Source organism: Symphodus melops (assembly GCF_947650265.1).
Source record: "Symphodus melops genome assembly, chromosome: 22".
Lineage (NCBI taxonomy): Eukaryota > Metazoa > Chordata > Actinopteri > Labriformes > Labridae > Symphodus > Symphodus melops.
Window position 1 is genome coordinate 6,168,864 of NC_136712.1, and position 65,603 is coordinate 6,234,466.

At 41.3% G+C, this 65,603-nt stretch overlaps 2 protein-coding genes across 3 annotated transcripts in view; both read right to left on the reverse strand.

The window, feature by feature from the left end:
- The window catches only part of wnt5b (wingless-type MMTV integration site family, member 5b), a 73,855-nt gene extending 60,270 nt beyond the window's left edge, over positions 1–13,585 (reverse strand). For both annotated transcript variants that reach the window (XM_079335132.1, XM_079335131.1), the window contains exon 1: positions 12,940–13,585. The gene's annotated coding sequence lies outside the window, so the exon portion shown is untranslated. The remainder of the gene's footprint in view (positions 1–12,939) is intronic.
- A 13,011-nt stretch (positions 13,586–26,596) lies between these two features.
- Positions 26,597–55,375, reverse strand: LOC306818128 (ELKS/Rab6-interacting/CAST family member 1-like; the record flags this gene model as incomplete). Its single annotated transcript, XM_079335503.1, has 5 exons — positions 26,597–27,721; positions 40,612–40,797; positions 46,619–46,726; positions 55,054–55,201; positions 55,344–55,375. The coding sequence occupies 5 exons, from the start codon at positions 55,373–55,375 to the stop codon at positions 27,584–27,586; spliced, it is 612 nt and encodes a 203-aa protein (XP_079191629.1). The 3' UTR covers positions 26,597–27,583.
- Between the last annotated feature and the right edge of the window lie 10,228 nt (positions 55,376–65,603).

Genomic DNA, 65,603 nt, shown 5'->3' on the forward strand with positions numbered 1-65,603 from the left:
GCTGGCAGTCTGCCCGGCTCTCTCTTTCTGCTTCACACTTTCTATTCTCTATCTCTCCTTCTTTCTTCTCTCAGTCTCTTTCTCTCTTCCTTTCCCTCTATCGATCTATCTATTTTCCAATCTTTTTTTGTCTCCCCCCTTGCTCTTATCCTCTCCTCTGTTGCTCTTGCATCCTCTTATCTCTTCATCCTCTCTCCACTCGATTCCTCCCTCTCTGTACACTCCGTCTGCTTTTAACCCTTTCCTTCTCAACTCCCTTTTCCTTTCCTCCTACAACTCCTCCTTGTCTTCTTCCATCCTTTATTATTTCTTTCCAGGCTTCCTGGGTGTTGGCACGGCTGCAGGGTTGTGCCTTGGGCTCATGCTGCCTCTCTGCGGGCACCATGCCCACTGAGGGGGGAAGCTGGAGGGGTCTGGGTGTGTGTGTGTGTGTGTGTGTGTGTGTGTGTGTGTGTGTGTGTGTGTGTGTGTGTGTGTGTGTGTGTGTGTGTGTGTGTGTTATGGGATAGCATCAGGAAAGGTCGGGAAAGAAAGTATGTAAGAGGAAGAAAAAGGGAGGGGAAGTATTGAAACAAATAGGAGGGGGGTTGTTGACAGAGATGAAGAGAAGGAGAGATATTTGTTGAGTCACTCTTAGCTGGCTTGTGTGCGTGTGCATGTGTGTCTTTGTGTGCGTGTTTGCATGTGTGTGTGTGTGTGTGTGACTAAGCAAGAGAGCAGAGTGTTTGCTTTTCTTCTATTACAGTAAGGTTGGTGATGACAGGCGGAGAAAAAGACCAGATGTGTTGTATTTTACATCTGTTCTTGTCCTTGTCTAAACGGGTTATCATTAAGCTAAAAGTTAAGAGTCAAAGTTGCATGCTTGCTCCCTTAATCCTTCTTTTATTCAGATCATTTTGGGGGGGGGAGAGAGAGAGATAGGACAGCAGAAGATTCAGAGGAAACGTGGGGATAGCTGGAGCATGACAAGCACCAAATAGCCAAGGACTACAATCTGTGTTCAAGGGGCATCTGCACCATCAGAGCTAAACTACCCCCCCCCCCCCCCCCCCCCCCCCCCCACCACCACCACCACCAGGGTCTTTTTCTGTCTGATCAACAATCCAAAAAGAAAATGACAAGCAAGTTGATGAAGTTGCTGTTCAATTTTCTGTCAGTTGACTATTAAAAAAAAAAAAAAAAAACTAGAAATGATCTGCAGAGAATTAACAAATTCAAAAACTATACAAGGGCATAAAGAAATAAAAATAAATGTTGTCATATTTTGTATTGCACAGGAAAGCCATGTATGCAGTAAGTACAAAGCAGTGATATTATTATCTATGCTTAAAGGAAAATATTTTGTACTGGACATTCACTTTATATAGTTTATTCTTGGCTTTCAATGCTTTGTTTTGAAGTCAAACCAGCTGGGCTGACCTGGATGGATTAATTTTGGATCTCTATAAATAATACAACAAAGCGTACTAAAACTGCTCTATGAAAAGTTTCTGATGTGGCACTGATGTGTGTGGCATCACACGCACACACAGTCAGACGGAGGCAGCATCATCAGTGCACCTGCATGCAGAGTCCTTCCCTGCTGCTCAGTCATGGTGCAGCCATGATGGAGGGGGAGCAAATGGCCCGACCCCAGATTTGTGAACTGTCAGATTTCTTGCTCTTGTATTTTTTTCTCTGCTTTTATTTGTTCCGTCCTCTTCTCACTCATTCTTTCCCTCTCTCTCAAGTCCCAGTGACTCATTGGTGAGTTTCAGTGATTTAGCGCCCTCTGTCTGTGTCCACATTTACTGCAGCAGCACAGCTCCAAATTTCAACTATTCTTAACTAATGATAACCCTCACCCTAACTAACTTATGTTATCAGAAGATAAAGACTGGAAGGTAATGCTTTAATGGCATCAATAAAAAAAATGAATCATAACATGAGCATGCACTTAAACTGGTACAAAAGTTTGGATGGTCAAAAAGGGAAAAAAAATACAAATATGAAAAAATAATAATGAATGAAAGAGACAACATAAGAAAAGATGAACTCAAACGCCTCCACCTCCCTCCTCCCCCCAGTGGGCCCAGTATTAAGAAAGAAAAAGTTGGATTTGTATAATTAGCGTTTTTCTCCACATGTACAAATATGAAAGAAATAATCAGATGAGTATAATGTCCCTTAAGAACGTTAAAGCTCGTTCCTGACCTTGGAAAACAGACATTTGGCAAAAAAAAATATGAACTTGAAAAAGCAATTCAAAAACTGCATAATTAGAGGAGAATCATTTTCATGAAGTCATGAATCACAATCAAGCTGCTGCAGAAACATACATGCATATGCATAGAGTAATGATGAAACATGCGTTTCTCTGCTGCTTGTATGCGGTGTGTCCTCGCACTAATGCCAGGCAGACACGTCTCTTTACGTTTATTGAACATAACGACTAACACCATTCTGATCTGGATTCGAGAAGCGTGCATGTTTAACAGATGATGTAGAAGCAGTGATGTGAAATATCTGCTGCTGCACGTGCTAAAATATGCGGAGAGAAATGCAGCCGATACTGAAGTGTTTTTTAACCCTTTCTGTCCAAACATCAGCAGTGTGTGAGAGCTTTCACAGCAGCTGCCCAGTGAAGCCACTTTGATAGAGGCTTCTGACGGATTTGAGAGCATTGTTGATACAGTGCTCAGATTTTGAATCCCTGCCTCAAACAGATTCTGTTTCTCTCCAAACACCCCTCATTGATTCAAACACGAGCAAACAGAGAGATCAGCAGCTTTGTGAGGAGGAGGTTGATTCGAGGCTCAGGGAGACGCTGAGCTCTGTCTGTTGCTGCATGTGTAAAAACTTTTAAAGACAAGAGTGTACTACGATACTCAGTCTCTTCTTTATCCCTCAACCACGACTGAAGTCAGGTAAATGAAAACTGTCCACAGAAACTGACCCCAGAAGAGAAAACATCTGTATTAGACCATTTTGCAAAACAAAATCTGTCCTTTAAATAAAATAACATTAAAGTAAATTACTTAGTCTAAATGAATATAGACCCTTCATGGTGTAAACGGGCCACTGCTTTGAAAGTTATTTCATATCAAATCAACCTTTGACGATTTCTTCCAGTAGACATTTGTGTGACGTACATCTTTACATCTTCCTTTTGAAAGTGACGATGTTTGACGCTTCATTTCTGATCAGTTTGCGTTCTGTCTTATTCATTTTTATCTGCTCATAGCACATTCATCATTTAATTATCAAAAGCAGTTTAGTAAAAAAAAAAAACCTTCTCAAAGAAGCACAGAGTTAGAATGAATTTACTCAACATATTTTCTCTGAAATAAAGACAGGACACTTTCCTCCTCTCAGTAATGCAGTGGCTTCACTCATACTGACTGAACTGCTGTCTTTACACTATGTTAAAGTTCATCAGGCAGAATAAATATGCTCAGCACAATAACCTCACAACAGGTCAGTCAGAGGTCCTCGTTATCCAGGGAGCTGCAGTAAGCTCATTTGGAGAAGGCTCATCTTCCTCCTTTAGTGCAACACTCATTACTCTCATTTAATTAATCACTGCGGCCAATCTGAGATGTGTCATTTTTAAAGAACAAACAAAAAAAAAAAAGAAAAGGGAAAAAAAAAAAGTATGAATCAATGTTGTCTGCCACCCAAGGCCACTGAGTAATGTTTTGTCGATTCATCTCACACACCTACACAAGAGACGAAGGACAGATAAAGGAGAGAGGATGGTCAGAAGGGAGAATAGAGGATTGAAAAATAAAGGATAGAAGAGTGTCATGATTGCAATCACAAACAAGAGATGTTGGGAATAGATTTAATTTGATGCTCTCTCTTCTGCTTTCTCTCTCTCTCTGTCTGTGTGTGTGTGTGTGTGTGTGTGTGTGTTGCTGCTTCAGAGATTGGAAACACACTGAGTAATTATCTAGAAAGAGCACCTGGGCACTGAGAATCTCATTATAAAATAACCAACCCTCTAAACCAGCCATCGCATGGGGAGAGCAGAAGAAGAAAAAAAAACAGGAGGAATGAGAGAAAAAGGAAGAGAGAAGCAAAAGGTTCATTCACATCTATAACACCAGGCACAATTGTATTAGCTGTTATCTTTGTATTTATGATTCAATGCTGAGCATGAGGTTTGACAAAAAAAATCCAAAGAGATTGTGAAGGAATCAACTCATGTTTTTTTCTTTCCTGCTTTCCTCATTTAGAGGTCTTTTGCTTAAAAATGTCTATAACATCTTGTAGAGCCAAAGGTAGCAGGACTGACCAAAAGCCATGAGGCATAAAGGCACTGCCAGAAAATACAGTATTTTTTAACTGAATTTCCTTTGATGTCTTGCAGTTGCAGACAGTGATCAGTAGGAGGCAGCGTTTCCTCTCCTCTGACTGACCCAAAAACGTTCTTGGTCACTCTTTTATTACCTTTTCTTTCTTCCTCCGTCTCCATGTTTCTCTCTCCACAAACACACACACATACATAATCTCACTATCACCTGTTTTTCCAAACTTGTTGTCTTTGCAATGACCGAGCTCACCCTGCACAAACGTTTGAGTCAGCAGGTAGACAGATTTGTGTGTGTCTGTGTGTGTGTGTGTGTGTGTGTGTGTGTGTGTGTGTGTGTGTGTGTGTGCGTATTGTGTGTGTGTGTGTATTGAGAGGACCACCCTGCTGATTTAAACAGCCTCATTCATGGCAGTGTTTTGATTGGCTGACAGTGACAGGGTAAAATGATTTACAATGGGTCAACACAGCAGGAAGGCGTAGGGCACAGAGTCAACACACCATAACCTGTCAGGTAATCTCAGATTAAGAAGTACAGGAAGTAAATAAATTGTGAAATCAAATCACCTTTCATGATACATCAAAAAAATCCTCAGCGTTCAAATGAAATTCAAACACTAATTTATAAACTGGGAATATGGGGAATAGAGTGTCATAACAGGAACAGGCACGAGAGTTGAGTAGGCAGACTCCTGATTGCAGAATTATTAGCTCAAGTTTGATAAAAAAAAAAGTGTTTTTAACGCCCTGTCCACTCATTTATTGACTTTTCTTTTGAATGTGTGTCAACTAATGGGCAGACTGGTTTATGGTGATTTCACACTTGCACAAAACTCCTGAAAACTTCCTGAAATATTCAGGGTGAGCGTCAGGTTTTGTTTGTGGAGCTTGTGAATGTGATGAAATATGCATCACTAATATGTAGGAAAAAAGTTCTCATCAGTGTGTTGGACTCGATAGCTTCCTAAGCCACTTCCTCTTCGTTCTATTTATGCCACGTCTTGCATACTGAGATACCTCCATCGGCCTATCTAACAGGAGAGTCTGGTAAGCTTTGTCGGCAGCACACGAGACTCTTATCTCAATGTCTTGAGTTTGAGCCCAATGATGAGAGTGAACAAGTGTTCCAGGCTATTCAATGAGTGAACATGACCTGTATTTCATTTTCTCTTTTGATAACTGAGCTGAACCAAGAGCAACGACTGCAACAAATGTGGATCCAAAGCAAGCTGTCGGAAAGACCGGTGGATCTAGTTGGATCATGATTGGTGATTCTCAGCAGTCTGCAGTTGAAGTTGACTTTTGATAAGAGTGTAAACATGAATCCTTACTAACCGTTCAACAGGATGGACTGTGGAGATTCTAGTTAATGTTTGTGAATCCACAAAATGGGCATCCCAGAAAGCTGCAGATACGGCTCTCCGCTCTGCCCTTCTAAAAATAAGTGCCTTGACTATTTTTGACGTAGCCACCGCTTGGCTGCACCAAGCTCCACTGAGCACTGACAGATGAACAGCAGAGAGAATCAACTTAGTTTTCTAAACTCAAACAGCATGTGCACACTCTGAAGAGTAAATGTGATCAAATCACAAGATTGGAATGAGGTAATGAAATCATGCTGACAAGATGTTCCCCTCTTTGAAATGGTCAGTGGTGTATAAGAAGATCAGATTTAAGATGCTTGACGGACACAGTTTTACACTCCTTTTGGAATCCTCAAAGATAGATCTTTTGGTGTGGGGAGTGAAAAGTTGACCAAGTAATGTGATCCTAAAGCCTTCTCAAGGCAGCGACGAAATCGGAGTCTGATCTCCACCCAAAGTAGCCCGGCTAGCTCAGTCGGTAGAGCATGAGACTCTTAATCTCAGGGTCGTGGGTTCGAGCCCCACGTTGGGCGCTGTGGTTTTGGATTGCAGGATCTGTCCACTGATTGTAATACTAATAATTCAATCAATTAAAGAATTGATAAATGGATACATGTATATTAGGAATCTGTCTCAGTCAGCCAATGGATCTTTATGTCAAATAATTCCATGAGGTTGCTGGAGGACGTTGCTCGGTTACTCAGCATGAACACGTGCAGTTTGAGAACTTAAGTAACACACGAAATACAGCATTTAATCAAAAGAGGACTCTTGGATTTTACAGAGTTACATTATGATAGTCTCTTAATGTTGCATGCGTGGTAGTCCTCCCAGAAATACAGCCCTCCAACCCTTTAACCCTTAACTCATGAGTTACTGCAGCCGAAAAAAACAGGGCTCATTTATAGTGTGTGAGCAGCCTGGCTAGCTCAGTCGGTAGAGCATGAGACTCTTAATCTCAGGGTCGTGGGTTCGAGCCCCACGTTGGGCGCTGGAGTTTTGGACAGCACAAAATGCCAGTGCATGTCATCACTTCGACTTGGTTACCATCCTGTCGATCTGTACTGTCCATTCAGTGTGAAATGCAACATATACTCAAGATATGTTGGTAACCAGCATCAGAGATTGTTAAGAGGATATCAGACTGCAGCAATACGAGGAGTGAAATAGGTGTGTGTTCTCTATACGCTGGTTTGTGGTGAAGCGAGTGCCCTCATTGGTTATAGTCTTTGATGCACTGGTCAAAGTTTTCACTACTGATCCTGTTGCTTTTAAAGTACATGTCAACTCCCATTGTCTCCCCACGTTTCCAGTTTCTCTCAATCTGTCCAATCCAGTGAAGGTAAATACAAATAATAATCATCTCTGGGGAGAGAAAAACTAGACCTGCCATCGTCCAAATGGTCTTATTCAGTTAAAGTGACTGCAGCTAATCGGATCCATTTCAATGCCAGCATCATCCTGACAAAGAGCATGAGACTCCAAATCTCAGTCTCAAGAGTAGAAGCCCTTCCAGATCTTTTGCTTACGCCTGAAAAGAAACGCCTGCCTGTTTCTATACGTAAGGCAGTGTCACTGCCCTGCTTGTGAATTGAGAATGACACAAATTCCTACAAAAGCCAGACAGACAATTTATGTGACAGAAAGGCACCAATGACTTGACATACGACAGGAACTAAACTGCAGATGTAGTTTATTTTGATGACATTTGAAGTTCTCTCCCTGGACTGCAGTATAAGCTCATAAACTGAACCCCAACTTTCTCCCTACGTTGTGTTGAAACATTTACAACTGAACCTCGCTGCAAAAATACAGAGTCTGAAATCTGTTACAGTGAGAACAGAAACATTGCCTTGACTCAAACTAACAAACCTTTCATTAAATGATCTATATTTGAAAAGTGACATGCTTGCTAGCAATGCAAAGCAACATGTAATGAACTTAAGGAGACTAAAGGGAGGGAGAATGGGATGTGAAAGGAAAAACAAGTGAAGTCAAGAGAACAAAAAAAAAAAAAGAGGACAGATGGAAGTAAGTGAAGAAGTCAGATAGCAAAAGATAATGTTAAATGTTAAAAGATGTTAAAAGAGATCCTTGTCCCCGTCAGTTTGGGTTTGTGTTAATCTGTGGCTTACAGTGTGTGTGTTTTTGTGTGTGCATAGGACTGCTTTCCAACCAGCTGCAGGTGTGCTGTTGATGGTTTTATCAGCGCTGGATCAGGGCTGCTCGGAGGAGAGAAAAGGGAAGCTCGAGAGAAAAAAACAAAAAGGGGGGGGGGAGGAAAAAACGGACGGAGAAGAGAGATGAGATTGCAACCACACTGGAATGCCATTTTTCAAAAAAATATCGTTCGAAAAAGCCAACACACTGAAGCCTGCAAACACAAAAAAATCTACGCCAAAAGGTTTGTTAAATCTAATCTTAAAAAGCAAATGATAAAACTCTGATACAGACTCAGCCTAAACCGAACAATAAAGAATTATTAGCAGGGCTGTTGTGCTGTAGTTTGGACATAATACATTAGTGTATATTAAGCAAAACAACAGTCAGTTAACACATTCAATGCAAATATGGTCAAGTAATGTAGAAAGTATTCAAACACATAAAGCTAACACTAATAAAAAAAAAAAAATCATAGACCCAACTAGTTTAAACTTGTTAACAGTTTCAGTTGGACGTTATTGACTTGGATTCCTGTGTTTTAAGTAAATTGAGTCAGTGTTCAGATGAAGTGTATTTTGTGGTTCTTTGGTTTGTGACTCTGTCCCTCTAACCAGCCTGCCGGATTTATAAAACTGCTCCAGGATCCATAAAGCGCCCAATAAACCACTTTTACTATTAGTGTAGGACACTGCTAGCATTAAGCTTGTGACCGCTACCACTGACCATGTACACATCCATACACACCACACACACACACACACACACACATGCTGACACAGAAACACACAAAGACGTGCAGGGACGGTCACACACTCCCTGATCTGGTCAGATACATTTTGATGGCTTCTGGAGTCAGGACCTCCGCCAAACTCTAACCCCATGTCACCCCACCCTGCAGCCCCGATGACATCACTACATAGCCCCGAACCAGCGGTGCAGAAGGGCCTGAAACCCACACGCACACGCATGCACACACACACACACGCACAGGCGACGAGATTGCGGAAAGCACAGCCATTATAATGAACACCACAGGGTCGCATTTTCAGAGCAGGAACACACACACACACATGCAGAGCTCTTGACCATAATGACTACTGCACAGCCGCACTGTATTATAAACACGCACACACACATACACACACACACACAACAGGGCAGCCGAAGTGCAGGCGGCTGCCCCTGAGTTAAGTTGTCAGCTTGTGTTATCGTTTGTTTTCCAGAAACATTTATGTGAATATGACAAAGAAAAGCAGGAGGCTACGGTATTTAATGTTTGTGTTAGCAGTGGAAGCATCAGCATATTGTCTACACTTTAGTTATGTCTAATCAATAAACACTTTTGGCAATCGTGGTGGCTCAAGTTTGTTTGGGAACCTTATTGTTTCAACAAAATCCAGTATTTTCTGTTCATACCTACAATGAAAATCACTGAAAATAGACGACTTAAATATTACAAGCAAGCTCACCTTTAAGGTCACACAAACTCACACTGATCTGCAAATCTCTCTTGAAATGAAAAAGGTGAAATGAAAAAGGTATAGCACTAATTTATTGTAAGAATCAAGACCCAGTGATTAGTTGGAGTTTTGGCTGAATGGTAGGTTTAAAGCAGGAATCGAGGCTTACCGCCACACCCCAAACAACACCGCCTCACTGAGGACAGACGTGTCTTTATTTACCAACATGCAATGAGAATTTAAAAGAAATATCACCAAAGAAATGCAAAACAAGTGCCTACACATTAAACTAAACACCAACTAACATGTCCAAAGGAAAAGGGAATCAGAAGAAAAAAATCCAAACTTTAAATCATGTTGGGCTTTTTTTTCCGGCCGTGCACTAAAGAGCAGACAGTTAAAAAGGCCAACAGACACACTCCAGGAGTGGATCCGTTAAAACAGTGACCATATACGCAGTCTGGAAGGAATTCTAAGGATTGAAGTTAGCCAATCAGACACTGGCATTTACAACGTTCGCTGTTCAACTTGAGAGCTGGAGAGGCCATCCTCTTCACACGGACCACCGTCTGTGAGTCCATGTTCAGTCATTAAGGCTCCCAGTGGGCTAAAAGACACACTCACATAACACATCCACGGTCAAAGACCCCCAGCCCTCCATGACTAACATGCAAATCTTCACACAATTATGACCCCTATTCTCACAGTGTTTATGCAGATGTTTCATTGAAGAGGTTTTTTTGTTTTATATTAAATGTATTTTTTTTAGGCTAAAACACTCCCTTATTTTTCAACTCCATTGTGTCTGAATATATGGAGCACACACTCAGCCTTCACAACACACTCTTGAAGGACCTCAAGGGTCCATTGATGCTCGCAGACACCCCATCTTCTCAAATATCTAGCGTGGAAAAACACACATACATACTTACCCCCCTTTTCCCTAATTACAGAGCCCCCGAGGGACCAAACACTCAGGCAGCACTTCAGTGTTTAGGTAAAGAAAAGGTCTGTCTCAAACAGACAAGGGCAACGGAAAAAAAATGAATGAAGAAATGTTCCGAATACAGATTTGATCACTGTTTTTTGCACGCTTACACTGCATCACTTTGGTTTACATTTTGGAGCTAAAGCTAGATTTTTAATTTTGGATAAAACAAGGGACAGAAGTTTAAGATAAACAAAAAAAAGGAAGAGAAAATAAAATCACGACCCAAACAGCGAGAGGGAGGACAGAAAAAGAGCAGAAGTTGACTTAGTGGACAGGCGGGGAGGAGGAAGAAAGATTATCGCTCTCTAATGGCTAACTTGTTGACAGCAACACTTTTCACCACCTCTATCTACACATCTAATGTTACTATCTGCCCTCCTCACTCACACAACCACACAAGCTCATGCTTTATCTCTTCGCGCAGAGTTTATCAGCTCGGCTGTCAGTCTGCTCCACAGCTCAGGTGGGTTTTTGACTCTACAACGCACAGAAAGTGCAAAGCAGAGACGTCACCGCCAGAGACGGCCGCAGCTTCCTGTCTGCATGACTCACATCATGTGTTGAAAAGGAATCAGACAGTCTGCTTTCACATGAAACTTATGTTTCTTTAATATGATTAACTTTCAAAACAGGAATGTTGTGATATTTAAAAAGAGGAATCAAAAGTCTGTTTGCACGTCACCTAAGAGTACATGCAAGTTCTTTGTGTCACACAGACGTCTTGCTTCATAGTTAGGGAATGTACATGCCAGTCTTTTCATGGAAAAATTGTGCTTCATTTCCTTTTTTGTTTTTATTTAGACTTTTTTGCTCTCGTCTATTTCAGCGTCACTGATCTATGAAATTCAAAAGACACATTAAAACTTACCCATTTATTTACTTTATAGAGATTAAATTGATCAATTCTTTGAAGTTATTACAATTTGAGCTTCATGTGCACGTGGAACAAACTTTTTATAACTCCAGCTAGATTGTAGCCCATTTGTATGTAGTCAATGGATGTGTCTGTGAAAAGCACTGCGCTCAAACCTCTATGTATTGGTTTAAAAATGTCCATTGATCAGTGGATGTGTGAATATCAAAGACTCGGATATGAACTGACCTACTCAACAATTGATGTGATTTATTTTCTATTAATCTCATCAATTAATTCATTTAACCACTTGATGCCTCTGATGATTAAATCCTCATGGTTTTATCTCTGTCATGTAAAATAAGGGAAGTACTTTTAATCCTATTTAATCCAAACCATTGACTGTCACTGTTTCTCAGAAGTATTTTCCTGCCCTTCATTAGCACAGTGACTACTCTACTCTGTAATAAAGTTTAAATGGAATGAGATGAGTATGCACAATCTCAATGCATTTTCATCGTGGTTTTGCAACTTTTAGGTTCATCTTGACAATAAAAAAAACATTTTAAATATCATGGAAAAAACGACAAAAGTAAAGTTTGCCAAAGAAGATAAGAGCTTCTTAAATTTTACAGCATGTTTCTACAAATGTCATTAGAAAACAACTTATCAATTACAAATTAACTACAATAAGCCCTTTTTTCGTTGAAGACTTTTCCATTATTATCGTTGTTATTGTTATATGCCTTATTCTCAGTGTCATGTAGACAATTATGATACTTTAAATTTAAAGTGAACTTATGTATAATATTTCTTTATGTCACAGTGAAGTTATAGATGCTAGACTGTGGCTCTGATGAAGGCAGAGCAGCGACTTTCTCCACACTGAGAGAAACATTTGTGCAACTTTTCGACCAAAATAGTCCTGGTCTGCACCGCAGAGCGAGAGAGGCTGCCTTCATTTAGGTCGATGGGGTTGGCAGATCACACACACACACACACACACACACACACACACACACACACACACACACACACACACACACACACACACACACACACACACACACACACACACACACACACACACACACACACACACACACACTACTGTCATATGGGAGCCGCAGCTGTGAAATAATCCCATTCCATAAATATGCTGTGACAACGGAAACATTGTGGGGATAAAAAGTGTACAAGTTGGAATCATGAAAGAAATTCAAATGATTAAATTGCCGACTTTTCCAAATCCATCCAAATTGAACAAGTCCAACAAAGCAGCATGGGCAAAGACAAACAACCACAGAACATTTTACAAATACCAACAAGCTGTTACAGGTTGTAATAAATGTGTGTAACCCAATTTATAAGTATGTGATGGGTAGTAAATCCCATCAGCCCATCAAATGTCTAAAACATGTCTATAATGCTGGTTACAGCTACACACATTACACGATTAATCGATTAATCAGTTACAAGACAATTAATCGCAAACTAAAAGGCATATGATGAAAAACAAATTGTCAAGCTTCTTTAATGCAAGTGTTAGCTGCTTTTTCAGATGTTGTGAAATGAAATGTGTTTGAATTGTGTGGTTGACACTGGGATTCGGAAAGTTTGGATTAAAAATGTAGAAAGTTGCCTTTTTCTAGATTGAAAATTTCCTGCGGAATAATTCAGCGTTGACGCTTTCCTATTTGTTATTTACAAATTGGTCTGTAGTGTATTTATGATGTATCAACCTCCATCTACTTTGTCATACTGTTTGGAAAACTTTATTGTTAAGCATTAACAAAAGAAACTGAAGCACTTCTTACCTGTTTTGAACTTGAATCTAGCTGTTGCTGAGCTCTTCAAGAAAAGTTTCTCCTCCCCACCATCTGAGGCGTTCAAGTCCGAAAAATGTGTCTCTCCTCCCGGCTGGTAAACTGCAGACCGCTTGGTGTTTGTATGGAAAAGGGGGAAAACCTCCGTGCAGACACCAGACCAGCTCGTTCCAGAGATCCAGCTGTATGTATCAGGGACAAACTTTCTCCACTTCTAAACTTTACAGATCAAAGAACACGAAAAGCCCCAATATGAGTCCAAAAAGTCGATTTATGGGAGGGTGTGGAGGTAAAACGGTGGACCGAGGAATAGTTAGTGCCCCAAAATCCCCAAACTCTTCATGTAGTAACTTAGAAAGTCAGAAATAAGCGGTACGAGCTCCTTGTTTCGCACGCCTGTGTGCACGGTGTCCTCAGCAACAGGTGTCAGTAATAAAGTGAGATTTCTTCATCCCGAGTTTCCTAAAGCTCTCCGGCTCATTACGCACGCAGCGAAATGGTGGTAGAGGGCAGGGAGAGAGAGAGGTGTGTGCCAAAGTTGGAGCGCGTCGAGCGAAAAGAAAGAGAAAACACGAGCGAAAAGTTTTAGCCACTGAGACTGACAGAGTAACAAAAGAGCTCCACAAGTTCAGTCTGTTTCTGAGCCGTGTGACGGGTCAGCTCTGCTCTGATGTGGAAAGTGCGCGCCTGCCCACAGCTGGGGAGAGAGAGAGAGAGAGAGAGAGCGAGAGCGACTGTGAGGTTTAAAGTACTGTCAGGAGTGGGATTTGAACCCACGCCTCCGCTAGGAGACCAGAAGTCCCTTTCATCTCGGTTAGGGAAGTGCTCCTTGAGTCTGGCGCCTTAGACCGCTCGGCCATCCTGACCGAAACATGATTGACAGGTTTGACGTATTTCGAACACTTACTTGAAGGGAAAGTGGTTCTTCCCAGGTTCATAATGGCTCAGAAAGACATAAAGGCAAAATAGATTTTAAGAGCAGCAATCTGTTAACTGTCAATCAACACAACTATCCACACCTGTGCAGCTGCTTCAGTGATCAACCTCAGTTTACTTATCTACAAATTTCATGATTGTGGGCTAATCTTTTGTGTTTTTTTTCCAGAAAGCATCAAACGCAAGGTTGGTCAGTAAATCTATTTCTTGAATTGACAGTTATCTATGACTTAAATGTTTTCACAGTTCTGTAAAACAAGAGGTATTGCAACATGTTCAAAGGTTAAACTCCACTAAACAGTTTAAAACTTGTGTCAGGAGTGGGATTTGAACCCACGCCTCTAAGTGGAGACCAGAAGTCCCTTTACCTGAGGAAGGAGTCTGTCCTTGAGTCTGGTGCCTTAGACCACTCGGCCATCCTGACTTACAAGGACCTAATAAAGTGCATGGAAGGAAAAGTGTGCACCTTCTTCATAATGACTCCTTAAGACTCACTAAATGTTTATTATTACATTATTTTACTGGTTTACTTCCATTTTTCAACGCCCAACTGAAACTTATATTACTTCTTAATGTCCCGCTAACTTATTCTGAAAAAATAAAAACAATGTCAGGAGTGGGATTTGTCCAAACATCTGAACACTGAAGACATTTTCCTCATCTCCTTTTCATCCCCTCGTCTGTCCACTAATGTCTTTTTATTGCCTTCACAGAATCATGCATACTTGCTGCTTTGTCTGAACAAATGACAGGGACATAAAGACCTCGAGAAATAAGTAACTTATGGGATTCCTTTCTGTAAAACAACCACTTTGAGCGTAAAATGTAAAACCCTTTTCTTTGACAAATACAGTCAGGATGGCCGAGCGGTCTAAGGCGCCAGACTCAAGGAGCGACTCCTTCCTCAGTTAAAGGGACTTCTGGTCTCCACATGGAGGCGTGGGTTCAAATCCCACTCCTGACACAAGTTTTAGCAGCAGCTTTGTAGAGAATGTAAATTAATACAACCTGATCTGTGTGTAGAGAAGGGGATGTTTTACACTCTGAGTCAGCGTGAATGTAAATGTTCAGCTCCACTAAACTTCAAATAAGCAGGTTAAAACTTGTGTCAGGAGTGGGATTTGAACCCACGCCTCCATGTGGAGACCAGAAGTCCCTTTAACTGAGGAAGGAGTACGTCCTTGAGTCTGGCGCCTTAGACCGCTCGGCCATCCTGACTGGGTGGGAGTTAGATAAGAAGTTACAATTTTGCTCAAAGTGGTTGATTTAAAGTACACAATCCTATAAGTGAATGTTTTCCAGTCTCCAATACTTCCAGGTCCCAATAAGTGAGAAGACTGATGTGATTTAGGATCACACAGAGAGACGGCTCCCTTCACTGGACAAAAAGACAAACTCTGGGATCAGAAAATAAATTACTACTTTAACTTCCCAGGTTCCTTCAGTGTCAGGATGGCCGAGCGGTCTAAGGCGCCAGACTCAAGGATGGACTCCTTCCTCAGTTAAAGGGATTTCTGGTCTCCACATGGAGGCGTGGGTTCAAATCCCACTCCTGACAAAAGTTTTAGCAGCACCTTTCATAGAGAATGTAAATTAATATAACCTGATCTGTGAGTAGAGAAGAGGATGTTTCACACTCTGAAATAAAATAACTTATTATTAAACACTAACATTACAGCTGAGACATGCATGTTTAAATAACCTCTAATAAAGATTAATCACAGGTTTGACCTGATTAAAAACCTGTTTGTGCGTGAGATGTCCAGAAAAACCTCTGAGCCTTAATAAGCCAGTTTTGGTCATGGATAATATCTGAAAGTAAGATATATGTCAGGAGTGGGATTTGAACCCACGCCTCCATGTGGAGACCAGAAGTCCCTTTTACTGAGGAAGGAGTCTGTCCTTGAGTCTGGCGCCTTAGACCACTCGGCCATCCTGACTGGGTGGTAGTTAGAAAAGCGGTTAGATTGTTGCTCAAAGTGGTTGATTTAAAGTACAACATCCTATAAGTGAATGTTTTCCAGGCTCCAATACTTCCAGGTCCCAATAAGTGAGAAAACTGATGTGATTTCTCCACATGGAGGCATGTGTTCAAATCCCACTCCTGGCACAAGTTTTAGCAGCAGCTTTGTAGAGAATGTAAATTAATATAACCTGATCTGTGTGTAGAGAAGGGGATGTTTTACACTCTGAGTCAGCGTGAATGTAAATGTTCAGCTCCACTAAACTTCAAATAAGCAGGTTAAAACTTGTGTCAGGAGTGGGATTTGAACCCACGCCTCCATGTGGAGACCAGAAGTCCCTTTAACTGAGGAAGGAGTACGTCCTTGAGTCTGGCGCCTTAGACCGCTCGGCCATCCTGACTGGGTGGGAGTTAGATAAGAAGTTACAATTTTGCTCAAAGTGGTTGATTTAAAGTACACAATCCTATAAGTGAATGTTTTCCAGTCTCCAATACTTCCAGGTCCCAATAAGTGAGAAGACTGATGTGATTTAGGATCACACAGAGAGACGGCTCCATTCACTGGACAAAAAGACAAACTCTGGGATCAGAAAATAAATTACTACTTTAACTTTCTAGGTTCCTTCAGTGTCAGGATGGCCGCGCGGTCTAAGGCGCCAGACTCAAGGACGGACTCCTTCCTCAGTTAAAGGGATTTCTGGTCTCCACATGGAGGCGTGGGTTCAAATCCCACTCCTGACAAAAGTTTTAGCAGCACCTTTCATAGAGAATGTAAATTAATATAACCTGATCTGTGAGTAGAGAAGAGGATGTTTCACACTCTGAAATAAAATAACTTATTATTAAACACTAACATTACAGCTGAGACATGCATGTTTAAATAACCTCTAATAAAGATTAATCACAGGTTTGACCTGATTAAAAACCTGTTTGTGCGTGAGATGTCCAGAAAAACCTCTGAGCCTTAATAAGCCAGTTTTAGTCATGGATAATATCTGAAAGTAAGATATATGTCAGGAGTGGGATTTGAACCCACGCCTCCATGTGGAGACCAGAAGTCCCTTTTACTGAGGAAGGAGTCTGTCCTTGAGTCTGGCGCCTTAGACCACTCGGCCATCCTGACTGGGTGGTAGTTAGAAAAGCGGTTAGATTGTTGGTCAAAGTGGTTGATTTAAAGTACAACATCCTATAAGTGAATGTTTTCCAGGCTCCAATACTTCCAGGTCCCAATAAGTGAGAAAACTGATGTGATTTCTCCACATGGAGGCGTGGGTTCAAATCCCACTCCTGGCACAAGTTTTAGCAGCAGCTTTGTAGAGAATGTAAATTAATATAACCTGATCTGTGTGTAGAGAAGGGGATGTTTTACACTCTGAGTCAGCATGAATGTAAATGTTCAGCTCCACTAAACTTCCAATAAGCAGGTTAAAACTCATGTCAGGAGTGGGATTTGAACCCACGCCTCCATGTGGAGACCAGAAGACCCTTTGACTGAGGAAGGAGTGAGACCTTGAGTCTGGCGCCTTAGACCACTCGGCCATCCTGACTTACAAGAAGTGGTGAAGTTTTTACAGAATCCGAAAAAGAAGCATAGAAGGAAAAGTGTGAGACAGCATGGCAAACTCCAGTCCTCGAGGACCGGCTTCCTCAGACTTTCAGATTTCTCCCTGCTCTAACACACCTGCTTTAAAACAATGTGTTGTCATAAAGCTATGCAGAAGCCTGATAACGAGTCACTCATTGGATTCAGCTGTGTCAGAGCAGGGAGACATCTAACAGACTGAGGAAGCCGGCCCTCGAGGACTGGAGTTTGACACCCCTGGTTCTGTTTTCAACACCCAACTCAACCATGAATTACCTCTTTATGTGCCTTTAACTTGGTCTGAAAATATCTCTTTACAAAAGTTTCACTGCCACTCAAGCTGGAAACTTGTGTCAGGAGTGGGATTTGAACCCACGCCTCCATGTGGAGACCAGAAGTCCCTTTAACTGAGGAAGGAGTCACTCCTTGAGTCTGGCGCCTTAGACCGCTCGGCCATCCTGACTTACCAGAAGCATTCAAGTTTTTACAGAATGTGAAAAAGTGCATAGAAGGAAAAGCGAGAGCATGGCTTCTTCATCATACCTCCCAAAGACTCACATAACGTTTGTTATTACATTAAATCATCCAAAATTAGAAAAACTTATCTCTGCAGAGGCATCGAAAAAGCAAAATAGTTTCAAATGTAAAACACCACAAAGACACTGAGAACCTGAAATCTTTGGACTTCCATTTTTCAACACCACACTCAACCTTTTATTATCTCTTCATGTAAAAAACTTCAATCCCTATTTCTTGACGTCCCTCTAACTTAGTGCAAAAACACCTCTCTGCAAAATTTCTGTCGACACTGAAGGTAAAACTTGTGTCAGGAGTGGGATTTGAACCCACGCCTCCATGTGGAGACCAGAAGTCCCTTTAACTGAGGAAGGAGTTTGTCCTTGAGTCTGGCGCCTTAGACCACTCGGCCATCCTGACTGGGTGGGTTGGTTTCACCAGAGTAATGGCGGACACATCCTCTTACGGCGAATATGGTGTCCGGATCAACGTCCTGTGTCCGGCCTTCGTGGACACCCCTCTGCTACACTCGGTGGAACACGAGGACAACATGGGAAAATTTGTCCGGACACCATATTCGCCGTAAGAGGATTCGTCCGCCATTGCTCTGGTTAAGCCAATGACTCCATGTTTGGTTGCAGTGCAGACGGGCTGATGAGGATAATGTAGGAAAGCTGCCATAGAAGAAACATTAATTATTGTGCCTCCTTCCTTGCAGGCCTCTTTCTCTCCTCACCGTGTGAGAGAGGGGTCTTCGAACGCTTATCTTGCCTTCGAATAAATGTTCATTGAGACCAGATCGATCTTGGGGTTCCTTTTTGAATAGATCTTCTCACTCTTTATTTTCACTCTTTGGTAATGGAAAAAATTCCACAACACATGTAAAAAACTTCAATCCCTATTTCTTGACGTCCCTCTAACTTAGTGCAAAAACATCTCTCTGCAAAAGTTCTGTCGACACTGAAGGTAAAACTTGTGTCAGGAGTGGGATTTGAACCCACGCCTCCATGTGGAGACCAGAAGTCCCTTTAACTGAGGAAGGAGTGAGTCCTTGAGTCTGGCGCCTTAGACCGCTCGGCCATCCTGACTGGGTGGGAGTTAGATAAGAAGTTACAATTTTGCTCAAAGTGGTTGATTTAAAGTACAACATCCTATAAGTGAATGTTTTCCAGTCTCCAATACTTCCAGGTCCCAATAAGTGAGAAGACTGATGTGATTTAGGATCACACAGAGAGACGGCTCCCTTCACTGGAAAAAAGACAAACTCTGGGATCAGAAAATAAATGACTACTTTATCTTATGAGGTTTCTTACACGTCAGGATGGCCGAGTGGTCTAAGGCGCCAGACTCAAGGACAAACTCCTTCCTCAGATAAAGGGACTTCTGGTCTCCACATGGAGGCGTGGGTTCAAATCCCACTCCTGACACAGGTTTTAGCAGCAGCTTTGTGGAGAATGTAAATTAATATAACCTGATCTGTGTGTGGAGAAGGGGATGTTTTACACTCTGAGTGAGCCTGGATGTAAATGTTCAGCTCCACTAAACCTCAAATAAGCAGGTTAAAACTTGTGTCAGGAGTGGGATTTGAACCCACGCCTCCATGTGGAGACCAGAAGCCCCTTTTACTGAGGAAGGAGTCAGTCCTTGAGTCTGGTGCCTTAGACCGCTCGGCCATCCTGACTTAACAGAAGCATTCAAGTTTTTACAGAATGTGAAAAAGTGCATAGAAGGAAAAGCGAGAGCATGGCTTCTTCATCATACCTCCCAAAGACTCACATAACGTTTTAAATCATCCAAAATTAGAAAAACTTATCTCTGCAGAGGCATCAACAAAGCAAAATAGTTTCATATGTAAAACACCACAAAGACCGAACCTGAAATCTTTGGGCTTCCATTTTTCAACACCACACTCAACCTTTTATTATCTCTTCATGTAAAAAACTTCAATCTCTATTTCTTGACGTCCATCCAACTTAGTGCAAAAACATCTCTCTGCAAAATTTCTGTCGACACTGAAGGTAAAACTTGTGTCAGGAGTGGGATTTGAACCCACGCCTCCATGTGGAGACCAGAAGTCCCTTTAGCTGAGGAAGGAGTACGTCCTTGAGTCTGGCGCCTTAGACCGCTCGGCCATCCTGACACTTAAGAAACCTAGAAAGTTAAAGTAGTTATTTATTTTCTGATCCCAGAGTTTGTCTTTTTGTCCAGTGAAGGGAGCCGTCTCTGTGTGATCCTAAATCACATCAGTCTTCTCACTTATTGGGACCTGGAAGTATTGGAGACTGGAAAACATTCACTTATAGGATTGTGTATTTTAAATCAACCACTTTGACCAAAAATGTAACCCCTTTTCAAACTCCCGTCCAGTTAGGATGGCCGAGCGGTCTAAGGCGCCAGACTCAAGGGCTCACTCCTTCCTCAGTTGAAGGGGCTTCTGGTCTCCACATGGAGGCGTGGGTTCAAATCTCACTCCTGACACAAGTTTTAACCTGCTTATTTGAAGTGTAGTGGAGCTGAACATTTACATCCAGGCTCACTCAGAGTGTAAAACATCCCCTTCTCTACACACAGATCAGGTTATATTAATTTACATTCTCTACAAAGCTGCTGCTAAAACTTGTGTCAGGAGTGGGATTTGAACCCACGCCTCCATGTGGAGACCAGAAGTCCCTTTAACTGAGGAAGGAGTGAGTCCTTGAGTCTGGCGCCTTAGACCGCTCGGCCATCCTGACTGTATTTGTCAAAGAAAAGGGTTTTACATTTTACGCTCAAAGTGGTTGTTTTACAGAAAGGAATCCCATAAGTTACTTATTTCTTGAGGTCTTTATGTCCCTGTCATTTGTTCAGACAAAGCTGCAAGTATGCATGATTCTGTGAAGGCAATAAAAGTCACATTAGTGGACAGACGAGGGGATGAAAAGGAGATGAGGAAAATGTCTTCAGTGTTGCTGGATGTTTGGACTGTCAGCGGCTAACAGCTTATTTTAGCAGCTCCACTCCTCTCACATTGTTTTTATTTCCTCTCCAAAGTTTTTCCTACTGCTCACTGCCTCATTCTGTCCCTTCCATCTCGCCAGCTGCCTCCATCTACTCCTCCCTCCCTCTTTCCTCCGGCGTACCACCTACAGTTCATTTACTCTGCAAACCATTTATGAGAGAAAATAAAGTCAAATCTATTTGCAAAATCTTAAAATCCAAAACCAACAAGCAAAAACTTGATGTTTTCAGACCACAACTGAAATAATCAGGCTTGAAACATGTACTACAGACTGAGTGTGTTTGTTTTGGTCTTGCCCTCTCTCTCTCTCTCTCTCCCACCCTGCCTCCTCTCTGTTTTCTCTCCCTCTCTCCATCACCCTCCTTCCCTTTTTTCTTCTCACTCATGTGTGATGTGATGTGTGATGATTGAAACCACATCTACCCAAAGCCAAAGCGAGCCCTCCTGGCTTCCTCTGCAGTCACTCACTTTTTATTCCTCCTCCTGGTCTCTCATGTGTCTCAGTGCTCCACTATACAGTGCATATAGACAGTATATATGGAAACAACTGCAAGTAGATCTATCTTTTACTGCACACGTGTATAAACGCTATCTCAAGGACATCTGTGTTTTTGGGTCTGGTGAACTGTCGATATCAGCACGATCTTATCGAACACTTATCTGCTAAGGAAGGTGTGTGTGTGTGTGTGTGTGTGTGTGTGTGTGTGTGTGTGTGTGTGTGTGTGTGTGTGTGTGTGTGTGTGTGCGTGTGTGTGCGTGTGATCCAAACGAGGAAACTTCAGCCTTCAATAGGGTTTAAACTTCATGAGACCAATCAATACTTTTTAGGCTTAAAGGGAAATGAACGTGTGTTTTTTTACAAGGCATTTCTGGGTCTAAAGGGGCCTAAAAAGTTTTATACCAAATGAGTTCATTTCCTCCGGCAGCACCCATAAAAAAAAAGGGTACGATAGCTGTAATGTTATCCTTTGGGGCAATCAGTTGGATTCGAGTAAATCAATTCAAAAGACATGTTTATGTCACTTTGAGACTAAAATATTTATTCAGAGAATCTGACAAGAATACAGAAAGACCCCATTTAGAGATTGAGTTTTGTAATAAGATGGGTTTTTTTAAACCAGAAACAGCATTAACATTGCTTGTCTTCAAATACACTAAACCCCATTGACAAAAAAAGTCATTTTTACAGTTGCCTCAATTTCATATTCAACTGTGTAACATCTGTTTTAAATTACAAGTTTGGACTCCTTGTAATACTTCTTTGAAACACTACCAGAATAAAAGTGTAGCATGTTGAGGCAGCAGCAGACAATGGACCTCGATGTTCTGCAACATAAAATGACTCTTTTTGTCAATGGAGTCTGGTGTAACATCTTACTCTTGAACAGAAAGCTTCATTTCAGTTAGAATCACGTGTTTAATGTTTATTGACATTTTAAATCAGTTTTGAGCTTGTTAGTGCACTTATAATATAATAGTATAATGTACTTTAATCTCGTGTATTTGACCTCAAGGAACACGTTGAAGCTCTTTCAGCTCGTTTTGCTGGAGCGATCGACTGCAGCATTTCAAAACTTACTCGTCACCAAGACTCCATAATATACATCTCCCACTTACCGTTTGGTGTGTAGCTATATTCACTGTTATGAGTGTAATGCATCTCTGTCAGTCAGTGATTGCACATGTTGAGCATTTGTACATGTTGACAGCAGAGGCATGTTTCAGAACATTAAAAACACAAACGGAGTGAGAAAAAGAAACAGATCATAGGAAGTGTACGAAAAGGAAACAAGTACACAAATATCCAAGCTGGGACTTTGGACAGAAGGTCAAACTACACAAAGTCACCTAGGATGTTTCTACCAGTTGTTTTAATGATATTTAATCATTTTCGGAGGTCTTTTTTTTTTTAAACAAAGTCCACAGTGTGTTTCATAGTGATGTTCTGCAGTCCATCTACAGTGCACTAAAATATTCAAGGGTTAGAGTATGTATACTGAGTTTGGGGTTTGTCTCTTAAGCAGTGGTAAACTTTGAGCATGTGAAGCAAAGCAGACTTTGAATTCAATCTTGCAGCTAACTCTACTTCTCAGACTGTATTCTGAGTCAATATATATTCTCGTCTTTGACACATTTGTAGCGTTCAAACGTGTAGTTTGCATTCTTGCATGAAGGCTAAAGGGAAGTCTGATCTGTGTGAGTTATAGTATAGACAAGAAGATGAAATGGTGTCTGGTGCTCGGTGAGTTGTACCTCCACCTCCTCCTCTATCTCCGTTCCCTCGCTCTCTTTCTCCATCACATAAATCAGGGAGTCGTACATGCGTATCTCTTCCTCCTCCTCCTTCCATCCCTCCTGCCTCCCTCCACTGGCTTTTATTGGGACAGTAGATGGAGAAAGCAGAACACAAACCCAGGTAGCCACACAAAGCGTTGCCATGTGTGATGTAAACACCGGCGCATATGCTGCCTTTACAGACTGCCGAGGAGCTGCTCCTCAGTGTGTCTGATGGATTTTTATTGTGTGAGAGAAACAGGATGACCCCGGCGGCCTGATGATGTTTTCACTGTGTTTGAAAATTCTTCACACAGGAGGTCAGAGATCAGGTCAGACTCTGGGTTCAAGGTCAGTCCAGCTGGGTGGGTCTGTTAAAGCAGATTTTACAGTTGAATGATCCAACAAAGTTTTGAAATGAGCTGCTGACATATGCAGGAGGCAAACTTCAGGAGTGAGTGGAAGCTTTTTAAATGATCTCTCCAGTGCTGCAGAGAATATCCTTGTTTTTTATGAGCTCAAATCTTTAAGTACTGTATTTTTTCTGGTTCTCTCAGGAGAATAAGAGTCTGAATGATCATTTGATGATCTTATATAAGATGAACTGCTCTATATCAAAACTCATCACACATATATATATATATATACACATACATACATACATATAGTGGTAACTTGTATCTAACCGTGTAGTTCTTGTGTCTGGTTCAGGTCGAGGTTTCTGCCTGTTAAAAGAAGTTGTTGCTTAATGTTGCTCATGGTGAATCAATATTGGGTCGTTTTAAATATTTTAACTAAGAAGACGGTCTGGAGCTGCCCTTCTTGTGAAGTGGGTTGAGAGAACTGATTTTTTTTTTAACGCCACACAAATAAAATTACTGATAGCATGATGATGCAAAAATCTTGTCAGGAGATATTCCAAGCTTGATCCGAAAGGCACCTGTATTTGGATTAAAGGTCTTGAAGTCGTTTCAGTCGTGAGCTCCGAAAGGCTTCCACAGGTCTGAAGACGCCTTTCAGAAGCGAGCTGAAACATCTTCAAGGCCTTACACCAGGTCCAGGTGCCTTTTGGAGCGAGCTTCGAATGACAATGACCTGGAAGAGTGAAAAGCTACACAGATTAGAAGAAGTTAAGACACGGACAAGCTTTTTAACTACATATTAAGTATTCTCACTTGTGAAAACTTACTTTAAAAATTTGCTGAAAGTTTTATACTAGTTGTGGTTGATTACTTTCAGGACCACCATCGTGTAGTATTGAAGAGTCACTGAACAAGCCAAATTGAACCCGTCTATATTCATAATCTCACTCAACTGGAAACAACGAACTTTTGGGCGAGTAGTTGGACATTTAAGAATATGATTGGCTCCACAATGTGTGTGTGTGTGTTAGGGGGGATGAAGAAGTGGAACAGGATGAGGTCTGTGCTGTGGAGTAATGTCATTATTGTGGGCGGATAGGAAAATAAACCACAAGTGACAAGATAAGAAGCACAGTTTAGTGTGCGTGTGCGAGTGGGAGATAAAGAGGGGAAGGCTGGGGATGGAGGGGGTCAGGAAAAGATTGGAAATGAAACAAAGGACACTTCAAGCTCAATCGTTTCTTTTTTTTTTTATCATTTAAACTCCAAAAGAAAGGACAAAAGAAGCTCATATCTAACAGACAGTCGTGTGTGAAGGTGTTTAGAGAGGAAGAGCCAAATCCAGATCCCCCTAAGATGAAACTGCGTGTACCTTACATGCATGCAGAGTGCCGAGGGCTCACAAGTCGCACATGTCTCCACTGTAAAGGGTCTCACGTGAAAAACACAGACGCAGCTCTCCCCTGTCAAATATCTGACCTGAAATGACAAGACAGCACATCCCACTTTCACAACGAAATGAACACGGTGTTAGATTTTATTCCATTCTCGTCATTCCCATTTTTCAATCCACAACAAAGTGTTAAAAGCCATCACCATTCCTACATGAACTTTATCAGCAAAAAAACAAACATAACGAAACACCGGATTTTAAACACAAGCTCATACTGGGTGGAGTCTCATTTCAAATAAGAACCAGTGAAATGTGGAATATTCTGGATTGAAACTCGTCATTTACACCCATGTGACTTTTTTAAAACACAGTTAAAGTGCCTCCTCAGAGAGTCTCATGATAGGGTGGAATCAAATCTGGGTCAGCAGTGTGAAGTTTCCTCTTTAGGCTTTGTCTCCACCCTGTATTTCTGTCTGCAGGTTCATAACTCCCATCTCTGCTAAAAAAGAAAACCATAAACACCAGAGGAGCTTTGAACTGAACCTGAAACAGCTTCACCCTGCAGTGCTCGGTGCTGTTAGCAGTTCCATTCATGCTAAAGCCGTCTGCACTGTTAGAAACATGCGTCATAGAGTTCCACTGCAAACAACACAAATAAGAGTCTGAGAAAAATGACCCAGTGCATGTAGGTGCAACGTACACTCCTTATAACAGTCCTCCTGTGAATGGACCAATCATGTGCTTTCTATGAGTTCACACTAGAAATGCTGTTGACACATTATGCAACATAACAACCAATACATAACAATATTTGCAATTAAACAAGATACCGTAAATTCCGTACTATTGAGCGCACCTGGATATAAGCCGCACCGGCTAAAAATAAGTAAATAAATGTATTTGTACATATATAAGCCGCACTTGATTATAAGCCGCAGGTGTCCACGCTATAACAAGAGCTATTTACACAGACGTAGGCTACCGGTAACATCCGCAAATACTGTAGCGTCCGTACGGACGTTAAAGGACGACGAGAGCGTTCAAATAATAATTTTTAATAACCCGATCACTGTCGGCCGTGACCACGCCGTTTACAGCAGAGAGCAACACATAACTTGCCGTAACAATCCAACTCTCTCCCCCAGCGTTCTCTCATACAGCCACTCAACACGTTCTCGCTGGTGCATTCACTGACTCTCCACATAATCGGAATTATGAACACATTATCAACTACTGATTTTACAACATGAACCGTTACAATACGAAGCCTAGCCGACGGTGTCTGTAACACGGCTGATGAAAAAGATGACCGTAATATATTTCACAAGAAAAAGTCCATCCATTCACTGCCTCAGAATGACTTCATTACTCACTTCCTCAGTCTCTGTTGTCGCTGTCAGTGTCATCTTAACGTGCGTGCATGAAGCGCAAAATGACTGATATTAAGATCCGACGTGACGAAGTCAAATGTTTTTGCGGCAGAAGCTCATTGTCCCCCATAAAAAATCCATGCATTAGCCGCACCGGAGTAGAAGCCGCAGTGCTCGAAGTGTGAGAAAAAAGTAGCGGCTTATAGTCCGGAATTTACGGTAAGTGTTTTATATATATCTATATATATTACCAAAGGCAAAAAAATATGTAGTTATAACTTTTATTCCCTCCCTCCCTCCCCCCCAAAGAAATGTTTAATACAGGACAATCTGAAAGTTCAGATTCCTCCACATCCACTCTAAAGGGATTGTCTCAAAAAAAACGGATAGTGTAGGATAATCTGAGCTGTAATTTAAGCATGGTCACAATTACTGAACATCTCCTGTTCTTCTTCGGTTACAAACAAACACAAAACATCTAAACTGGTGTGTTTTTTTCATAAAGGGAGTATTGCGATTTGTGCCTTTCATCAGCAAAGGGGGGAAAAAAAAGGATGAGAAAGTTTCATGTTCCCCTGACGAGAGCTGTACAATTTACACAACGATGTGGAGATGACTGCTCAGAGAAACTGCAGGTCGGGAGGTTTCATCACATATCAGACAGAAAACAGAAAAGAAACTTAAAGTTAAAAAGATAGCAGCAAATGATGTAAAGAATCAAAGGCAGCTGAAATAAACACTTTTGTATCTGAACCAATCAAATAACAATGTGGTAACAGCGAGTAAGTCTGGCATCAGGAACTACCTAGTAAGATCAAAGTCTCTTTCACTCTTTTTATACAGTGTGAAAATCTTTTTCCTCCGCCAAATAAATGAATTCACGACGCGTCCAACTTCTGATGGCCTGGGACGAACCAAGATGGCCGACTAATTCCAAGAAATCTGCATGCCAAGACAGCACTTTGAAATGAACATAGTAACAATATTCCCCAGTGGAGTTGTTAATCAAAATGGCGAGGACCAAAAACACAGTTCATTACTTAGCAGGGATTTTTTTTTTTAAAGTTTGAAATGAAATGAGTGCAGATGGAAGAGAAAGTCTCAGTCCTCACGTCCAGCACACTGTGACACATCAGGGCATTGTGTGTGTCTGTGTGTGTGTGCTTCCTGACTTTGGTGATGGAACTTTCTATTCTGGGTGTGTGTGTGTGTGTGTGTGTGTGTGTGTGTGTGTGTGTGTGTCAGCAGCTGTCCTCCAGTGCGTTCACGACTTGTTCCAAAATGTCAGGGCATCGGTCGGCGATCTGCTGCAGGACCTGGTTTGCGTACTCCTGGAGCTCCGCCCCCTCCCTCTCGCACTGCGCTAACTCTGCCTCCAACTAAGAGAGAGAGAAAGAGGTGTTCAAGTTTAGACGTAATATCCCCTGACACAGACAATTTAAAATAAACTATTCAATAGAATATAATGATATTTCGGTAAATTCACTTATTTGCATAAAAGAAAAAAGCTAAAAGAGAAGATTCATGTTTGGTCAGCTTAGCCCGCAGCACATACTGGAAAGAGAAAATTGATAGCCTGGTGATTCAAAAGTTAAAAAAAGAAAGAAAAGAATTTGACTGTGGTAAAGTGTGTAAATGAGAATTTCTCTCAAACTTATGCAAGAGCGCGGGTGAAAAAAAAAAAAAAAGCTAATGGATAATCAAACTAGCAACTACCTGTGGCTTTGTTATAAAAGACTTAAAAATGACCGTCTTATAAAAAAAAAAAACATACACATTCATTGATACAAAGACGGCGTCCTTTAAAGCCGATTATCACATGTTGTTCATTTCAATTGATGAAGAGAAGCAAGAGCTTCAGACAGGAAAGATAAACGATTCACGCATATTTTTAGAAAAGCGCACAGTGGCAGAAGTACCACGTGTGTGACACACACACACACACACACACAGACACACAGACACACACACACAGACACACAGACACACACACACAGACACACACACGCACGCACCAACGATGCATATCAGACTAATCTGAAAACACTGCAGTGTAGTTCTTTCTGCCCGTACAGAGTGGAAAGTTTCTGTGAGAGAGTGCTGATGTTATTTTCTTTGGCTGCAGTCGAGCTGAGCCGTCAAACCTAACTGACTTAATGACCAATACATCTGTATCAATAAGAGCCATGCTCAAACAGTCATGTAACACAAGCCTCTGTGTGTGTGTGTGTGTGTGTGTGTGTGTGTGTGTGTGTGTATCGGGTCAGATATGGCAAAACGTTTCCTTGTTAAGTCTTAACCTCTTCTCTCTGCTCTCATCTCTCAGCCAGCGAACATCAGAGCCATTCAATATTACAGCGGCTGTATTGATGTGTAAAACTGCAGTGAGGAATAATACTGCTCATGATGAAGGAAATCTGCCCAATAAATCACTCAAATGTAGCTCTTAATCCTCTTAATCAATCCATTCAGTAGTTATAATTCTGCTCCAATCTGGACTCTGAATATAAAATCATTTTTTAATGCAGTAATTTGGCCACATTTTGGAAATCATGTAATGTTCAATCAAGATTCAGCACTTTGTGCAGTTCCTAATCAAAGATGTAAAAACGTAGGAGCTTAGCAAACATATAGACTTTTTAAAAAAAAGGTCAGCTTATCATGGACGGGTTTTATCAATTTGGGCTGCTCTTTAAAAAACAGATACACTTCCTTAACATAACCCACATCTGAGGAGGAGTCAATCTGAACCGAGGAAGATTTCTGTACATCGAGATATTTTTATATATTTTGAATTAACACCAAAATGTTACAATTTCTTTTGATTCTTTAAAATGAAAGTAATCGATTTATGTTAAATTCAACAGAAGTATGTTGTATTCAGTGCAATCAATCAAAAAGAAAAAGGTTTGAGGAGAGGAGACACACATATTTTGAGATCATTACCACGCGTCACTTCGTGTGTGTTTGCAGGTAATTCAACTTAACGACTTTACATTTCAGCCGCAATCCCCCAGAAAAACAGCGCAGTAAAGATAAGAGGATAAGCTGACTGAGAAGAGATAAATAGTTTAGTGTGAGTCTCTGCTCTTCTGCCTCTGACTCACGCAGCCTTGACCTACACGAGACGAGACGGCTTTAAAACCAAATGACTAACACAAGCCTAGACCTACAATGAGAGCAGGTGAAACAGGCAACAAGTTCAAACCTGATGACGGTCTAGTACCAAAAACCAAGTTAGACAGTGTGCAGGACTTTATCTTTTATACTTTAAAAGTTTATCTGATGGACACATTGCTCTCATATGCACCTGTTTTGTGAAGTAGATGTGCAGAGGTTTTTTTTCTAATTTGAAATACAGGCAGTAAAATAATAGAGGATCCTCAAGTATTTATTTGAGCCTTTTGCAAAAAAAAAGAAAGAAAAGTCAAAGAGAGTAAAAAGAAATCTGTGCTCTTTTTCTTTTCTAATCATGCACTTTGCAACTGCTCACACTTGCGATGCTTCAAACCACCTTCTCGTGAGCAGAACTGGGGCCGGCCTTCTTAAACTGCATAGTGTAAGAACTCGTGCTGCAGTCAGTGACTGGACCACAAAGTATTATAATTTTTTTTGAAAGCTGACAGGCTGTTTGATCTAATACGCCACATCCTTAAATCACTACAATGAACCCGGTAAGAGTCTGAGGAAGTCATCACAATTCAATCCTCAGCAGGGGAAACTAAAGTCTCCATGTATGTGTTGTAAGAGAGTCCGTATTCAAGGAGCTGCTTTGGCTCGTCTATGTTTGATACAGTTGTCTGAGTGTCTGATATGGCAGGTATGTGTCAGGCTAAAGGACACGTTGCAAAGCTATGTTTTGATTTTGTGGGTACAGAGGAAATTGTTGGAAGCAGACAGAGAGTGAAAAAAAAAAGAAGTGTGTCTTTGTGGGCATGTGAGAGTTTGTTAAAGATGATTTTAACTGCAGCCATTAAAGCGCCATTATCATGAAGGATCATTATCTGCCTTATCAGGGGATACACACACACACACACACACACACTCAGATTGAGCTAAGGGTATGGTGCATCTGTGTGTGTGTGATGTGTACACTGACCCCTTGACACACATTGCAGGGCTTGAACCTCTTTGCAGAGGAATGCTAATGTTTTCTAAAGGAACCATAACTCAGCAGAGAGAGATAGAGGCGCGCAGATTAACACTGTGTCTCTCTGCTGCAGACACACATCTTACACAGTTACATGAGTTACATTTTTCATTCATGTGTCTGAGGTCAGAGGTGTGTCTCTGTCCCCTCTTTGCTGCATTTAAAATCAATTCTAAATGATATTCTATGACTTTTAAATCCAGGCTCGTACCTCCATGATAATTCCCACTGACCCACTTCATGTGCTGCACAATTAAGTTAGTCACTTTTAGATTCAGCTGCTGTTCGGCATGGAAACGTGTTATTTAGGAAACATGGACTAATTACTCACTTAGTGTAATAATGCGAGCCAAAAAGAGCAAGAATAGGTTGGATCATAAAAGCAAATATAAATGGTATTATCAGGCACTTTCCCAATAAATAAAACAATCAATCAACAAATCAAGACAACAATGAATCACCTTCTAGTTCTTCTTTTTCTAGACTTTTATGGTAGAAGAAATTTTAGGAGTAAGAGGACTACTGTCCAAAAAAATAAAAATGTCTTGCAAAAAAAACTTGGTCTATCCCAATAAAACCAGCACAGTGTATTAAATATTGAGATGAAATTCAAAGATATCATTAGCTTATTGGCCAATGAATATTTGATATAATTATCCAGCAATTGCACAACTGCCTGAGCTATTTTACAGATTTGAAAAAGAGCAGCGCTGCCAGGTCCGTGATGTGGAAGGTTAGAACATAAACTCTGAGGTGAGAAGGTCGACCGTGTCTGAAATCTTTTAAGAGCGCTTTACATTTAAACAAAGACAGCAGGGAGAGCTGGGACAAAGAGAGGCTGAGTGGACGCAGAGTGTGTAAAGGCTCCTGAGCGCTGGTACAGAAACACTATTAAAGTGAGAGCACAGGGATAAAGTACAACCGTCCTGTATTGACGATTATAATCCCTGTCTCTCTGTCTGACTCTTTTAAAAACCTTAAGAGCCCATACAGGCTTACAGTGAGTGCAGACTGCTTTGTATATTGGCTTCCTGCAATGAGCCGAGCCCAAAAGCGCCTGAGCTGTACAACAAAATGTGTGTGTGTGTGTGTGTGTGTGTGTCGTAGTCTGGTGCAGTTGTAGTCCAGGCAGCTGAGCTAACGAGCTGTAGAGGGAATAGAGCTGGAGGACTTGAACCAAAAACTGCTCCTTCAGGACTGCAAATACGGCACTCTTTGAAGAAAAATACAAGAAAATGGTTCAACATCACTCGATTATTTACTTTTAACTGGTTATTTAATCAGCCAAATAGGCTGTAGGAACATATTCATATTAACAGACTGGGCCTCTGGGAGGAGGAGGAGGAGGAGGAGAAATACACGCAGCCTCGAGTCAGGAGGCCTCTCCTCAAAAGACTACAACTCCACGACAAACTTTTTATTCAAATCTCTTAGTTTAATTCTCCAAACGGTCCCCGTTAGTGGATCCTAATGTACTTTGAGCTACAAACAGAGGTGGAGCTGCTCGTGTGAGTAACTATAGTGGAATACCTTCACAGGGCTTATAACGCATATAAAAAACATGAACTGGTCCTTTAGGAGTAACTATACACGGCAGGACTTACAGCACTAATGGCTGCAGAAATAAACAGCAGAAACAGACGCCAGCATTCACTGTGTATAGGTGTAACCTCCCAGAAGGGCAGATTGGGAAAAAAAGAAAGAAAGAAATAGAAGTAATTTGGTTCAATCTCATTCACAGTGTGAAGACTGTATGAGAGATTTTTTTAGTAGTTGTTTGCGGACTCGAAAAGCAACGCTGCTACTTAAGAATTTAATGTAGAGAAGCCGAAGAATAAAAAAACAGAGGGAGACTTATCATCAGCTACTTAGATTAAACTAAAACAAAGTGACACGTAGAAATGATCCCAAAGAATTCCCTTCAGCCTTACCCCAAGCGGAAATTTGAGACCACAAAAGGGAAATACTGGAATATGAAGTGCACTTACAGAAAAGTGTTCAACCTGCTGTTTTAAACAAGCTCTAATTTCTCCTCGTACAGTATGTGTGACTCAAGTCTTTTTTGGGTGAACAAGCACCTGGAAAAAGTTGTCTGAACTACAACTCGGAAAAACAGGAGAAGAGTTTGGTGGAAGAGTCGCAAAGGTCGACGAGCTTGAAGTAATATTACGCAGAAACACGGCGAGTGAAAGAAAAGCTTGGCTCGATGGGTAATGTCTTAAAGCTTGCGCACACATCAAAGTCAGAAGACGTGTGTGACGACACTCTGTTGGTTGTGTTAGCTTGAGACGAGGCAGGTGTGCTGGAGTCTGAGCAGAAGCCCTGAGAGCTGTATCCTTTCCAGTAATCAAGACTTCTACAAAGACTGAGCTCGGCCACACACTCGGCCAGATCAAGGTTTCTGTTCAGTCCATGTTTTTCATTTGCACACACTCGAATTAGTATTTGCTTGTTTTGAATTGACCTCAAATGAATCCTGTGTTTGCTCTCCTTACCCCTCCTGCTCCTGACGCCTGCCTGGCCTGAACATTTCCCGTCTAATGTTGCTCACGTTTTAAAACAATCAGCGAAAACAGAAATAGTGAGACGTGTATGCTTTTGGCATCTATTTCTATTCATGCTGTTAAAGCAGTCCTCATTTATGATGAAACACACATTATCAAAGGGAGATTGTAAATCTCCTGATATAGCATCATGATAATTAACATATTCCATAAAATACAGGAGAAAAGAAAACTGAATAAAAAGTTGTAAAAAAAAAGAAGCAGTTAAAACTAAAGACCAACAAAGGCAGAGCTTGTCTTTTATTTTATCTCTAAATGTCTTTAAATTTCACTTTCTCTGATTTCTCTTCCTGTGTTTCACAGAAACCTCAACACAAACTCAAATCATAAATGAAATACTAAAAATCTCAGCGTATGTGCCATGTTTGAACATTCAAATGTCTCAAATTAGTCCATCCATTGTTTGTAGTAGGATCACTGGATGTTTTACCAAACAGTGATAACATAACTTCCTCCTGCATAGCTGAATGGTAGTGAAGGGAACTGAACTTAAAAATATATAAAAATTAATTAAAAATAGAAATAAAACATCTGTACTTAAAGCTGGATTTCAACTTCAAATAAAGACGCGTCAAAGTATGGTAGAGCGAGTTGGCCGAGCTGTCACCTACAGTCCTGCAGACAACAGAGGACATGAGGAGGAGCGAAGGAGGGAAAGAGAGGCAGAGATAAGGTAGAGGTGCAAGAAACAGATTGATCAAGAGTGAGTTATGACAGCAAGGGGGAGAAGGAGTGTGAGACTAAGACAGAAAGATTTACAAGAATAGAGGAGAAGAAGACAGAGTGGGGAAAAAGATGGGGAGAGAGAGAGAGAGAGAGAGAGAGAGAGAGAGAGAGAGAGAGAGAGAGAGAGAGAGACAGAGACAGAGACAGAGAGAGACAGAGACAGAGACAGAGACAGAGAGAGACAGAGAGAGAGAGGGAGAGAGAGAGAGAGAGAGAGAGAGAGATAACCAGAGACAGGAGGAAAGATTGAGGAAGAGGGACAGCAAGGAAGACAAAGTCATGTAAAAAAAAGGCTGACTGTTAAAGCCATTAAGCCTGACTTCAATAAATCTGCATAAAACTCCAGCAGTTAGTCTGTAATGACCAGTGAAGGTCTCTCTGTGTGTGTGTGTGTGTGTGTGTGGCACTGTGAAAGAGGCACCGAGGGTTGTCCGTGTGCGTCTGACTGTCTCTCCTTTTGTCTGTGTTGATGTGTGTGTGTGTGTGTGTGTGTGTGTGTGTGTGTGTGTGTGTGTGTGTGTGTGTGTGTGTTTCTAATGGTCGTCGAGGACCTCTGCGTCGTATTAAGAGAGAAAACAATCATCCTTGGAGCGGGAAGCAGAGCTGCCTAATGAAAGCCAAGAGAGACCCCAGACCACAACGCAGAACAAATGGATGGCTCTGAATCTCCCCAAACCCCTCCACTCCACCCCCGGCCTCCACTCTGGAGCACGCCATTCTGCCGTTTCATTTGCACACAGACCAAAACAGTCTTCCTTTTTGCGACGCTTACTGTAAAAGTAGAAACATTTCTGAGGGGGTTTTGAGGCGTCAAACGTAATCTGCAATTCTGAATCAGAGGCTTGTCGTGGAATAATTCAAGAGATGATGATTTACTCTCTTTAGAGGAAGTTTTCTTAAAAATTGTATAATAATGGTGGACTCAACACGGTTAAGTGAAGTCTTCCTCAAGTATGAGTATCTGCGATAGATAACATTAACAGTAGTCGTTCTTCTTGTATGTTATATGAGTTTACATGTTTGGTAGTCTTGGAACCCATCAGTTATAGTCTGATGACGTTATACTCTCTGGAAGTGACAGTGAGCAACTATTCCGTCTTTTTTGGGATAAGTGTTTTCCAGCCATGACTTCCTTTTCCAGCAGCTGCTTTACCTTGTTTTTTTTCTGTTTTTTTCTTGATTATTGAATGTTTAGTGCCATAACGGCGTGTCCATCTCATCAGCTCCGCACATTGACACAGTTAGTGCAATCACAGCTCCAGAATATTTATCATGACTTACTGTCTCACAGACTATGAAAATAACGAGGACTATACTTTCTATCAACACCCACACCCACACAACCAAACAGCCGTTCAACAGTAGCACAGCTTCTGCCTGAATCAGCCTCCACATTATCAGTTTTGATGTTTATGTTCCAGCTCCGCCCTTTCCTGTTTTTTTTCTTTTGTCTCCTGTCAGTCAAATTTCACCCCATCAGTGACCTTGAACCACATTCAGACATAAAAAACACACAAGAGTCAGACGCCCACGTTTCTTTGTTTGCCAGCGTGTGAAGAGGGCATCAGGCTGCAGAGCTGAAACAACAATGATTGCGTGCATCTGTAAAGTGAAGGCTTGCACAAACAGTTTGTGTAAGACTTAAAGAGTGTTTTTGATCGTTTGTTTTGTGAAAGAAGTAAATGTCAATTTGGCAAATAATGTATCTTGTAATATCTTGACACAATGGCCTTCGCTGTCTGCTGTTTCCTTCTCTTTGATTGCACCAGATCTTTAGACTGGGTTTTGTTTCATAGTGTTTATATATCTGTGAGCACTCACAGAGTTTGAAGTGCAGCAGCAGGAGCACGATGGTGTTACTTTTAAAGGTTTTCTATCCACATACATTTCTCTTTCGAAGTCTGGAAACCTGTTGTATAAGCTCTAACTGTGCATGTCAGTGCAGGAGAAAGCTCGTATTTTGTGATCGCTGTGTAAAAACGAGGACACATGAAGTCTGTGATTGTGCAGTTTTTTCCTTCATTAAAGCGACCTGAAGAGTTGTAAATATGAGGACTCTGTTTTTTCTCTGAGGTTTCTCCAGTTTTCTCTGGCGCAGAGACGCTCGCAGCCACTCACTGGGAGCCGGCTGACTTTGAGCAGATAGAGGGGTCGAGGGCTGACGATTCATACTGGATTTTCAGAGCCGCGATATAATGTCAGAGTCAGCCAACAACACTTCATACAACTTTTTCTGAGACAACCGAACACAAGCAAAACTTGAAACGTCAATGGACTCACAGACACACGTGAACGTCTCGCCGTACAAACACAAAACACGTCCAATAAACCTTTATTGCTTTCTCTGTGCAATGAAATATGTAGAGAGAGACAAACACTCGTGCCTATTATTATAACTTCACACTTGAGGTCAGTGAGGGAGAAAGAGACTTCCTGTGTCTGTGTGTGTGTGTGTGTGTGTGTGTGTGTGTTGGTACTGTAATGCCAGTTCTCTTCAGTGCTCATTAGAGACGTCATTGAGCCATAGAGCTTATTATTATGAGCATGGCACAGAAAACAGGTCTTTTAGTAAAACCTCACATTTGGAGTCAGTGTTATATTTGTAGTTCAGCCGAGGTTAAACGGAGACATGGAAACAAATACACAGGAACTGACGAGCGCAAAAAAAATAAATGCAGCAAATCCATCATTTGAAAGCGCGACTACTTTTTTTTTCGCTAACAGCTCCTACACTGAGCTTCAGCTCTGGTCGGACATGACCATGTTAAGGCCTCCTGAATGGAATATTGTTCTAGTAACTTCTCTGGGGTCATTCCAGGTTAAAGTGGATGCAGAGGACACCAGAGAGGGAAGAGAAAATGACCGTCTGCTGCTTTCAGAGGAACGTTCGTTTTCATCCACGACTGGTCCATTTGAACTGATATATTTACATCCACCACTTCCAAATTATTACATTAAGAAAATATGGGGCAAAATTGATGCACCATCCAAAAAGACTGTTATCTTTTAAGCTACAACTCTAAAAAGAAAACAGAAAATCAGCTAACAGGAAATGTTAACGTGACTGCTTAACTCAGTCTTTTTCTCTCCTCTTGAAGCTTCAGAAGCTCAAGAAACTGTTTCATTGATATGTCAGAGTGAAGTGGGCTGAAATTAATCATCTACAACTGATATCTAAAATATATATTTGCATCTTAAGTTCTTTCTGCAGTTGCCTTCTACACTCGCATGATTGTTTTTGCTTATCAGCACAGAAAGCAGAGATTTGGCCGGTTTAAACCAGAAAGACGCTCCCTGTGGGTTTCTTACAAGGTATCTGAACTGGGAGTTGCCCAGTTGATAAACCCCTAAAGACTGGTTTGTTCTCACCCACCACCCTTTCCTCTCACGTCCCAGCCAAGCTACTTTTTTTTCGCTTTAATTCCAATTAGCAGAGCTGTGTTAGCACAATGTTGAATCTAGTTACAGGAACAGACTCCAGCAGTCATTCAGGATTGTTGTGCCCTCATGTTAATGCATGTGTGGGCGTGATGTTCTTTGGTTTCTCTCTGTGTTTGTGTGTCTGACCGTGTGTGTTTTACATGCTATTTTAGTATGATCCTAATGGCTTTACAGAGTGCCAGGCATTTTAACAGAGCCAGGGAGAGGCTTGTAAAACACACACACACTCACCACAAGACAGAGAAGTACAGCTGGCACACTGGAACATGGACGTCTGGAGTGTGTGTGTGTGTGTGTGTGTGTGTGTGTGTGTGTGTGTGTGTGTGTGTGTGTGTGTGTGTGTGTGTGTGTGTGTGTGTGTGTGTGTGTGTGTGTGTGTGTGTGTGTGTGCGCATTAAAAGGGTCAGCCAGGGTGATGGTGACACATGATGAAGGAAAACGAGAAACACGGGCCTCAATGAAAGACGGGCAGTGTGCGTCTGGCGATTGTGTGTAGGCAGGGTTGGGGTCTAACGCAGACTCATGGCGCCAAGTGGCACAGCCCGGGTACGAGTGGGTTTGGACGGAGAGACAAGGAGAGGCAGAAAGATTCAAAGTGTAGTGTTGTGAAGGGAAACATTTGACTAAAACACAGAAGAAAAAGGGGAACATATCGCATTCAAAAACTCCCTTGCCCTTACACCTACACTGACATGGAGCAAACCTGAGGAACAGCAGAGAGTCACAGAGGCTTTAAGGGAACTATAAGGTAGAGATCTATGATGCTTCTTAAGGAAAGAGAAACACAAATGTCTGGGGAAAGACTGAAGAAAAACAAAGTGGTGTCAAAAATGGAAAAGAATGTGATGAAGGTGATACAAAATGCAAAGAATGAAAAGTTTTCCGCCAAAAACCCAAAGCTCAGGATAAAAGAAGTCTTCTGTATTTTCTTCTTCTGTTTTACCACCAAACAAAATGAGCATTCATTGAAACTCTCGTTTGTTTCTAATTTTGAACTGAAGTGTAATTTCACACAAAAAAGAGTTCATAGACCGTTTTCCAGACATGACAGGTACAAGACTTTGAGGAGAATCCAGTGTTTGTGCGTCTTAAACCAGTTACTTATTAAATTCCATGTATTTGATTCTCAGCTCACATCGCCGTGTTTTGTTATGCTGTCATATGTTTGGTTTTTTAAAATGCTGTGTAAACCATGAAATGAAAAGATATTAAACCCTGTGGTTTAACGCTGTTGGATGGAATTATTCACACATCTTTAAATAAAACCACACATGTAGTCATGTTAGCCCGCCCACATCTCAAAGCACAATACAGTAAACCTCCTCCGATTATGTTTCAAATGATAAAAACTCCAGAAGCTCATACACACAGATGTGTGTGAAACGTATGCAAACACACAGACACTAAACCCAAAGCAAACAACACAGTGTATTCATGTAAACAGGACAAAACAACCCCACAGTCCTGATGTGTGTTTTGGTACTTTAGGATTCATGGTATCCTTGCTCGCAGGCTTTTCACATCAATTTGCAGAGACAACTTCAAAGCAAACACCTTTGTTATGCAAATGACCTTTTGTTCCGCTATCTGAGTGAGTGACTTTTAACACAGGAGATCACAGTCCACGTTCCGTCTCCAACCACGAGATAACATCAGTGATTTCATCATGACCACGATGAGTCCATCTCCTCAAGTTCCAGCAGCTCTTAACCAATGATTCAAATACATCCATAGTGAAACAGTACAAGTGATTCTGTAGTGGTTCTCAACTGGTGGGTCGGACCCAAAAGTGGGCCGTGGAGCCGTTTTTAGTGAATTTGCGAAAATATGACTGAAAAAAAAAGCATCTGTAAGTCTATGAAGCAATTCTAAATACATGTTGGTTTTGTTTGTTCTCCTCGTCCTGTTGCATGTTTCGTACCCTCTCTGGTCCAAACTGTACTCTTCCTCATTCAATAAACATGACTGGTTGGAAAAATATCAGAAGTTTGGGAACACTTCTTCATGAAGGAGTTGGTGGGAACCACAGCTGTGAGGTATGTTCTGTAAAACACTTTCATCCAGCCTGTGCTAACACTTCAACGTTTCACAACTTTACCTGAGAGCACAACACAAAACACACAAAACACACGGTCCAGAACGTGTTCGGAAAGTGTTTTACAGATTTTTGTCAGAATATTCTCATGTTTTCTTCGTTGGAATTTGAACCTGTGTGAGGTCATGAGCACAGTTTGGTTTGAAGGTTTTCAATTACTTGAAGAATTTTAATAAATATGAGGAAGACATAAAATACTGAATGTTGGCTTGTTGGTTGTCTGAAAGCATTCAATCATGTTCGATAAACGATTAGAATTAAGGATCAAGATTATGAGAAAAACACAGAGTGATGGCTGTTGAAGAAGCATGGACCATTACTCTCTGCCTTAATGGAAACAGTGATTAAATGACGACATAATTCAGCACATCTAAAGTTTATTTAAAGTGACACCGCACCATGCTGTGCCATGCTATCCAAAGCACTCATGCTAATCAGAGACATTTCCCTGCATTAAGACATACAATAGAGCTTTCATGAGGAAACTAGCCGTGCTGTGCACTGACCACATACTCTGTCACACAGAGTGTGTGTCTAGAGTTACAGTTTTTCAATGTATACCACATGTAGCGACCATGTAGCGCCTGATATGTTTTCAATATGGCGAAAAAGAGAGAGAGACAGAGGAAGCTGTAGACAGCCACAACATTTTTTAATCTAATAATATACTGTTTATATTCTAAAGCTGAATACACTTTGAGTTGCCATGACGGTGGAGCTGCAAAAGGGCAGTCGGGTTAGCCAATCTTTCTTAATCATCCCCTAAGCCTCAACTTGTCTTTCTTTATCCTCATTTCCCTTTTCTCTCCTCCCACTCTCGGATGACATCTCTCTCGACATATAAATAAATATTCTCTTTTCTTGCTCCACATATGAACCAACTCTCCTTCTGCTGCCAAGCGCTCCGAGCAGAGTTTACTCCCCGTAAAATAAAACGTCTGAGAAAGATTTTGTTTCACAGCCAGCAGCTTGTCGTCAGGTGACCCGCTGGAGTAAATCTTTTTCATTAATGTCAAAGGCAGCGCCAAAAAACTGCCATGTGAACCAGTGTGTGCCGGACTCCTACACACACAGCTACAAACACACAAGCATGCACACACACACACACACAGAAACATACACAGAGTCAATCTCACAAAAACACAGACAGCGCCACTTATAGAAAGAGCACACAAACGGATGTATCCGAGGACTGATGAACGTCGTCACTTGATTTTTTTCCCACATATTTCAAGATCACAAACACACACACACACACACACACACACACAGACACACACACAATTGTCTCACCTGTTCCTGTGTCATGCTGTGCAGCTGCGTATGCCAGGAGGCGGAGTCAGAACGGTGATAGGCAGGGGGCGGGGCAAAGTCCTGCAATATGATTGGGTCTCGCTCCTGACACAGTGAGGTCAGGTGACTGATGTACAGCTTCAGTTTGCTGCGATTCTGATTGAGATCCAGGAGAGGAGAGAGAATCTGGAGGAGAAATTAAATAAGACAATTTATTAGAATTCACGCGCGCACACAAAATAACTGATGGATTTTGGCGAGGAAAATAGTTCTGATGCAAGCTGCACCAGAATGAAATCAATAACAACAAGTTGTTAAAGAAAGAGTGAAAGAGGAGCTTGTAGAGCTATGAATGCTGCCAGTTCATATTTCATATGTGATTAATCAATATTATAATGTGGGGATTAAATGTGAACTTCCTTAAATTGAAAGCTTTTGGTCATTGCTCTTTTATGAATGAAGGTCAAACAAGGGTTGAAAGAAAACTTTGTTGATATATAATCGTGCACAAATCAAAAATCAGATTTCTCTTTTTAACGACAACATTCGTTTTACAATGGCTGTTACTAATGTGTGTGTGTGTGTGTGTGTGTGTGTGTGTGTGTGTGAGCGTGGGAAAGAAGAGACAAGACCCCCCAAGAGACGAATGCTCAAACACACACACACACACACACACACACACACACACACACACACACAGACCCTGTCCTTGGGGTAAAGAAGGATTTAAGTGCAGAGGAAGCATGTTAAGAGGGCTGTTAGAGAAGTAGGCTCGGTCATAGTGGTGTCTGTCTTCACCCTTTGCTTCATGCTTATCATCGCTCAGCACAGACGCACACACACACACGTACACACACACGCACGCACACACACACGCGCACACACTTGAGCGCTGTTACAGGATGATGCATTCCCTGAGTGCACGGACATTTTATCCTCTATCTGTGCTCCATATACGCCTTTTCACTTTATTCCCTGAAATCACTCAGATTATAAAACGTAACAATATTCTTTAGTCTTCTCAGATTTTGGTGTTTAACCAGCCGTAACCATTAACAGAAGCATCATTTGGATACGGTCTGTTTATGCACCAAACTACTTGGTTATGTTTAGGAAGAAATCAAAGTTATGATTATTAGTAGTGCTATTATTAAGTCTGCACATTGTCTAAGTCACTCAAGTAAGTTACAAAGCTAATGCACTGTAATTAAAGTTCAAATACTTGTTTCTGTTTTCTCTGTAGCTACAGCAATAATAGCCATCTATGGCAACTGTCTTTCCATCCATCTTTTTAAATTTTTATTTTATTTTTTGATATGATGCATCTTATTTTTGTGTACTGAGTAAAGTGAGTGATATACTATCGGATTGTCATATTTAAAACCAGTAAAACCTAAAAAACAGAATACATATCCATCCTAGACACGTTTTCTAAATCTGATCCAGCCTGCGCCGTCAAAACAAAAAACAAACTTTGGACACTGATAATGAATAAAACGCAGTATACATATTAAAAAAAACCCTCCTCTCCTGTATATGAAACATTCATTATTCAACAACCTCATGGGTTTGAGCATCCTGGCAAACAAATCAAAGCACCAGAAGTGGCGTTTTTTTTTATTTTGCAGGATTAAAAAAAGATGTCTCTCGCATGCTCTTCTACAGCACTGCTGCGACAATGAGAGTCGACAGTAAATCAAAGTAACTGTCACTTCTGATTCAGAGTCTTCACCTCATTTATTACAAACAACACACACACCGGGAGTTATTTGTGTGTGTGTGTGTGTGTGTGTGTGTGTGTGTGTGTGTGTTGTCAGAGTCTCTCCTTTGTGTGTTCACGAGTGCTTTAACTACAGTCCGAAACACAAACACAACATGTACACTGTTTGATACACTATATGCAAGCACATAACACACACACACACTCATACAAGGTCGTTATCAGAGTTGAAAATAGTGCCGGATACAGTATTTTCTGGTGAAAACCTGCCAAAAGGTGACAGTCCGTTACAAAATACATCACCAAACATTTCCCTCCGGAGATACAGGGATAAGTAAGGCGAGAGAAGAGAAAATGATGGAGCATAAAGCTGCAGAGATCTGACACATTCTGCATTTCAGATCATCACTGCTCTGTGTGTGTGTGTGTGTGTGTGTGTGTGTGTGTGTGTGTGTTCTCATGCAGCTCCAGGTCTGTTGTCTGAGTTATCCAGGTATATGTCAATACGTGAACTCAGCTCGTAAGAATCGGGCCTTTCTGCTTTACAAACACACCTAACGTGTTCAGCAGCTGTTCACCCACACTTTCTAATATGGACTTCTCTGTCAGAAAAGCTCACACACACACACACACACACACACACACACACACACACACACACACACACACACACACACACACACACACACACACACACACACACACACACACACACACACACACACACACACACACACACACACACACACACACACACACACACACACACACACACACACACACACACACACACACACGCCACACTTTCCAGACCTGCAGCAGCGCTCAGGGATCAAATAGGAGACGAATGACAAGCAGACTGAAACACAGTGGTGATAAGAGGGAGATATTCAGAGCAAAATAACGTCACCAGAATTCTTCAGATTTTAAATAAATATTCAACAACTAATTACAAATATCTAAAAAATGGCAGTAAAAATATTTACTATGCACAAATAGTGATCTCTGAAAGCCTCTGAAGCACCTGCAGTCCTTACATATTCTGAATTTATTTTGATGTACAGCATCTGTGTTTTATTGTTTTTCACACCCTATGCAGTGTGTGTGTGTGTGTGTGTGTGTGTGTGTGTGCGTGTGTGTATGTTTAATGAGCCCGCCGTGCTTTCCAGTGTCTTACTGTACAATAAAATAACCCCAGAGGAGACATGAGTTTATACAGCAACGTGTGTGTGTGTGTTTGTTCCTCTTTATTAACCTGCAGACCAGTGTATTACTGAGCTGTGAAACGACTCCAAAGAGACACATTCACTCTCATGCTGCATGTTGAAAAAACTTCAGAGAGCACATTGTGAGGTGAAATCTGGATTCTTCTCTTTCTGAAGAGGTGTCATTATTGTGCCTGGGTGCACAGCTTGCACATGGACCAATGTTCCACAAGGGATGAGGTATATATTGAGCTGCTGTAGTATATTGACATACAGCATGGAAGAATAGCTACGGATGTGCAGAATTGTTATCAATGGTTTAAATGGTAAGTGAAGTGACACAGGTTAACCCTGCAAATGTTTTTTGACCCATATGTTTGAAGTGACTTGTTAACTTGCTTGCTCCAGCTTCTCAAAAGTGAATATTTTCAGATGTATTATTTCAAATATTATTTCTTTTTGGTTTACATTGTTCTATGAAAACAGAACTAATTAACGAATCTCCTTCTTCCAAACTTTAGTTTCATCTAAACTGGTGCTCTGCAGGACCTGTACAGACTTCCACAAGTGACCTCGAACATTTGCCGAGGTTGTATTTTAGGATTTCAGGATTGAGATTTTTTTTTTTTTTTGTATAACAAGTGAAAGCTTGAAGTCATTACTCATGAGGTCATTAAAAAACCCCCACTAAGCTGCCTCAAAGAAACACACATTAACACCTCTCCCCTGTCTTTTGTCACTGAAGCATCTTATAGCACTAAGCCATAAAAAAAAGTCCTCAACTATTCTTGGTGTGTTCAGATGACTCTCCTGTGTTTCTCTGCTTCAGTTGTTTTGAAGCATTTCGCCTCCAACAGAAGTTCAGAATTCCCTTATTGAAACAGGCACAGTCACCGACTGTTCAGATGTAATGTGCTGTGGCGAATTACCTGCCTTACAAACCAAGACGTGTGTTCATACTGTACATGTGTTCGTGACTACTCATGGAGACAGACTGAGTGTCAGTAGTGTGTGTGACTGCTGACTGGCGTGCCTCTCTCAGCAGGGAGGTGCTACCGCTAATTAATAACCAGGGTCAAACTTAGATCCCTCAGTGTAACATTGGGCTTTTAGCATCCCAATGGGAAATCCCAACGGAGGAATTGAGCTGTGTTAAAAGAGCATGTGCGTGTCACATGCGGTGCTGCCTCCACTGTCCTGTCAGGAAATCAAACCAACACAACCCTTTAATCAATGAGACACCCAAAGATAGGATCGATCAGGGGGGAATCACAGAATAATGTGAAGAATGGCACATGACCAGAAATAACAGGAATCTCCCAATACAGCAATATTTGACGTGTTGCAAGACAACCATACATGAACTGGAGGACATAAACAAATTCAGGATTAATGTATTGACTGTGATTTGGTTTCTGCTTCCCCTGTCATGAATCTTCATCTCTTAACTTCCCTTAAAAACTGTCCCTGAATGTCCTCTTTAGCCAATTAGCTTTTTTTCTTTTCTTCCATGGAACCCTCATTCATGTTGTCAGTGCTACTTTATGAGGAGTCACGATGTGGCGACGTCAAACCGGCAGAGGAATGATCTGTTTAGATCGCTGTATTTATCAAACATTTAAATATCAATATTCAGAACCTGCGATACAATAATTACATCAGGAGTCTATATAATGCTGCATCAATATTTTGTTCCATCTCCAGTCTTCATATAAAGCCACTTCAACGACTATGCAGATCAGATTATCTCTGCAGATCTTCTACAAGTTATTTAAGAGGAAACAACTGAGACTTCTTTGTCTAAAGAAAGACTCTGTTTTATACTCAATGTGCATCCATGTGAAAAAGGGTATTTGTGTTCTTGCTTGACCTGGAGGGTTTCATGAAGTGAAATGAAAAACGTATGAGCCTTAAAAAATACTGAAAACCACCATTGCAAACTTTAAAAATGGGTTCAAATGTGGGGGCAAGGCAAAAAGCTTCCTTTTGTGATTGACAAAAAAAAAAATCCTCCATGAAGTATTTTTGCAAGGCCGCAACTTTCATAGATCATGCACTACAACCCAAACAGAGCGAGTTGAGCAGAGAGACGTTCATGCCATAAAAGAAGATGAAGCACAAAGACAGACACGTGACGCATCATAAAGAATGATGTGCAGTGATTGACATGAGGATCAATAAGAAAGACGGAGGAAATCCTGAGACGATGAAAGACGGTATTTTTTGAAAGAATTTATCTAGGAGGAGGAAAAGAAGACAAATACACAAAAAAAATCAAAGGCTGGGATGTGACACTGAACAAATGGAGCAGACATTTCAGGAGCTTAAATACTCCGATGGATGTGAATATTCTGAAGCAGAAATTCAATGGACCTCATCCCAGTTTAAATATTGACCAGCATGAGAAAAGTTAGAAATCCATTGTGGTGATGAAAGAATGGAAGAGATGAGCACACAGAGGTTGACAAGAATCACCGAAGTGAGATGACGGATTCAACACATCGGAACCAGATCACAAACTCACGGATGGAACCAAAGTACGGATCATGAAAGATGAATGATGAGCACATCCAAATTTGATATCGATCCAGATGAAAGAGAGGCTCACCCTTCTGTACAAAATGCAGGACCGAGACTGAGAAAGAAGGCATGTGGTTTGCTAGGCCCATATGCCCTCCTCATCGTCCTATTGGTTAGTTCAGTCCCACCGCAGCGTGAGTTTGGAGAAAGCAAGAAGTTAGTTTGTCGAAGCAGAAAATTGAAGAAAAACATAGTAAATGCAGAGCTGTGGTTAAATTAAAACTACTACATTTGAACAAATGTAAAAAAAATTAGACAAATAAGTAGCTTTCAAAGTAACAGCATGGAGAACCAAACATTTCAATTTAAACTAGTGGCCTTCGACATGAGCAGAAAGATGTAAATGCTAACAGTAAGAAGCATCTGAAATGTCATTTGAGAGCATGCATTCATCCGTGTGAGAGTGAGGGTATTAGTTCACGTTTGTGTGTCAGGCTTGGGATAATATTTGAAGGTTTTTTTCCCACTCTTTGTGGATACACTGTGTAGGCAGAGATCTTACCTGGTCTGGGGAGGGCTTGTGATTGTTGGGCAGCTCTGAGTTTGGAGAGGTGACCTTCAGGTGGTCGTCCTCATAGTTGTTCGCCATCAGCTTCATACGGTTTTGTGTCTGCAGAGAGAAAAAAAAAGAGTCAGAAACTATTACATGGTTTTTTAATTCTCCAACTTCATTCTCGGTGTAATGAACTGAAGACCTTAAAGACGGAGTTTACAGAGTTTGTTGATAGAATACCAAGAAGACGAGATAGAGGATCACTCACATAAAGCAACATGTCGTCTGCATACAATGACAATCAATATGCTGTGTTACAAAAAAAACAAAAACACTTCATTGAAAGGGGAAGAGCGCAGCAATATGGTGTGTGGTTCAGACTTGGCTCATCACACATTCACATGCAAAGTATCCAGAAAGAAAATCATGTGTTTCATCATTTTATCTTTTTGGTTTGTTACACAAAAAACAATAGTAAAAGATGATATGTAATGTGAAAAAAGAAGTTTCTACTTAAGCTAACACCACAAAGTTGTGTGTGTGTGTGTGTGTGTGTGTGTGTGTGTGTGTGTGTGTGTGTGTGTGTGTGTGTGTGTGTGTGTGTGTGTGTGTGTGTGTGTGTGTGTGTGTGTGTGTGTGTGTGTGTGTGAGATAAGAGGGTAACCATAGCCTCGAATTCCTCAGGGAGTTAATTTGCAGAGAGGAAATAGAGAAGAGAGGGTTGGACGACTGCCAAGAGCTTTGACTTTCACTTACACACACTTTGAGTCAGTGTAGCAAAAAAGGAAGAGGGAAAGACAGAGCAAGGAGAACATTTTAAACTGCCCATTTACGTTTTTTTTTTGTTGTATGTTGGTTTTGTCTCCCTTTAAAAATAACACTAAAGAAGGCTTTGCACATTTTAAAGTGCACACACACAAACCCACAGAAATACAACCTTTGACATGCCACCTGTTGTGCAGCTTGTTAACTGCGGCCGAAAAAATAACAGGCCTCCTAATTTGCCACTTGGGCAGAGATCCATAAAAGGAGTAAAACAAATGCTGGGCTGTACACACCCACACGCGCTTCGATGTTCAAACGCACATCAACATGTGAGTACACAGACTTTTGTCCCCTTGTATTTTCCATCTCCTGGCTCTTAAGTCCAATCCATCTAATCTTTTCCTCCAACTAACTGTCGTTGATCTATTCCTCCTTTCCTGTACGTCTTCTTCCTCGTAGCTAAACCATCTCTTTCACATGTTATAGTTCGACTTCGTAAGACTTACAGAAGGCTCAAAAAAAGAGCAAGTGAGAAGGAGAGAGAGAGAGCGGGAGAGAGAGAAAGCAAAGGAGGGAGTCAGTCTAAATCTGTCAGTCTTGTCCAATCTAAATCCCCTTAGCCTCTTGCTGAGCCCTGCAAGGAACAGGGGCTTAAGCAGGCCAGACTGAAGTTTTGTGTGTGTGTGTGTGTGTGTGTGTGTGTGTGTGTCGTGTGTGTGTATGTATGTGTGTTTGACAGAAGCTAAAAGAAATATGCCATTGCCACATTTCGTGTTTGTTTGAAAGCTAAATGAAAGACTGCATTTCTGTTGAGTCTGTGTGTAAGCAGCAGATAGCTGTACTCTGTGTGTGAGGGATCATATAAAACCGTTTGTGTGCGTGTGTGTGTCTATGCACATAAGTCAAGCTGAAGACAGTCTCCCCTGGCGAGCACTCACATTATTCATTTCCATGTTTTCTCACGACAGCTTTCAAATAAACACACACACGTATTTAAAACAAACATGGAAAGTAAACTGTTCATCTTATGCGGAAGGCAGGATCCCCACTGCACCTGCAGACAAACGAACAAACACAAACAGGAAGCTCTGGAGTGATGTTTATTCGTCTAACTCTTCCTCTAATCTCCACAAACTCCTGAGGAATGCAAATTGTAGACATTTAAAGCACTGACTGTTGCTGTTTACAGCTACACTTCTTGAAAACACAAAAGTCAAGCGCAGATAACATTTTCCCGTTTTACCAAGACTGACATTAATTATAGGCATTGACGAATCCTGTAAGGATTAGCGCATGTTACAGGAGTGAAGGTAGGTGTTGCCGAAGTCTTTCATCATGATAGTCCATAGTTCAAAACCAGATCGCCCAACGTGGGGCTCGAACCCACGACCCTGAGATTAAGAGTCTCATGCTCTACCGACTGAGCTAGCCGGGCTGTATGTTAACTCTGTAGGAGGTCAGATTTCGAGGCAGCAATTGACCCTCAGATGGGGGAGAGGGAGGGGTTCAAGGCAGACTCCCGTCACAGTGTATTGTAACTTATTTTAGATCAAGAAGACTATGATTGGTTCTTACAGCTTTGAATGGAACTTTTCTCCTGAAAAGGAAATACTGTATGCATCGATTGTTAACTGATTGTTAACGCTGATTAAGAGACCAAAGGATGAGCGCCCAACGTGGGGCTCGGACCCACGACCCTGAGATTAAGAGTCTCATGCTCTACCGACTGAGCTAGCCGTGCTGCTTTTGGAGAGGAAATGACCCAGAATCTGTGTGGGGTCAAATCTCTGTGACCACAACCAAAGCCTTTACCAAGGCACACATCTTCTATTTGAAGACAGAGAACAGTTCAGTAGGTAGGAATTTAAAGCCAGCACTTGTCTTGCAGGGAAGTATTTCATTTGATGTGAGCATTAACTAATGCTGCTAAATAATGAAAAATAACTTCTTCTTTTTTTTGGTATATTAACACGTCTTTTTCTTCTATGTCTTCCTGTGCATTTGCAGCGTCTTTGGCTTTGATTTCAACTGATGGACTTAAAGAAAGATTAAAATCAAAAAGGATACCCTTAAAGGTCATCTGACCTCTGATCTCTTCAACATGACTTTTGTACGTCCAAATCTTCGCTTTCTACGAACACACAGGGCCCGTCTGTGTCCACATCCTGCAGTTTTCTGAACCTGAATCCCCAAAGTGTCTCTCTTGTCCTCTTATCGGCAGAGCTTTATAAAATGAAGTCCCTTTATCCTCTAACAAAAACTACTCTGCTCTTTTTGTGTCATTCCATTTTTCTTTAATGATCTGAGTTTTGCACAGACTGATTTAGAGTTTCTCCCTCTCTTTTATGGACACAGTATTTTAGATTAACCTCTCACTTTCATACCATGACTACATTTTTCTTCCACTTTTCCTCCCTGCTTTCTGAAATGTCTCTCCATTTCCACATTTCCTGGTCCTGTTTTCTGATATTTGGAAATGTTTTTCTCTTGCCATTTTGTTGTTTTTTTATTTCAACCAACTTTTTGATATCGAAAACACATGCTTCAGAAGCTGATATTCAATGCAAAGCACTGGTTACGCAAATCATTCAATTGGGGAAATTCTGCAGCAACAGCAATTCAATCAAAACCAAGCAGACATGCAGCTGGAAAAGTTAACCAAAGTCATCTTATTCTTTGGTGCACATTCTTTGTTGAAGTGCTAGAAGTGGATATGAGAGAGGACTGGTTGTTACAATACATTTCTATTTGCTATTTTTTGCCAAATGTTTCCTGTTTTTTTTTAAAATTCAAAGATCCGTTAGTGACCAATATAACGTGCGAACTAAATACATGTTATGAAGCTAATCAGAGCTTTTTGCTTTTGAATAACTCTCTGTTGAATTAAGTGGCTTACAATCCTGAAAACAAAATCAACCAAAGACATCACTAATTCCTCCATCTGTCTTCTCTTTTGTTGTTCTTTTATATGAATATATATGAATATACTAGGACAGGGAGTCGTAGAAAAGGCTAGAACAAAAGACAGAGAGGACCAAGAACGAAAGTGAGGTGTGAATTAGCTGAGAAAACGGGGGGGGACAGAACAAAGACAACTGCAGAGAAGAAATTAACGCCCTCCCAATCCTCCCCTCTCCTTTTCCTTGCTTGCCTTTTTTTTTTTTTTAAAACATCTTCCCCTTTTGTCTAATTGTCAGGAATGCTGACCTCAGCTCAGCCAACTCTCTTTCCCACTTAATCTAATCATCACTCCGTTATTTCACTCCTCCTCTTCCCTCCCATTGTTCCTTCCTCCTCGCCTCTATCTATTCTCCTTGTGGCTCCACTGTAACCCGCTGCAGCAGACAGAGTGAGAAACAAATGAACACGACTGAAGTGAGGTGTAAAATCTGCTGAGTCATGCTTAGCAGAAAATCATTTCAGCGTGATAAGGCTCAGGGCAATATTAGATTGGATTATTGTTTCGTCTTTCCCTCCAGTAGTGAAAGAAGAACCTTTGTTGTTATCTCTGCAATTATCTATAAATGAAAAGATGCTGAGTCATGGTTGGATAAGAACTATTTCATCATGATTAAGAACTACTTTCGGTTTTTTTCCCTCCTCTTTTTTTCATGAAGAATAGAGAGTATGTTGATACGTGGAAAATTATAGATGAAAACGAAAGAGAGTGAGTCCAGGCCTGTAGGGAATCATTTCATTCTGATAAGTCTCGAGAGAAGAATTAATTATATTTGAGCCTCTTTTTTTTCTCCACTTTTGGCAGCAACAGAGAATTCATGATTATCATAACCAAATAATGATGAAGACTTAAGTGTGTGAAGACGGAAACAAGAAGAAAACACCCATGACTCTGAGACTCACTGAAATGACTGAATTATTCAAGAAACATTTAAGCATTAAGGTGCACATATATAATCTGTAACTGAACTATAGGCAGTTGAACTGACATCATCCTAACCTTGTGTTTAGCAGCTTTCTAACGCAGTTCCTTCAAAATAAAAGCTGCCACACATCGATATGTTCGTAGGTAGGAGGGGTGGGAATCACGATACGATATTATCATACTTGAGTTACGGTAGATATTATCGTCCCCTCTCTCTCCTTTCGTAATGACTACACCTTTATCTCGTCTTGCTGCATGTAGTCATGCTCTTTGTTTTTTTTTTCCTGTTTTGGGATCTTTTGTTTTTGCTTGTACGTCAAAGCACTTTGCAAAACCTTGTGCAACATAAATGAAGTTACAACTCACCTATCACAAAGCTCGGTTCTCTTTTACTTTGTTTTTGGCTGTTGCACTTTTATTGTTCTTTCCCCATCATTTTTTTGAATATCATTTTGTGTTTCTGTCATTTCATTTAAGATTCTCCAATAAGAAGCTTGGAAAGTATCAAACCACCGTCATCCCGAGCTTTCCAAAGCCACTAATATGAAGAATATAAAAAATAAAATAAAAACCCTCCATAAAAGAAGGCAGTTCTAGCCACACAGATGGAGAACAATTGTGGAAGCCCGGGCCACACATACACCACCTGTAAATGTTAACCACATGTGTCTCTCACAGGGGCAGATGGTGCTATATTCCTCACCTCCCCCCCTCTTGTTCCATTTCATAAATATTACGACCCTTCCCTCTTCCTCTTCTATTTCTCACACTCTCCATCATAACTTCTCTCTGTTTTTCTCATGGCCCGCCACACTGCTGAAGGACAGGGGGGGAGTGAGTTAAAAGTGTGCAGGGATAGACTGTGAGAAAGAGAGGAGACGATGAAGAGTGAAGAGAGCTGAGGTCACCTTGATCTACAGCCTTCTTGACTTCACTGCAGCTGGGGCTCAAAGGGCAACTGGCAGGAAGCACTTTCAGGGACTCACATATATTCTTCACTCACACGTTTTTTCTATCTTTTACCTGCTGCAAGTATCGATCTATATGCATCATATACCGACTTCAGGTTGTCTTTGCTGTAAACTTTTCTTTATCAAAGTTTTATAAGTCATATTCCTCATAAAAAAAGCAGCTTTGTGATAGAAGGTTGCAAATGTTTGATAAGGGGAAAAAAACATTTGCACATCTCTCACATTATCCGACAACCTTTTAATCACTTTAATAAATGTAGCTTATAGCAAATGATTCATATTTTTTTAATGATGCTACATAACTATAAGTTGTCATTTTTCAAAAATAACATGGTTGCAATGTTTCATCAAAAGCCCTTTGTAGCACATGCTGGCAGAAATTTTCAGCCCATCTGCCTTTAAAATTTTCCTGAGTAGCTCTTTCACATATGTCCTTCACTGTGGGAGATTTTCCCTTTCGGATGTGGAGGGCTCGAGAGGCGAATCGTCGAATTGAAAAATATTTTTTTCACTCCAGGATTACAATTTTCCTTTAAATTTTTCTTTTCTTTTTTATTTATTAATTTATTTTTAAGAGTTTCAACGAGAGCATCAACTCCTGAGAATTTCTTGAAGTTTTTTAGGAGTTTTTCCACACATGTGAAAAGGCTCTTAGACAGATGTACTGTATCATACAGGAAAATAGTAAAAGTCACACAATCTGTCCAGATGTGTTACTGTGTAAATCTTTTTTTCCAACCAGATGATTATATCTGACTCAATCTGGTTTATTGTGTTTCTCAATCAATTCTTTTATTGCATGCTACTCTAGCAGTAAAATCGTTTCTTTTGATTCAAACCAGACATGACATGTCAGCGACATATAAGCACTTGTGAAGCATCCATCCATTCACTCCAAAAACCACAGACTCTGACTTCTGATTGACTGAGAGGTGATACCTGCCCTAAACACACTCATGGAAACTTCCAAAAATAACAGTTTTGATTCTGCAGCACGCAGGTAAAAGGGGACCAAATGCTCCTTTTAAATCCAAAGTTAAAAGCTAACTTATTTTGACAGGTTTTTCTGTTTTTCATTCTAAAACTTTTAAATAGACTTTCTCTTCGCAGCTCCACCAAGTCATTTAAATAACCTCAGATTTATTCTCACTTTAAATTTGATGCTGCTACTCTGTCCGATTTGTCAGGCAGGTTATCAGTTTCAAAGTGTGTCTGTGTCACTGTGAAGGAGCCAGCTACACATACACAGCAGCCTCCGCTCACTGCATGGTTAATGCACACACACGCAAACTTACAGGAATACTGAGGAAGTCTTGGCTGTGATCTGTCCTTGAAGGACTGAAAATTATGACACCATAGAGAGAAAGAGAGAGAGACCAAGAGGAGAGCAGACACTCACATACACACACTCACATAGCAGCAGACAGTGGAGTCTCTGTGTTGTCAGTAACCACCTTCGAGACCCTGAGGTGTCATAAATGACTTCAAATAGGACTGAGAGTCAGAGGGATGAGGGAGGAAGAGAGACGAGAGTGATTCTTGTTATAATGACTTCATTTGACACAGCGACTCTCCAACACCTCCTGACTTTCACTTAAACACCATTTCTAACTCTTTGACGCACGCACACACACTTTCACTCTTTCTGAGTGCAACATTCACGAGTGAATCCATTCAAGCGCTTTCAATCCATAGAATGGATTTTGGGCAATATTGAGTTGCAGCTAATGAAGTGCTACATCGTATGGATCTGGGTTGTTTGAGGATTAAAAAAGCTCCATTACTTTTATTTGAATGACCGTTTATTTTCACAGTTGGTTGTTTAAGACAAAAAAGAAGGCCCCTGTCTTAGTTTTGAGCTGATATATGAAGGGCCACGTGTTGTTGGTTCCACTTCTGCAGTGGGTTAACCCATGGTCTAATGTCCAGTACAAGGTGGATGCATGATAAGTCATGGGCGTATTCATTTTTTCTTTTGTATTGTTACTTTCATTAGATAGAGGGATTGTCTGGGAATTGGAAGGATGGCTGCAGACAACATTATAGTAGACATGCTTTAAATGTCATTAAACAATTCAACATCCCCTTATCACTTGACATCATGATTTCGGACTTTCTGATCATGTATTTAAATTGGACGATACACCGGCCTGAAATAGAAAATACCTGGAAATAGATGTTAAGGGAGCAGATACAGGGCAGATTGAGAAATAAAAAAAAAACAGTAGAAGAAGAAATCCAACAAACTCACAGTCTGCGCGTCCACTGAGGAGTCGGTTAATTCACGAGACCCACAAAAACCTTCAATGTGTGTGTATGTGAGTGAGTTTGTGTGTGTGTCAATAAAACCTCTATGTGGAACCACAGAGGCATTTGGTTATGTTTAAATACTTGTTTTTGGCCTGGGCAAATGTGCAAACATCAGTGTGTGTGTGTTCAGATTTGTGTGAAGGTGCATCCATACCAGAGAGGTGACGTGTGTGTATATCTGAGGAGGGAAAATGTAAATAAATGCAGATTTATATGAAAGTGTTGTCAGCAGAGATTTATTGAGCATTTGAACTCTGTGTGTGTTTATGTGTGGAGAGCGAGGGAGGGGCCGGTGAATCCTAAATTTACCCCCGGTGGTCGGAGAAGTGTGGTCACATCTGGACTCAGTTTCTCTCTGCATCTTATTTCCCCCCCTCCACTCACCTCACCTGTGCTCCCCCTTTTCTTTTCTTTTTTTTTTTTACTGCTTTCCAAACTTCTTCTTTCCTCTCGTCTCATTTAGATGACTGAAAACAGAGCTTGTTAAAGTGTGAGTGTGTTCACAGTAATTGTACCTGCTGTTTGAGCTGATGGACCAGACCGTCCTTCTCCCTCTTCAGAGCTGCCACCTCCTCCTGAGTTTTCTTCTTCTTGGAGGAGGAGAGCTCCAGCAGGGCGATGTTGGCGTCTTTCTCACTTATGGCCGCCAGCAGCGCCTCTTGCCTGCACAAAGACCAACCAGAAGTGTTGTTAAAAACACTAGAAATCAACTTGATTGATAACACTCGATTATTTTGCAAAATTCTCTGCGATCTTGGAAAAACAAGACCGCAGAAAGAAGTGGAAGTGGCTGAAATGAGTTTACTCTCCTTTACTTTCCTTCTTGTACATGAACATTTAGCTGCATCTACAGTTTGACTGATTTGCAGTGTCAAGAATGACATTTCCATTTTTATAAGTATCCTCTTTCGCTACAAATCTGCTGAAATGCTCTGTGGAATGTTCCGATCAACAGCAACACAAGATGAAAACATTCAAAAATGTCCTCTTCAAAACTTTACGAACGCCGCACATTTTTGTCCAGTTGCCTCCCTTGGGTCGAGGACAAAAAAAATCCCAAAGACAGAAAATCGCTAAATCTGAAACAAAGAAACCAAAACTATCTGAACGCCGAGATACTCATTTGGGTGTAAGTTAATGTCAGAGTGAAGCTATTGCATGTCATCAACTTGGGGGAAAAGTCTTCTTAGTGGGTGCACCACGCTGTGATTTAGGAAGATGAACTTGGGGTATTTTTGCGCAAATACAGGGCTCTCTGGTTGTAAAATCATGCAATCATAATGTTTGCTATTTGTTCATGACGGGGACTTTAATGACTTATGATCTGTGGCTTTTTGATTGGAAACACATGAAAAAGAGAAACATTAAAGTTTGATTGGCTCCAAAGCACTAAAACATTTTTACTTAATGCATTAACACACTTATGTAAATGACCCTTTGGTCTCTCTCTCTCTCGCCCTCTCTCGACCGTGGAGCTGACAGATAGATGGCTCTCAATGTGGCTGGGAAGCAACAAGCCGCTTCCCATCCATCCCATCTGCCACAGATCTGGCTCAGTCTCCTCCGAGGACACCCAAGTCTCGGAATTCTCGGAAATCTAAACTACGACGGTTTTCCACAATCTTTTACCTCTTAAAGACTGGCCACATTCAATCACACATGAAATCAGTTCAGACATAGATCCAGATTTGCAGGGAGAAAAACATATTGTAAAAAGTACGTTTTTTTTTTTTTTTTCTTTTACTGGCGCGAGCAGAATACACACGAAGTAATAAAAAAGTACATCTGTAAATGTGAACACTTCTCTTGGTCAAAATGTGAACTCAAACTGAAGTATGTGAATATTTGCCAACAGTAAGAAGGGCAAACTCTCTGTTTATAATCATGGATGAAGATATTGCTCACACACACACACAGACACACACACACAGTGGTGCAGGGAGGAATGCACTGATGAGTGTCTAAATGAAGACAGATTACATGTTTGAGCTGTGCGAACACCCACAGATTCTTTGCGTAACCTCGCAAACCACACTGTCAGTGTACAAGTGTCCCATCATGCATCTGGACTGCTGCAATCTGACAGGAGCAGGGGCTCGGGGGTTGAGAGTGGGGTTGGCGGATAGAATCCCAGGACATTTCTGGTTCTGATAATATGGATGAATCATTGGTTTTTAATTACAATAAATATTTAGATTTCAATGAATTATACACTCTTGTTTTATATATCTCTTACGAGTCAATAAATTATGATATCTTTGGGGGAACTTTTTTTTTTTTGTCAAACTTTCAAGAGTTTCATGTTTTGGAAGAGGTGAACACCAACGTCTGAAAGGGTCTTTGTATTATTTTGTGTTGGCACACAGTAGACACAAAAACATCCCCACTGATTTATACATAGAATGATGATTATGATTACTTTAAATATCCAACCACAGAATGAATAAAAAAAAGAAGAAGAAGCAATCGCTCAATTTAAAGTCATTTTTAATGCCTTGATGTCAGATGTGCATTTTGCTTAGTACCCAAAAGTCCTTGCAAAAGTCAACAATGCTATTCTTTGGATTCAATGACCAGGGTGAGGTATCTTTTATCTTTGATCATTTATTAATGCCGGTTTTAACATGGCAATCCTTAAGCCTCCTTAATCAGTGTTGAGAGCGTTTACATACTCCACTTTTAAAGCTCTTGGACTTCTTTTTGTGTATCAGAACATTTATTTGTTCCATGTTCCGAGACACTGGAACTCTGTCAGAGACTTTTTCTTTTATTGGTGCACACACACACACACACACACACACACACACACACACAGAGGAAGGCTAATGGAACATTAGTCTTGTTAAAGCTAACAGTGCGTTCACTTTTATACCATATCTGAGGGTTACCTGCCAGCACATGGCACTTATAAACCTTGGTGATAAAATGATATTTATTCCAGATGCATCTTTCTCACTGGGAGCCTTTCAGTGCGTCTCCCTTCCATTTTCCCCTCACACACAGACAGACACACTTACAACACTCTGCTTTTATAGCTAAACACATGCTTAGGACAAGTGCTGGATGTGGCTGCTGCTGTTACTATTTGATCATTAAAATCTGTATCAAGTGCTTTTTTTTTTTCCAAATCTTTGGATCGTTCTGCTGTCTGAGGGTGCTTAAAAACACAGTGTGATCCCGGCTTTGCTGGCAATGCGTCCTTTCTGCTGAAACTCAAAAAGAGAGCTGCAGCCAGCGCGGCGAGGAGGAAAGGCTCCCAGTGGATCTGCAGCCTCAGATCTGTAACTTTCCTTTCAAGTCTTTCCTCTCTGCCGCAATAAGGAGGGCAGAGCGAGATAAAGGAAGGTCTGCTAACAGTGAGCAGAGAAGGAAAGTTTGTCATACGGGTTAGCGCTACACTTCCTTATTTGGCGACTTTGTTTGTCTTAGAGTCCATTTATCAATCTGAGTGCGAAGAGACGTCTGGGTCTGAATCTGTTCTTCGACTGATCAGAAATGTCAACTGGACCGTTTAGTTTGCGAGCGATAACGACACTTCCCGAAACCAATGTGCAGGACTCAATAAAGGGGGCTCAGAAAACAAACGATGCTGCACATAAAGGTTGATCAAACTGCGTGAAAGACGTTACAACACTGCGCAGAGCTGGGACGAGTCGAACATGTTCAAGACCACATTCCTGATAAATCACTGAACAATGTTTGAAATGAAGACCTAAACAAGTGGGATATATTCTGTATCCCAAATAGAGCCTATTCGGTATGATGTGGTATCACAGAAACATTAATATCAGCACCTTCTTTCAATATGAGTCGCACCATAATTCAATAAAAGGGTTTAATACATCAAATATTGTTTAGTACAGATAGTCATTTGAGAAAGTGGCTTCATGATTCCTTTGAAAAGTCCAACATGATTCATAATCGTCACAGAGAAGATTTATTCTCAATCCAAAAGTTTAACCAAAAACGTTCATGTTTTAATGTGTTTCCATATAAGGTAAAATGATCTTCCCACTATCTTATAGGCTCTCTATCTCTCTCACTTCACTATCTCTCGCCCACCATGCACTCTTCATCTCCTCCTCCTCCTCCTCCTCCCCCCTCTCAGACCTTCATCCCTTCTTCTATCTCTCCTCTCCCTCCGTCTGTAAAGAAGACAGGAGGCATTCTCTCTGTCCTTTGGCAGTTCGTGTGCCATGATGTCATCGCCGTGGCGACAAGGCGGACAGTAAGCAGATACATGCAAACTCGCCAGGCACCTGACCCCAGCCCTGGCACGCACGCATACACACACACACACACACACACACACACACACACACACACACACACACACACACACACACACACACACACACACACACACACACACACACACACACACACACACACACACACACACACACACACACACACACACACACACACACACACACACACACACACACACACACACACACACACACACACACACACACACACACACACACACACACACACACACACACACACAAGGACACACACACACACACGTGTGGGCTGACTCCTTCCTCAAACCACTTAAGGCCCCTCACTTTATCACACACACTAATGCTTGGTCTTAGATCACACACATTTTTCTGCACACACACGCCAAAGCGGTTTCCCGTGTGTGCTGCGTTATCTCTACTATACTGTCGCCCTCGACAGTGTGTGTGTGTGTGTGTGTGTGTGTGTGTGTGTGTGTGTGTGTGTGTGTGTGTGTGTGCATTTATCAAACAGTTATATGTCTATGTTCGTGACAGCGTAAGTCATGAGCGTTTCAGTACGTGTGCATGTTCACAAGTTGTCTGTGTGTATTCAGGGCTTTCGGTGTGTGTATGAATGAAGTGTGTGTTTGTGTGTGTGTGTAGATTCAGTCTGGTGTGACATTGGCCAGCCTCTGCCTAAGACAAACACAGAGCTATTTTAGAAATAATCCCTTCTCTCTGCTCCCTGTTTCCGACTGAACAAAGCAGCTCTCCATTGTGTGCTGTGACGCTGTCCGCTCTGGTTACAAAGCAGGCTGCTTGGAGGACGCCAGAGCTCGAACTTTAACCTCTGCAGGATTCGGTTCCTGTCAGGCTTGACCTCGTTTCTATACGGGGAGGATTCCTCTACATGCTGGTTCTCAGAGAAGCTACAAGATGTGTTCAGACCTTTTCAAGCGAGCTGGACATTTCCAAAGATTCCAACTGTTTGGTAGTTTCTTTTCTCGTTTATTGGATTGAAATAACAGAATAAAATAGCTCAACATGACTTGTTGTTCCAAAAAATACATCTAAAAAGGTGCCATATAAAAACATTTCTATAACTTATCTGGATAATTGTTGAGGTCGGATCAGTCTTAGTTGGGAGGCCTCAGGGCAGGTAAGCACATTAAAACACCTGATGAGCCTCTACATAAAACATGAAGGATGTCTCAAAGGATTTATCTGATCCCCCCCCCCCCCCCCATTAGGGACCATTTAGATTGTTTTCTTTATTCCCTATCCAGACTGTAGCCTTTGACTGTTTCTGAGAGTCATAAAAAAACAAAGATAGATAGATTGTCAGGAATGTTTGAATACATGAATTGTAAGGGAGAAGAGAGCAGAGCAGAGAGACACGGGAGGGCACAGCTGGTTTGGAGTGGTGGCTGATGCTGCCTGGAGGCACAAACACAGAAAACCACACATGCAACTCTACGGCTGCCTCTGGTATTCATGACTCTGCATAAACTCCTTCTACCCATGGATGCAAAAGTAAATCCTTTTCTAATTTCTCCTTCTGTCTTTGCCTCTCTCCATCTCTTTTCTCTCTCTCTCACACACACACACACACACACATGAACACACACAGCTTCTCCTTCAGTCTCAGAGTCTCCAGAGTGAGGCCCTGCAGTGTAGTATTTCTCTCCCAGCTGACAGCTTCTGTCCTGGGGCGGACGAGCAGCGAGCACTGGGCCCCCCTATTCTCATCTGCTCCGCTCCGTCTCTCTCTCTCTCTCTCTCTCTCTCTCTCTCTCTCCCCCTCTCTCTCTCTCACACACACACACACACACAGGTTTGAAGTGTGAACTGCTTCTTTTTTAACTGCTGAAAATACTGAAGAAAGAAAAAGAAGTTAAGTCAGAAGTGAAGAAGCAGAACGTGAAGCTGTCAGCCTCTCTTTTATAATTCCCACACTGTTTAACACAAACACATGTTAAAGACACACAACGCATATATATATATATATATATATATATATATATATATATATATATATATATATATATATGAGAGATGCAATCCTCCACTTTGCTCTCAATTTAAAGACTTTGCTGCTGATACGCACATACAGAGACACACTTAATGGTTTATAGCCCTGCGAGAGAAAACACAGGATGACAAATACACACATCAGAGGCGTTTTATGAAGCCTTCGTTCGAGCCGAGCTGCCATGTGTGCAGCATCAAAGCAGAGACAGCCAATAAAGTATGGGTTTATAGAAAGCCATTTAAAACCTGCTTTTTCTCCTGCAAACCTGGCAACACAAAGTTTCACTTCACGAGATTATAAAAAGAAGTTATTAGAGAAAATGATGGACGCCCAATGGGGTTCTTAGGCGCGTCCAAACTTTTGAAATTGTTCTGCAGGGGCGACTTTAAATAAAGAGGACACATCAAAGAGATGGTCGGCTGAAAGTACAGAGTGATGATGAAATGGATCATCGAGAATTACAGTTAAGGGTGCCCTCTTTGCTTTTATTCGAGCCAACAAGCAAAATGTGTTTACTTGTTCATTAAGTAAGAAATGGCAAATAAGTGGACAGGTTGCTAAGTGGTTAGCATAGACGCCTCTTGGTCCAGATTTGGAAGAAACTTTGCTTTGATTAAAGGCGCCCTCTGAATAAGACACAATAACACGCTGAGAACAGCAGGCGAGATCTTTTCAAAAGCTGTGTGTGTGTGTGTTTCAAACTATAGTGGAAGTGGGTCAGAGACACTGGATATGAATGATTTAGCACAGAGGGAAGAGACGGGGCGAGAGACCATCAGAGAGAATAAGAAACAGTGAGAAAGAGAGCGTTAGGAAAATAGGTTAAAGCTGGTGCATAGGATAAGAAAATGTGTGTGTGCGAGAAAGAGAGAGAGGGAGAGAGAAAATCTCCCCTCAAGGAGCTGTTGTACATCAGAGAGGCTTAAAGAAAGAAGGCGAGAAGGCTTACACACACTTACACACACACACACACTCTCACGCACACACAGAAACAGCATTGACAGGGAAGGGAATAAAATAACTGGAGGATTTGGAGGGAAAACAAATCAAAGAGACGTGAAGAGGGGGAGAGGGAGGGAAGGAGTAGTGAGGGAGACAAGGTAGAGAGACAAAGACAGAGAGAGAGAGAGAGAGAGAGAGAGAGAGAGGAGAGAGAGAGAGAGAGAGAGAGAGAGAGAGAGAGAGAGAGAGAGAGAGAGAGAGAGAGAGAGAGAGAGAGAGAGAGAGAGAGAGAGAGAGAGAGAGAGAGAGAGAGAGGAGAGAGAGAGGGAGAGGGAGAGGGAGAGAGGGAGAGAGAGAGAGAGAGAGAGAGAGAGAAGGGCAGGTGGGACTATTGCATGACAGAATGAGGATCTGTTCTTGACACATTTCCCCTTTTCACGCTACCTTTTTTCTCTTTGAAATAAAAAAAAACACTTTCACCTCTTCCTTTCTCTGTCTTCCCCTCACACACACACACACTTACACACACACACTCTCCCCCCCACACACACACAGACAGTGACTGATAGGAAAGGTGTAAAAATGCATTTTCCACAGTCCACAGAAGTTTGTGTGTTTCCTTGGGACCGCACACACAGGGTGAGAAGTGTGACTAAAGATGCAGCTTTGTCTTCACTCAGGTTTTTTTAACAGTGAATCCATTACCACGCATCGCCACAGAGACCAAGACATGTGCTCACAATCTGTCAGCACAAACTCACTACTGTAACACCAACCAGTCACAGTAATGGACACCTGCGATTCCACAGTGCTCGTGGAAGATGATTTAGTGTCTTTTTAAGACTTGATTTGAAGACGTGAGACGGCCTCTGTCCGTCTCCTGTAACTGTCCACGCCCCCTGTGGTTCAGCTCTACTGGCTTTCATCAAACTGCTCAGATAGAATTGAAGTGATCCCTACATCCAAAGTGTCGTGGATGAATCTTCACATATTGTTGAGCTCTTACATTGTCTTTTTTGTTGTTGTTGTTTCTGTTTTTTTAAATGGACCTAAATGCACCTTTAAATTAAATTCTAGTGTCCCTGTACTTCTTGAGTTCATTATGACCTCAGAACATGTTTTGTCAATGAGTCAATGGTTGAAATCTATACTCAGATCACCATCACTGTAATTTACTCTATATATGGCTATGACATCATGACACTGTTGTTGCATAATAACGTATACCATACATTACACAGATCATTTCAGGTTATAATTCTCTTCTTTCTAACCACATCTGTTGTTTCTCAGTAGTTCTTTATTTATTCTTTCTTTGCAGAACATTTGAAACAAGCACATTTGAAGGCGGTAACTATTCTGTGCTGTTCTGTGTTCCCTGTCCATCGATTGTACTTTTAGGATTTCCACAGTAGAAATCTAATCTTCTGGCTCTCCTAACCGACAATCAGAGACTTTTAAAAAGGAAATGTGTTCTGGGTTCTACTTTCTGATACTGTATGTTATTCCTTCTCGTTGCACCCTCTCCCCCTTTAATTGGTCTTTAATGACCTGTTTGATGGCCTGGCACACACAACCTGTAATCAGCCAAAGAAAAACAGGCCAGTTTAGGTTTGCCGCATCCTTTCCCCTCCCTCCTTTATCTGTTTTCTTTCCCTCCACTTGTTTCTTTTTTGTTCTGATGCGTTTGGTTCTCTTCCATCTCTCGGAACATTTTGCTCTTGTTCTCGGCTTCTCGTACTTGTTTCTAATTGAGCTCAGTTTAGTTCCAAAAATGTTGTGAGAGCTCTGCATTACATGTGCAGATTACACACAAAATTACAATACCAAACACTCTCTCTCTCTTTTCGCTGCAGTATATTCTGAAGGAGTCTTCAAGGCTTCGAGAAAACCCAGTTAGTTGAATGAAACTTTGAAGTGAAGTTAGACTTTTATAGCTTCTACTCTCCTGTTTTCATCTCTCTCGTTTTCTTCCAAACGGGACAAAAAAAAAATGAAATAAGGAAAGTAAAAGAAAGACAAAGAACGAGAGAAAAGGGGAGAGACAGACAAGGAGCGAGAGTGCAAGGAGAAAATGGGGGGGGGGAAGAGGGTGACACAGAGCAGGGTGCCCTGATTTGAGCTTGTAAGACTAAGCGTCAGAACTGCACGGCCCTTTTTGTCATACTAAGCTCTGAACATGTCTGTCACACACAAAAACACAGACACACACACACACAGACACACACACCCCCGACTTGCTTTGGCACAGTGTGCATTAATCTCATTGCTGTCTGACGGGATCAAAGCACTTGTCTTGGGCTTATGGCAGCGCACCATAAGCATGTGTACATGTATCTGTGGGAGGGTGTATTTTTATGCATGCATGCTGTGTGTGTGTGTGTGTGTGTGTGTGTGTGTGTGTACACGCATCTGTGAATATATTACAAAGCTTTCCCTTGAGACTCAGAGCTTCTAAACAGTCATGCTGTCTCATCTCATTTTGTATGTGACTCCATGTTTGTTTTGGTTTTATTTTTCTATTAATTCTTTTTATCGTGTGACCGTTTAGCGATATTGTCTCATTTCGCCATTAAAACAAGAAAACAAGGTAAATAAAGGCATCAATTTGAATGAATCTGGATTTCTTGTGCGAGGACTCGGACAGGCAGGCAAGTATAGAAATACAGCCTGCCAGATGGGAATCGGGGAATAATGAGCTTTCCAGACAGACTCAAAACGGAGAGATGGATGGAAAGAGGTATGAAGGGAGAGGAGGGCAGGAAGGATGCAAAGAATGGGGAGTTTGGGAGGAATGCTTGAGCGAAGGGATGGAGAGAAGGAATGAAGGGAAGGATGCAGGGAGATGGTTGGAGGTTGAGTGGGAGATAAAACAAAGAGCAGAGCAGCAGAGGAGGAATAAATTCAATTTATGGTGTTCACCTTGGGGCATCAGGCATCCTTCTCTCTGCAGGAGACTAAAGGCAGCGCGGTAACTTTGAGTTTCTGCACGCTGTCTTTATAGTCCCATCGTGCATGCGTGCCAAAAAAAACAGTGTTTGTGTGTAAACAAACTCTGATTCGAAATGCTCAATCCTCTAAAAGCATTTTAAATTCTTTTCTGCAAATAAGAAGATCCTGTTCCAGTAAATCTAAATAGATTTTGGAGCTGGCGGCAGCTTTACCCAGAACAATTTCAGTGAATCACTCTTTTACACCTGATTTGTCACAGCCTGAGGCAGGCTCCCCCACATAGAGCAAAACTACTCAAATATTAGGTTTGATTTCACTACTTAAATAAACCGAAGTAACCTGCCACAATCTGCTGCTCGTTTCTTTTGGAGCCTTTGACCGTTTGGATTGGCTAAAAAAATGGGGCAGTTTGAGGGATTTCCACCACAATTAATGTTAAAGTCTCCATTTTAAACGTGCATATAAAGTGTGTGTGTGTGTTTCTGTTTGAAAATGTTGCAGAATGTGTATCAGTCTTATCAAGATCAGTAAGGGCAGATACGTTTGTCAGCTATTGAGCGCATACAGCCAGAAAGGTTATTGAATGCCTGCATGGGAAAGGACCATAAAGTAAAGCACGAACACACTCCGTACATAAATTGCAGTGTAAAAGATTGATGGATGTAATTTAGGATGGAGGGAGACAGAGATGGAGGAAATATAATTTGTCCGGGATATCATGCAGTTTTGTTGGCTCCACTCAGTTGTTGTTGGACAGCTGTCTTTCTCCTCTTTGCTTTCCCTCCTTTTCTCTCCGCCATAAAAACATTTCTTCCTCTGTCCTTCCATTTTATTATCCTCCTTCTTCTTCCTCCTCCCGCAACCAAAAAAGAATGATTTACAACTCTTTTCCCTGACCTCTTCGACCGCT